Source organism: Gastrolobium bilobum, unplaced genomic scaffold, assembly GCF_033153095.1.
Source record: "Gastrolobium bilobum isolate Gb01-03AN ecotype WA unplaced genomic scaffold, APGP_CSIRO_Gbil_v1 utg7663, whole genome shotgun sequence".
Classification (NCBI taxonomy): Eukaryota; Viridiplantae; Streptophyta; class Magnoliopsida; order Fabales; family Fabaceae; genus Gastrolobium; species Gastrolobium bilobum.
Genome location: NW_026897517.1, coordinates 277,639 through 345,526, shown reverse-complemented (window position 1 = coordinate 345,526; position 67,888 = coordinate 277,639). Strand labels below are relative to the sequence as shown.

The following is a 67,888-nucleotide window of genomic DNA, read 5'->3' as shown; positions in this document are numbered from 1 at the left end:
GAGACACATACCTTTCACATGACCCAAGGTGAGATGACGATCACCTTACAAGATGTGGCAGGCATCTTGGGCTTGCCGACCGACGGTACTGTCGTCATCGGATCGACCTCTGAGGATTGGCACGCTGCTTGTGCTGCTGTTTTTGGACATGTTCCTATGGTTTATAATGTTTCTGATTGACAGGTTTAATGCTGTACAAAAGTTTAAACCTCATGAGGTCACCCATTATCGGGCAACATGGGACACACTCTATAGAGATGAGGTTGGTGTTGGATACTTACGATGTTGTTATTTGTCTATGGGTTTATTTTTTTTTTTGTAACTCTATATATTGTTTCACATTTTGTTTGTAGGTGGTGTGGCAGCCATATATAGAATATGAGTGGCTTGACGTGACTCCACAGCAGCAGTATCTGTGGCTTGCTGCCCCACCTATTATCTACTTCCACACAGTAGAGGCATGTCAACCGGATAGGTGCATGCGACAGTTCGGTCTTGATCAACCCATCCCAGAAAAATCTAGAAAATTGAGAGGAATACATGATCATACTCTACGGGGGAAGATTGAAGAGAACTGGAGACGTAAGCTGAGGGCTCACATTGATAGATGGAATACCAGGATTCAGCATATTGTACTGCCACCTCTATTATATGGTTTGATGTCACCTAATCATGCGTACATGGAGTGGTACAGAGAGGGGGGAAAGCGCTACATATCTCGGAGGGCAGCAAAGATAGGGCGCATGGTGAGTTTTGTACTTATTTTACATTTGTTTCACGTTTCTAACATTTTTTCGTAATATGCAGATTGACGGTCTTGAAATGCTTTATCATGCAACCGCGACGGAGGAGTTTCCTCGATTTGGACTACAGTATATCCACGAGGAGATAGGCCGGATTATTGGGATATTTCGTGAGAGTTCACGAGTTGATGAGCCTGGACCTAAGGCACCCCCCGTGCAGACACAGCATGATCCTCAGTTGATCGTGGATGTTCCTCGTAATAGACGGGAGGGACGCGGATTAGGACGTAGACGTGAGAGAGTTGCTGCTGAGCCTGTCCCGATTATGGCACCTAGACCAGTGGTCGAGACTCAGGGATGGTTCAGACCTCCAGTCATTGGTCCTACTTACGTGTCACAGTCGATTTATCATCACGGATCGCAGTATGCGGCAGGTCCTAGTCAGGCGGCGTCTGAGCACCCTTACATGAGCGGGCAGGAGCCAGTTTTCCAGGCTAGTCCGATGGCTATGGCAGGAGCGGATCCGGCATCCTCACAGCCTGATTTCCAGCCCTATTCACAGGGACTTGATGGCGATTACCCCTTTTGGTCTGCAGAGGACACGATTGAGTTGTATCGCTCTGTAGGACTTGTTACAGAGAGCCATGACAGTAGGGAGACTCTAGCCACAGATTCTCACAGTCAGAGACACACCCCTTTTGATGTGCCAGGCAGCAGTGCAAGACCATCAGATGATTTCATCCGTGCGGCGATGGTTGACTTCCACACTCCACCTCTAGGGGTGCATCAGGGTGACCCAGTCTGGGACAGACGTATACTGCCAGATAGGGATGCACGACATAGGCCATGGCCACCATGGTCGTAGTTTCATTGCCATTTTGAGTATTCACTATGTTGTGGGTTGTTTCATATTGTTATTATTTTGTTATTTTGTATTAGTTATGAGTGTAGCATGTTGTTATTTTGTGGACGCTACATTATTATATTATTTGGACTATTCACTATGCGTTATTATTTATGTTTTGGTTGTCGTCCTTTGCGCATTTATATTACGGTAACTAACAGCATCAGTTAATTAATAATACAAGATTAAAAACATACATAAACGGAAAGTAAAAAGTCCAACATAACAGACATTACAATTCATGCAATAACATAACCAACAGCAAAATAATGACATAATATGCAAATCAGTCGTTTCTCCCACGACTTGGACATCGCCGACGATTATGGTCGCGTTCCTTGCAAAGTCCACACCTGATACGGCTCTGGCTTGTCTCAACTTCATCCATCTCGTTGCGGATGCGAGTTGACTTTGGACGACCTTTTGCACGCAACATAGTAGAATCAGGAATAATCTTTGCACCACTAATTTTAGGTATTGCTTCCTCGTTTCCGATTGGCTCCCACGGAAAAGAATAAGCCTCGACCAAGTTAGTTATCAAGAAGACGTCGTCAACGTAAGTGAACGCACTCTGCCTAACACTTAACGCAGCAGCAACGACATGACTACACGGATACTTAAAGGCCTTAAACTTTCCACACTGACAGTATCGCAAAGATAGGTTGACAGAATATGAACGCTCCCAACCTGCGTCAACCTCGAATATAGTATGTTCAACATTGTATGCACGAACGTGGTGGCCTGTTGCATCTACCTGGTTCTTCTTGACCAATTCAACAACATGTTTGGAGTGACGATGAGCTGATTGAAGTTGTGCAAGAGCATTTGTTCCTCTCTCAACAAAATATGCAACCAATATGCTATATGTATGCTTAACCAATGCTGTTATAGACATATTTCTGGCCCCCTTCAAAACCCTATTGACAGATTCAGCCAAATTTGTTGTCATATGACCGTACCTCTGTCCTTCAATATCGTAGGCACGCGACCACTTTTCCTTAGGAATCGCATCAATCTACTCAGTAATTTGAGGACTACTTTCACGGAAACTCGCAAGATTCCTTTCAAAATCAACCATTGCTGGAGTATAACCTGCACAAATTGGAGATGAACGAATTAAACATAAATTGACAGTCATAATGGAAAGAAATAATTACGCATTCAGTCAATGAGTATACCTAAATTCTTTAACATCCGTTTCAAATCTTCATTTCAAAACTTTTGATTGAAGTTGCTTGCAATATGACGAATACAGAATACGTGATACGCATTTGGCGGCTGCCAAGTAGGGTTATTTTCCACAGCAGATATTATGCTTCGATGCCGATCGGATATCAAACATATGTTTGACATCGTAGTGACATGAGCACGAATATTAACGAGAAAATAATCCCATGCTTCCAAAGTTTCGCCTTCTACGATGACAAATGCGATCGGTAAACATTCATTATTACCATCTTGGGCTGTGGCCACCAACAATTTCCCTTTGTACTTTCCATATAAATGTGTTCCATCAATTTGTATGACGGGTTTGGCAAATTTGAACGCCTCACAACACTGTCTAAACGTCCAAAAAATGCGATGAAAAACCTTTTTTCCAGAAACTAAGCTCTGCTCGGCATAAAGATCATTAGTTTGTATATGATAAAATGAACCTGGAGAAAAGCAAAGCATGTATTCGCACCACCTTGGTAAAAAAGCATACGATTCCTCCCAATCACCGTACAGAATTGCCATCGCTTTCTGCTTCGCATACCACGCCTTTCTGTAGGAAACTTGAAAGCCATATTTAGCAGTTATCCTTTCTTGCACCAAAGAGATTGACACAGATGGTTCAGACTTTATCATCCCTGCATTGAAGAGGATATCAGTGCCTCGATAACATCGAACGAATTTAATTACACATTCGTGTTCATTGACACATCTAAAATACAAAAAGGTACCTATCACGAGATCTGCAATAACGTTCGCATCGAGCTGTCTATGACCCTGGGAAATGTGCTCATTCACACATTCGTGTTTTCCACCCCATCTCGTTATTTTCCAATTTTCATGAAACACCGGTTTGATCGCCCTTACGCGCCACGGACAACCTTGATCGTACGCACAACATTTCATGGACAACTTTGCAGACGTGCTCTCAATTACAATGGCTTCTTGATGCTCCCTAATAAGGTTGTGCTTAAGTGCCATTTGGACATCTTTTTTTGTCGCAAATTCTTGATTGACAAATAACATGTCACCCAGTTGCCACGGACCTTGTATTGAAGCCAATCCAGACACTGAACCATCAGTACATGATTCTTGTTTGCTCTGATAACTCCAATCAATGTAAGAATAATGCGGAATTCCTTCCCAAAAAGGAATAACATATGTGTCACCTGCAATTGCGGATTATAATTTTTTAATACGAACTTACTATTTCAGGTATTAAATCAGTTATTTATTCACGCATTATACAAATGGGATCAATTACCTTCTTGTGGAATACCAAACGGAGCAGATGCAACGTCATTCAACTGCGGCATTTGCGCGACGACTGGTTGATGGAATATTGGGATTTCAGACGCACCCATCTCACGAGATTCATCTCCTTCTGAAGCACTAGCATCCTCCGCCAGAAGATGTTCTTCCATTGCCATATTTTCATCGTCATCTTCGTCGTGCATTTCCCAAGTCGGATCATTTTCATCTCCCTCAGAAAAGTTACCAACTCGAGACGCATGAGCGGCAGGAGAAGCTGGAAGACGGGGAGAATTTAAATAAACTGACATCACCGGTATGGGAGCATTCTCGGTTGCGACGATGTCGACATACAACTCTAGAAAATCTGTCCTTGACTGGTTGCAAAATTCTTCCATTGTCATCTCCAAGTCTTCATCGTCAAGCACTTTCAAACTAATGTATTTATCACCTTGCCACACCCTTGTCGTGATCTCAGTGATACAATGGTTGTCTTGAAGACTTAACTTCTGCCGAATTCTCTGATGCAGTTCGCCAATGGTTGTGTTGCGTTGGATACGTGTCGGCCTTTTTTCACCTTCGAATATGACACCTCGTCGACCTTCTACCTTCCTACCATTGTAATATAACACAACACGAACAGAATCAGGATTTGAGCTCATTTTTAAATAGAATTAGAACTAAAATTCAAATACTAAATTAAAGATAAAGGAATGTTGGTGGAGAAGAGAGATATGAAGAGTGAGAGAAAAGGTGTAAATTGAATGGAGGGGGTGGGGAAATATATAGAGCATGACGCCCAAAAGTGGCGTCACATTGTGGAGTAGATGTGTAATTTTTTACAAAACAACATTAAATGCGTAATTATTTAATTTAAATACATTATTTTAATTTTTTTGCCTTATATCTATTCTAAGAATTATTCTATTTTCTCTTAAGTACATTTGTGTGCTACAAGCCTAACACATAACCTGCCAAGTAAACCAAGTGACGAGTAAACCAATTTTTTTTATATTATTTATTTATCTTTCTAGGTCGGCAAAAGTTAGTAGATTGAAACTAATTGTTAAGTTATAAAATTTGAAACGAGTATTACCTTTGGGAGGAATTTAAAGCCTTAATCCTGGACCCCTTCCGAATCGGATTAGTTGCGAAACAATGAACCGATTGGAATATTTAAAAAAAAAATAAAAATTGAAACGACAAAACGACAATGAAAAGATGGCCAGGGGGGGACAAAAAGAGCTAACAGATCAAGACATAGGGGGGAGTTGCTAACTCTGTAGATAAGCGAGGGATAAAGTGCAAAGAATTGAACAATAGGGGGAATACTTTTTATTATTTAACTTCTAGAATAAAATTAATCTGAAAGTTTTATATTTATTTAAGAAATTATTAAAAGTTGAATCAAGTTACTTGTTTATTACTTTTAGAAAAGCAAATAAAATCTAACTTAACTACAATGTCTTGTTAAAACTCTCGCTAATTTATCTCACAAACAAAGAGTAATCCAAATAATACCAACCTCCCTGTAACAAAACGAATTTAAGGACCTGTACATGATTTAATCAAGTCAACGTAAAGTGGTCCTAAACAAGCACAAATGACTCAGCCCAATGTCAATCCATAAAACCTGATAAAGAACCGTAAGCTGTTGAGTCACAGCAAAAAAAAACTACAGGGTATATTTACAAACTTTTTTGTTTACAAATTCTTACAAACTACATTATGTTCTTCCGGGAGAACACTGATCACACTATGTTCTCTCGGGAGAACATAGTGTAATTTGTAAAAAATCTCAAAAAAAGTTTGTAAACGGATCCTTCCCTAAAAAAAACATAAATGAATTGGTGGAATATTTATTAGGAATATATTTTATATTTATATGAGATAATTTTGTCTCATATAAACAAAAAAAAATGGGCAGGTTTACTTTTTTTATTTCTCTCACATTTTTTACCGAGTCTCACTTAATTTTTTTAATGTGCATAATATAATTTTATCTCATATGAAAACAGAGGCGGATTTAGGAGGGGCTAGCGCGGGCCATCGCCCCCTCCCCAATTTAAAGAAACTTTTTTTAAATATATATATAGAATAAAATTTTAGTAATATTATTGAATTATTTGTTTTAAAAATTGTATAATATAAAATTACTCTCCATGACATCATCAGATATCACACTACACTCAATCTTTTTTTATTCCTATTCCTATTCCACTATGGAAACATGTGGAAAAACCCATCTTTCTCTCAATTTTAACAAACCCTCACGGCCCATCTGCATCCTCATGGAAAAAACCCCTCTCTCTCTCAATTTTAACAAATCTTCTTAGCTCACGTCTCTCTCTATCTCTTTTTTTTATGAAATTAACAACACTGCTATTATTCGATTGTTTTGTTTCAAAATTCGTTCATATCATCCCTATGTTTTGTTTCGACTCGTTATCTTCCATTGATTAACATTTTTTTATACCGACATTATGTGCCTTAATGTTTTTTAATGCTTTAATGTTTCATTGAAGATTACTTTTCAAACTGAAATAATAAATTGTATTGAACAAATAAATTAAAAACAAAATCAAAACACGTATGAACCAATAAATTAAAATAAAATCAAAACTCAAGGTGAAATACAATAGAGCATAACAACATATTATTGGGGACTTGTAATATTTCAAATTTTCAAATGCTTTATTTACTGATCTGTTAGTGTATTTTTTGGTCTGTATTTTCTTATTTTTTGAACTCTGAGATCTGGAAGTATTTACTTTTCAATGTTGGTTAGCTTGCTGGAGTGTTGTTCTACAATCTATCTATCTATCTATATATATATATATATATATATATATATATATATATATATATATATATAAAGGAGAGTTCACTGCTGGAAAGTTTTGCCAAGTGTCACTCCCTGGTTAATTCTACAATTTGGTTATATACAAACTTTCTTTATTGGGTAAATTGGAAAAAAAAAACTCTTTTAAAAATTGAATTTTAATTTTTAAATCGAATAATAGTTACATACAAGGCATTGAATGTCCCACTGCCCATCACATTGGTATCCAAAAAAAAAATCAGCTATTTTAATTGCTTTTTATGTTAGAATTGGTCATCTCATCTGAAATTCGAAATTTTAAATGGTTTATCAATTAAATTTTGAAATTATGAATTTATTTTGCACAATCTGAAATTCGAAATTTTAAATTCAATAAAAAGAAAACTCTTTTCACGGACATGCATTCACGATCTCTATTCATGGAGATCAATATAAACAAAAACAAATTTCACAATTGTTGAAGACCTAATCGTCATTCAATTCACAATTTCGTTATGGTTATTTTTAAAAAAAAATATATACAATAATGATATAACAAAGACATTATCTTTGTTATATTGACATTATCTTTGTTATATATTTGATTCAAATATCATAACAATCAAGAATCAAGAGAGCTAACAAACAAAATAAATTAAATCCCAAAACCAAAACTATCATATCAGATAAACTATCATACCAATATTCTTTTAAAAATTGAATTTTCGAAATTTTAAATGGTTTATCAATTAAATTTCGAAATTATGTATTTATTTTGCACAATCTGAAATTCGAAATTTTAAATTCAATAAAAAGAAAACTCTATCAGATAAACTATCATACCAATATTCTTTTAAAAATTGAATTTTCGAAATTTTTAAATGGTTTATCAATGAAATTTCGAAATTATGTATTTATTTTGCACAATCTGAAATTCGAAATTTTAAATTCAATAAAAAGAAAAATCTTTTCACGGACATGCATTCATGATCTCTATTCTTTGAGATCAATAGAAACAAAAACAAATTTCACAATTGTTGAAGACCTGATCGTCATTCAATTCACAATTTCGTTATAGTTATTTTTAAAAAAATATATACACAATAATGATATAACAAAGACATTATCTTTATTATATAATGATTCAAATATCATAACAATCAAGAATCAAGAGAGCTGACAGACAAAATAAATTAGATAATCAGGTGTTTTAATTGCTTTTTATGTTGGAATTGGTCGTCTGATCTGAAATTCGAAATTTGAAATGGTTTAAAATTTTGAATTTAAATATGGATGGTGGGAAAAGAAATTCTTTTAAAAATTGAATTTTAATCTTTAAATCGAATAATTAAATGACCATTTGTGGTGGCAGACAAGACATTGAATGTCCCACTGCCCATCACATTGGTATCCAAAAAGAAATCAGCTGATTTAATTGTTTTTTATGTTGGAATGCGTCATCTGATCTAAAATTCGAAATTTGAAATAGTTAAAAATTTTGAATTTAAATATGGATGGTGGGAAAAAAATTTCTTTTAAAAATCGAATTTTAATTTTTTAAATCGAATAATTTAATGACCATTTGTGGTGGCAGACAAGGCATTGAATGTCCCACTACCCATCACATCGGTATTCAAAAAGAAATCAGCTGTTTTAATTGCTTTTTATGTTTGAATTGGTCATCTGATCTAAAATTCAAAATTTGAAATGGTTAAAAATTTTGAATTTAAATATGGATGGTGGGAAAATAATTTCTTTTAAAAATCCAATTTTAATTTGTAAATCGAATAATTAAATAACCATTTGTGGTGGCAGACATAAAACAATAATTAATTAATAAATATGGTTTTGAAATTCGAAATTTTGATTGGATAATCAGGTGTTTTAATTGCTTTTTATGTTGGAATTGGTCGTCTGATCTGAAATTCAAAACTTGAAATGGTTTGAAATTTTGAATTTAAATATGGATGGTGGGAAAAGAATTTCTTTTGAAAATTGAATTTTAAAATTTAAATCGAATAATTAAATGACCATTTGTGGTGGCAGACATAAAAAAATAATTAATAAATAAATATGGTTTTGAAATTCAAAATTTTAATTGGATAATCAGGTGTTTTAATTGCTTTTTATGTTGGAATTGGTCGTCTGATTTGAAATTTGAAATTTGAAATGGTTTAAAATTTTAAATTTAAATATGGATGGTGGGAAAAAAATTTCTTTAAAAAATCGAATTTTAATCTTTACGCGCAAGAACCAGGAAGCATCTGAAGCTCGAAACGCCTACATTTTTTTATTATATAGTTATTTTGTTTTTAAACGTTGAAACAAATAATGACATTTGTCTTTCATGACCAGAAATTGCTGACGCATTGATGAAATGACTTCTACTCCCTCAAAAAGCAAAACATATATTTAATTAAATTACCGAATAAGTAATTAAAATTTATAATTTTACGAATAAGTAATTTTGTAAATTTTAAATTTTTATTACCCAAAATTATAAAGTGAAAGCGCACATGTTCTGACCATCAATTTTAAATTTTAAATGACTTCTATCTTAATGACGTTTGTCCTATGTATCTTAATTTCACCCTGCAATTCGAATACGACACTGTCATTTCCGCACACTGAGTTTTTTTGATCTCACGGACTTTTCTTTTCTATTTTTTTGGTATTTTTGGGAGTATCTCTATTTTCTCTTCGCTTTTCCGTTGAAGCACATCTATATACATATAAAGGAGAGTTTAAAAAGTTCTTAATTTATCTTCTCTTTTCTCTTAATCAAAAGTTCTTCCAAGCAAGTTGGGCGCTGTCATGAATAAACATCAAGCAGATTTCCAAACTCCCCAAAATAAGAGAAGAAGGACGGACCGTTTAAAAAATATTCTGAGTGATTCTTTGACCTCAGGCTGTCGTGTGTTGTCTCCCTTTACTGGTAAGTGCGAAACGCTATCCTTCGACCTGTTCATGGTTCGTATGTTTATTTTATGTTACAGAAGTTTCTTTGTTGTTCATTTCTTTTTACAATGCTTACTATGAACATAAGTTGCGCTTCTTTTTTACTCCTTTCACTATGAACATAAGCTGCTTTTTTTTTTTTTTCAGTCATAACATATCCCTATTACATGTAGCTGTAGTTTACTTTCACCTTTGTATGTATATGATTTTTCATATTTAATGCTTTCACATTAAATACGGAGAATCATAACCATTCAAAGATGGAAATATATATAACCGTTGGATCAACATAATCGAACTAACGGTGAAATTGATTGGTAGTAACATTAATTGGTTGTTACAATATCCTACCCCAATAAACATTATACCCATTTGAAAAAGAGAAAAGTATTTGTCATTTTAAATGAAATAAAGTTATGTCATTTTAAGAGAGAGATCGATACAAAATATTATTATTTTATTTAAAATTTAAATTAAAAAACCACCTACTTTCTCCCCCATAATTTCTATTCCTTGTGTGTATCTCTCTCCTAAAATGACATAACTTATGTCATTTAAAAGGACAAACACCAATCTCATTGAAAAAACAATTTATTTATGGGTTTGGTGTTTGTCATTTTAAATGACATAAGTTATGTCATTTTAAGAGAGAAATAGACAGAAGAAATGAAAATTATGAGAGAGAGTGAGTGATTTTTTTAATTTAAATTTTAAATAAAAAAATATTTTCTCGTGTCTATCTCTCTTAAAATGACATAACTTTATGAGTTCGCTTTTTTACAGTCAATGTAGATAACTTATCTACCCGCAAAACGACGTCATTTTGAGACATAAATTTAGGTATTTTTGTAATTATAATTTATTTCAGGGTTATAATAGTCTTTTTCATTGTAATTTTTTAATTTTTCAACTCAAAATAATATTATTTTTTATTTGCATTCACTTTAGAAACAGGCTAACTTTATATGATTTAAAATAAAAAACATTTTTCCTTTATTTATTGGTTTTAAAAGAACACAATCGTTTTTTTTCCAAAAAGAGAGAAGAGACAAGAAACAAGAAACGTCGGGAATCATAGTCAGTAAAGCAGCGGCTTCACAGCCTTCACCAGCGAAGGCTATTGTGCCCTAAACCCTCAAACTCAATACTTTCAACAGTTTCGGTGGCGTCTCTCACCACTCAGCAGGTATCCTCTCCTTCTCTACCCATCTAATTCAGTTGCCTTCACGGGTGCGAGAAAATCATTGCTACGCCACGTGAATGTTGTCTTATTAGGGAAATTTTGGATTTAGTAGTAGTTCTAGTTCTCATTGCTTTCTGATTTCTAACAATTTTCTTCTTCATGTGAATTAATGGAGTTGCTTAGAAGATTTTTATAGTTATTCTTTTTTATTTACTAAGTGACACTACCAAATGGAGGATTGGGGTAATGATTCTGCCTCATCCTTTTGTTTCTACTTGCACTTCAGTTCCTCGAATCTTTTTTTTGCCTATTTGATTGGGATATCTCCAATCTTTTCTCATCTCTCTACTTTCTTGTTTGTTGGTTGAAGATGGTTATTTGCCCATGATTCTCTGATACTATGGAATCAAAACTTTGATGGCGTGAGATTAATGAATTATAGTCAAACCTTCTTTACATGTTAATTTCAAATCATGGTCTGACGATTGAATGTTACTATCTAGATTTGTTAAAATTACTATTCAATTTGCATATTTTGGAGGAGTGTCATCAGTCATCTAGAAACTTACGTGTGGACAAAGAGTAAAGGTAGTCGTATTTGGCTGTAATATAATAATGGGTAAAGTAAGCTGCAGAAAATATTGGACTGTGAGGGCATGCGCGCAGTTTTTCAGTTTAAGATGTGGTTAAGATGTTATTATGTCACTTTGTGGTTAACAGCTTAAAATATTCTAAAAATATGGTCAACCAGATTGATAGGTGGTTAATATGTGCTATCGACTTATCCTGTGAAAATGGTTAATTCCTTCAGAGTACAATTTTTCCCATGGTTTTCTAGTACGATAATTTAATTGAAGTATATTCTGTTTCTTCTTTTGCATCTCATATTATTATAGTTTGATCAATGCTTGTGTATTTATCATAGAAGACGATCAAATTCCACCTCTTCTTTCAAAAGAACAACCTAAAAGTAAACGGGATGATGAAGATGTGGATGAAAATGATGTGAAGGAATCATGGGAGGATGAAGATGAACCTGCTCCGGTATTAACAATTTAAAGTAATGATGTGATGAGAGTAGTATAGCTTGTAAAGAACCAATTTAACCCAAAAGCTTAAGCTATTGGGTGAGGTTACATTAATGGTTTTATATATCTCTAACACACCCCCTCACAAGAAAGCCCATTGGGCTTGAAAAGTGGATGATGCATCAGGCCCAACATACCTGTGCTAAGAAATTTCACAAAGAAAATAGGGGGCAGCGAGGATCGAACCCGGGACATCGAGGTTTTGATACCATGTAAAGAACCAATTCAATCCAAAAGCTTAAACTATTGGGTGAGGCTACATTAATGGTTTATATTATTCTCTAACATAGCTCATTTATATTTTTCAAAAATTAGAGTAGGCTCATGGCTCAGTCATAGTTGGCCAATTACCTGCTTATTGGATGATTAGGATTCAGGACGCTTCTATACTATTCCCATGCCATTTCTGCTATTTATGTATGAAATTACATTTTTGTCCATCCCCCCCCCCCCCCCCCCCCCCCCCCCAAAAAAAAAGAAAAAGAAAAACAGTCTCTGTGTGTACGTTTTTTTCTTTTTGAGCGGAAAAGAAGTGGCAGAACTCTTGTATAGACTGTGTAAACTGGTAACTTGGGTAAATTATACTTCAAACAATTATTGGCATCAGAAAATTTGAGTATCATGATTGCCATTACTAAAATGATCCCGTGTCCCTTATAATCTTTTACCTTCATTATAACTAATTGCCAGCTTTTGTTTCTTTGCATAATTGTGTCAGGCACCTGCTGTAAAACCTACTGAGAAGGCTCCTAAAAAATATTCTGAAAGAGCTACTGAAAAGAGGGGAAAAACAATAGAACCAGCAAAGGAAGAACCACTGGATCCTGTGGCTGAAAAACTTCGCCAACAAAGGTATGTTGTCTTCTATCATTTTTGTTTAGTTGTTCATTTTAGAGATGTCTTGTTTTGCGAACAGATAATGTGTCGGTGATTATATATATTGATACACCACATCAATGGTAGGATTGACATCTGTACTGGTTAGGAAAATATAACTTAGTGTGGGTGTAGGCTACAACAACTTGGTACTGGATTCATCCTCCTTCTTGTTAAGTCGTTTAAAGATGAAATATTATTGAAACTTGGTTTGGATTCCTTAACAAAGTAGTCTCTCTATACTTCATGTGTTGTTTCAGTACAATTTCTTCTTCACTAGAGCTATGTATTATTTTACTTGCACTTGAACATGTACAGTGATTTGTGAGGTTGTTTAGACTAGCTAAGGTTCTTATATGACAAGGAACTGATTTTTTTTAATTTAAAAGAACTATTATTAGTAGAAAAGAAGTGTTGAGATTATAGAGATTTAGGTAAAGAGGGAGAAAAGGGAATAAAGACTGAATAATATTCTATAATGAAGTGATACAAAAGACAGAGTACTAATCCGTATCATGAAATATAAAGAAATATGGAAATCAATCCTAAGACATCCTCTAGGATACTCTAAACTATTTCAATACATAATCTTAATTTGAATATTTTATACGATATTTTCTAGATATTATAACGGCTCAAGCTATAGCTTACTAACCTTTAAGCTTGTTACAATTAAACCTTTTAACAAGGAATAATAACCAAATAATACATTTGAGCTCCACAAAACATGGCTGGAAAAGAAGAGCTGCTCCAGATGCGGAGGTCACTGGCCAAAACAGTTGCTGGAAAATTTTCTGGCGGCCGGAAAAGTTGCAGGAGAAGCTGCGGACAGTGGCAGCAAGATGTGAAACTGCTGCCAGAATGATGATACGGCAGTTGGAAATAGCAGATGATTAAAGGAGGTTGCCAGAAAGATGAAGTATCAAAGAGATAACAGCACACGGTGGTTAGAAAATCGCAACGCTGGCCAGAAGACGCACGACTGGCTGCCAGAATGCGACATGGTAGTTGAGATTGGAAACCGGAGTAGGATCATGGTCGTGAAAATAAAGTAGAGCTCCAAATTTATGAGAACTTGGCAGCAGAATGGTGAGAATGGTGATGGTAACATGCCACGGAAGATGGTAGTACTTAGATGCCATGTTGAAATTATAGGGATTTAAGTATGAAGGAGGATAAAGGAATAAAGACTGAATAAGATTCTATAATAATGTGATACGAAGGGATACAAAAGACAAAGAACTAATCCCTATCATGAAATATAAAGAAATTGGGAAATAAATCTTACGGATCTTCTAAACTTTTTTAGGGTATAATCTTAATATTATATGATATTTTCTAGATATTCTAACAAGAAGGATTGCAAAAGGAGGAAGGATAACGAGTCCTTCTTGTAGCTTTCTGCATTACTTTATTTTTAGATGGGTCTGCAATCTTAGCATGAGCTCGCCCTTTTAATTCATAGGCTTCCAAGTCTGACTTGAATACTTGATTACCAATTTCCATGTTGAAGCTTGAAAGTCCTTCTCCTTTCCGTTTATGACTTAAATTACAAGCTAGATTGAATATCTATGGTACTTTTAAGCTATTAATTATGTTGGATAATGAAATATAAGAAAATCAAAATTTTAACATATTTGTCTGGTAGATGACCAACGATAATTTCTAGTTTTAGTGTACATTTTCCATTATGAGTGTTATCAACAGATACGAATGAAGTCTTGATCAGATTTATCATTTGCTGAGTGTCTGAGTTATGGGAGATATGTGCTCTCTATTTTCGTTCCCATTAAATTTGACGCTAGGTTGTGTTTGGTATCCCCTTAAATTTTAGGGGGAAAAGTTTACTCCTTAATTTATTTTATTGTATTTTCTTTTTATGGAGTAAACATTAACCCCTTAAAAGCTCGTTTCTTCCTTCAATTAAATGTATTAGATATCTACTATATTTTATTTAAAATATAGGATCAAAATGACAGTTATACGGTATAACTTATACCCCAAGCTCATCAGATTTTCAAATGGTAGTGAACACAACTCATTTAATAAATAAATATCCAACCCATCCATTAATCATTTATTGTAGATGGATATTCGACCCATCCATTTAAAATTATATATATTCATTTTTTTATATCTAAGGTTTACTCTTTTCTGGAAAACAGCCTCTTTGCAAATATGTAAGGGTAAAATTGCGTACAAGGATTGCCCTCACCCCTATCCGAGCTAGTCGGGGTTTAATGGGGAGTGGTTTTAAGGTTTAGTCTTTCTTTTTCTTATTATCTCTCTCTCTCTTTGTGTGTGTGTGTGTGTTAGTAGCAGGCCCCCGATTAGGAAGGTGAATGTGAGAAGAAATAAGGAGCCTAATGATCTAGGGGTCAGGCCTATTAGTAATAGAGTTTATTCACATTGGTAGATATATTACAAAGAGTTTCTTGATATTAATTGATATCGTTAGATATAGTAGATAGAATTACTTGATATTGTTAGATATATTAGATAGAGTTATTTGAGATTAAGAGATATTGTTAGATACAGCAGTTAGGATTTTCTAACCTTGGAGGATATTTCTCTAAATGGTCAGTAGTTAGGATATAAGTAAAAATAGGGCAGGGAAGAGAGACTACTGAGTGGTAACAATTGAGTGCATGGAAGAGACCAGGCTCCCGAATTCCTAGGGGACAGCTGCTTATAATCATTCTTTCTCTTCTTAAACTTAGTTTCTCCGTTAATCCAGGGATAAGGGCGTTCATATCAAAAGAAATCTCATCTGTTTTCCCTGGTTATTCCCTAAATTCTAGTCCAGTTCTATCATTCTCATTCTTTGGAATTTCTTACTCTGAAAATATATTTTTCCACTTCATGAGGCCACCGCAGCAATTGGGGCAGAAGTGATCAGAGGAGGAAGGGGGCACTGGAGACAGTGCGGTTGCACTGTTAGCAGAAGTATTGCTGAGGCTTGCTGGAGGAAACACCACTGCCGCCTCTACAGCAGAGAGAAGATAGTAAATATTGTAGAAGTTAAAAACCATCGGTGGCCCACAGGCTGAACTTTTTATTAGACCTGGATTCCAATTTACTTTTAGTCCAATAATTTAAAAGATTTGTTGGATCATCCATTAACCATGTATTAATGAAAATTGACCCAATCCATTGAAACTTTTCTCTACAATTGGATGGATTTGGTTGAATATATTCATGGATGAAGTGGATGGTTGGTGGATTAATGGATCCAATTGCCACCTATATGGCAGTAACTGCAACGGCAACCAAAACTAATGTGCTTCTCCAGAGCCCGATGGACACATTGCTCCATAGAGATTGAACCCACAAGTGAATGTTGCGGAAGCTGAAGGTGAACCTTGCAACAGTTTACGATGAATGTTGCAATAGCTGCAAATGTTGAATGATGCTTGCAGTGAAAGTCGGTGGTAAATTGCAGATGCTGTTGGTGAACAATGCAAAGCTAAAGGTCAATGGTATAGATGACAATGATGAATGTTTGATCAGTCAACAATGATAAGTGCAGAGACCAACATTCAAGGAAATTTCCAAACACACTTCACTTCATGCAATTTTACTTAAAAATTCACTCCCTATTATCTCCAAACGAAACGTACCCTAAGTAACTTCAATAAAATTCTCTCTACTATGTTATCAAAAAAAAAAAATTCTCTCTACTAAATCATTAGTGCTATTTGTTATATAGGCTCTGCATGAGGATAGCATTTAAAAGGAAGAAATTGTTAATTTAGTTAAAGCAACCTTTGGTGGTTTAAATTTGTTTCTTATTTTATTATGAACTGAATTGCAGGCTGGTTGAAGAAGCAGATTACAAGTCAACCAAGGAATTGTTTGGTGGACGAGGTGTTGAAAAGAATCTTGATACTTTTATTCCCAAATCTGAGAGTGATTTCTTGGAGTGTGCAGAGCTCATTTCACACAAGCTTAGTCCTTTTGAGGTGAGTTACATATCTCTGCTAACTTACTTCCCTCCTTCCCTAAACATTTGTCGAAAGGGCATCTTAATCACCTTATTGATGAAATGCAGAAAAGTTTTCATTATGTTGGTTTACTTAAGGAAGTAAAGAGACTGTCAATGACTTCTCTGAAAGGAACAGATGCCAAAGATATTGCATCTTCCATAACTGGTATTGCAAATGAAAAGTTAAAAGCTGAGAAAGAAGCCAACGCTGGCAAAAAGAAGACGGGCAAGTCTCTTGGCTTAAAATCCTCCTACATTGCCGTTATATTTATGTTGATCTTTCATTTTCTTTTATTGGGTGTCTTCAAGGTGGGTTGTGTCTGTGTTTGTGTAATTGTGTTTGTGTAATTGTGTGTATGTAGGTGGCAAGAAGAAGCAGCTTCATGTTGACAAAGTCGAGGATTTGGTTGCTGAACCATATGATGCTCTGGACGATTATGATTTCATGTGAAAAGTTAGGTTCAGTTCCATTCAACATTCTTCGGCATACCCTCTGTGAAGAATCAGTCAATTTTGTCACCTTGATTAAATTCTCATCCGTTTGCATATACTTGTACGCTAGTTTTTCCCTAGATGATTGATATAAGTTGAAAGCTTCAAGATTTACATAGTAACATTCAACATATATTTCCCCCCAAGGTACATTGGATTTGTAAGAATGTAGAACTAAAATTTTCTTTTAAAAGGAACTTGGGCATGCGTGGTCCATTATGTGGAACAACATGAGTACTGAATTTTTTTTCTGTTAGCTGGGAGAATCTGACAGTATCAAGCTGTTAGGAGACACATGGTTGCGAAATGGATTGAGTGGCCTTCGGTGTTTACTACTATGTGAAATCAGGTTGTTACAGAAGATAAAATTATCTTATTTCCGAAACACATACAAATATATAGGTTTATGTTTATTTTTATTTTATTTTTTCATATAGCTTCACCAATTTTTATGTATAGGAAATAATTTTATTTTTAAAAACTAAGAAAGATTAAACCCATGCGAAATTTGTACTCATGACAAAAATACTCTAATCGAGAAAGGTAGCTCACAAGTGATTTTTTTCTTCATAATCTTAAGGTTATATGGCTAATAAGCTCGTGCTGTAGCTTGTTTGGAATGTGTAGTTTGTTTACATCAATTCAGAGAGAGTGAATGGACTTTAATTTCTTTCAAAAATTGGGTTTAACATTTTTTTTTTGGTAGTTGATGCCCAACCAACAAAATACATAATATTTTTAATTTTATTGCAGAATTTTTTTTTGGTCGTGCACTTATTATTTTCTTTTTATAATAGATTCATTCATTTTTATATAAATATGATAGAAAATAAAAAAATTTATTTAGTAAAAACAAAAATATTTTTCCCTTTAAAATTTCAGTTGGGGTATGCCTAACCGCTGAAAATAGTTGCTTTTGTACTGCGGTGGGAGACATTTATGCCTTCTAGATATACAAATATACGTTTTTTTGATCGGATGTCCCCGAAGGGACTCCATATATATGATTTTACTTCATAATAAACTTACTTCTCATGCAAAATTAAGTTTATTCAAAATTAATTGCATACGCTATACGCATTAATGCACAAGCATAAGATACAACCGAGCAACGTTGGATGTAACTCCCCCAACCAAAATGTTAGAAAGAAGCAAAAAAAGCATATAATTATTAGTGATAAATGAACTATTGATAAGAAAATTAAACAAAAAAAAGGTAATTCTCCAATGAAGATTGAAATTTTAAGCAAAATACGCATCATGATAATTGCTTTCACTTGGACACGGAATCTGGTTTTAGATTTTTGATCGTGTACTTTATAGAAATGACAATTGTTGATAAAAATTAATAATTTAATTTTATAATTATTTGGACAAAAAAAAAGTATTGATTTTGCTTTATTTTTGAAATATACATTTACTTTTATAATAATAATATTTTTTAAAAATCCACACCAAAAATAAATAAATAAATAAATTTTTAAGAATTAAATTTGATTTTTTTTATTTTACCAAAAAAAAAAATTGAATTTTTTTTTTTTTTTTTTTTTTGATAACATGAATTTTGGCAATCTCCTACATCAGATATTTAAGTGCACTGAGAAAAATTGTGGCCTATAGAGAATTTACACTATAATGATTCCACATTCATAAATAAAATATCTAGAAATATGTGGAATTTTTGTGGTTTTACAAAAATGAAATCTAGTGAAACGAAAAAGAAAAAAAAAAACTCTCTTCGTTAAAATTTTCCTTTTTTTTTTTAAAATTATCCCTTTCTTATTTCTCTATCGCTTGCGGAGTATATTATGCTAATAATATTTATCTGAAATCTTATATTTTCAACACTGTTTGTCTTACAATAATGAATTTTATTTTTATGAACTGCAAGCATAAAAAGTTTTATAATATCATTGATGAAAATTAGATGATCTTTCTCTACAAGTGATTTGATGTAACTTTTTTTTTTTTCTGTAAAGATTTGATATAACTTTAACTCATAAGCTTTCACTGGAATAAGTGAGATGTGCACTTGCAAAATATACTGACACTCAAGTCAAATTTTGTATAAATAATTTTATTTATATAAAAGAATATATGTAGCTTTGATTAACACTAGTGGTGTGATGACAAATTTTGTGTAAATTGATTTATTTATGTAAAAGAATATGTGTAGCTTTGTTTAATACACTTGTATTTATAGTGTTGTGATAACCAATTTGGGGGATGCCCCAGCAAATTGCTGGCAAATGGTGAGGCAATAAAGTCCTCCAATTGGTTCTTAGGTAGTTTGAAATAAGTTTAGTTTTGCAGAGATTGCAGAAGTAGTTGGGCAGCTTTTGTTTCCTAAGATATTATTTTTGAGACATTTTTCATTATGACGAAGGTGTGGGCCTTTTAATGTGTTATTCCATATCAAGGGAAAAATATGTTTTTTTAAAGAAAGTTATTTTAATTAAAATTAGTGTTTTTATTTAATATTTAAATTAAAAAACCTTTCATTTTTTTACACTATAATTTTTGTTTCTTTAATCACAAAATATAATAATTTTGACTAAAATGACATAATTTTATATAATTTTCTTTTTTTTGGTAAACAATTTTATATAATTTAAAAGAACAAACACTAAACCTCTTATCAATCATTAAAATTTTAAATAAAATAATAAGAATATATGATAGCTTTTGAAAAAAGCAAAAGTTAAACAGTTAATTTTTTTTTAAGCCAAGATTTTATGCTTTTAACATAAAAGGAAATTTATACTTACAACCTATTTTTGTTTATAATATTTTACAACCATATTTTAACTGTTGATTTTCGTCAATCAACGGTTATTATTTTCACAAATTAAACTCATTAATTAATTATTAATTCATAATAAATTATAACCTTTGATTGACGAAAATTAACGGTTAAAATATGATTATAAAAGATTGTAAACATTAATAAGTTGTAAGTATAACTTTTCTCAATTTACAAAAAAAAAAAAAAGTATAACTTTTCTCTTAACAGAAACGAGTAAAAATATGTTTTTTTACATAAAAAGGCTTTTTAGATATTAATATGAACACAAAATAATTTTAATTTAAAGAAATTAGAAAACAAATATATAAAAAATTATTTTCGTTATAGCTCGTCAAACGGCCCATTAAATACAAAAATATATCGTTATAGTTAATGGCGGGACTAAAAATTCATGTGGAAGGAAACGAAATTGTGATATATATTCTTCTTTAAAATTATAATTATTTATATGAAAAAAATAAAAAATGTATTCAATATTATAACTAAAAAAATTAAAAATTATACTCAAATTTAAAGGCCCGTGACCGTGACGGTCTCTCCCTCCCTCCACCATATACTAAATTTATTAGAAATATACATTCATCTTTTCATGAGCATAAATTCATTTGCATTTGGTTTTCTCAATTATAACAAAATATAATAGAAGGACAAATTAGTCAAAAGTTATAGTTATTAAAATCAATATAAATTTAATTTTATTATTATTGTTAAAAATTGTTAATCATTTATCTACTTAACTCTTTTCAAACTAAAATATTTTGTCAGTTTTTTTTTTTTTTTTTTTTTTAATTATAATGTTCCGCATCAATCCAAAGTAGTATGGTCCACGGATTGCCGGATTGTGCCTGCAATGATATATGTATCTAGGAGTTATGTTTTAAAACGATGAGAAGAACAAAAGAAAAAGGAGAAGCGTTGGAATTTGTAATTGTCGGGTATGAAAGATCTGATTTGTGTTGGTTTTGCCAACCAAGTTGATGTGTAAAAGTGAAAAAAGAAAGAGGGAGTGATGATGTTGGCATAGTTGGAGGTCCCGCCAAAGGAAAGGCAGAGACTTTTTGGATTCCGTGTTTTGGAAATAAAATCATTTTTCCTGCTTCTCCAACTATTCCTTTCTTATCGATTGTTGAATCCCACACTCCTCAACATTTTCATTTCTTATCAACGAGTGAGACTCTCTGCACCGTCACAGAAGCACCCAAGGTTTCGCAAACATGAACGGGAAAGCATCCGTCTCTAAGGAACTCATTGCCAAGCACAACAAGGTTCCATTTTTCCTTCACACCTTTTGCCCTGCCGCTTTTATTTTGTCTTGTTTTGTTAATCCTTATGCGGGCTTTGATTTTAAGAGCACTAGTTGAATTTGTGTAATGTTTTGACAGCATGTTCTGTTAAGTGGATTATATGAAAGTTATGCTTTGATAAATATTGGAAATGTTTTTATGTTAATTATTGCTTGGTGGCTTTATTTTACTGTGTGTTTTGTGTTTGAGCAATGAGATGGCACATGGGAGTGACACCCATGGTCCACTTGGCTGAGTGGTGATAATTTGGGAGCTATCCCTGAGTGGTCCACTTTGTATACACAGGAATTTAAATTGTACTAATGCCCAGTGCTAACAATCACTATACTAATATAGGAATCTAAAAGATTGAGATCGTTCCTCAAAGAACGGTGGTATTAGTTTCTTTTATATATTCTATCCTAATTTCTTGAATTGCAAGGTATTTAGTTTTTCTATTAAAAATTCAATTGCTGAAATTATAAACTCATTTTCAAGAGCTTAAGAATATTCAAATCTCGTACAAACAATTAAAATGAGACACAAGACATTGGAACCTCAAATTTCATGACTTTCCCATGTATTTTTGCATCCCTGCTTTTAACTGCTATAGCACCTAACTTGATGAAAATTGAGTGTTGTAGCATTTACTGAATTTTCTCAAATCCAACATTGAATTGACTCAAACTAGTCCCCTAAGCTTAAATCTAATCCAATTATGACGAACCCTTAATTTTCCACTCCAGATTATCCCTAATCTTGGAGGTTTCAATTAACAAAATATCACAAAACCAGATTTCCCAATCAAAATTCATGTAAAAGAAGGCTCAAGATCCATTCCCATGGCTTCTTGAACTAGAAGATTTGCTAATCGAAATTTAAGAAACATGCTCAGCAGGTAATATTGATTAAAAGGTACTCATTACTTCATTCAAGATTCCAGAAAAAGATTTAGCTATTGATATTAACGAAAATTGCAGCAAAGAAAATCATCAAGAAGAAGAAGATGTTCATTACTCTCCAACGTCTAAATGCAGAAAACAGTATTAAAGTCAAGAGTACAGACCATCAACTCAAGCCACAAATTCAGAAATTGAAAATGCTACAGAGAGGCAAAATGAAATCAGCTAATCTTGGTTTTCTCCAAGAGAAGAAACTTGCACGTTCTTACAAAAGTCAAAAAACTTGAAAACTAAAACTCAAGAACTGAAAACGAACTTGCGATTGAAAACTAAAAATCTATATGAAGTGTCTCTGTAAGTGAAATCTGAAAATCCTAATTAAAGCTAACAAAAACTCCCAAAAGCTTCAAGCATTGCTGTCCATCAGATCTTCCACTTCATCCACGGTCCAGATCTTTCTCACTTCAGCATATGTCCATGTGGTTTTTTTTTTTCTTCTTTTCTATAATATAGAGTAAAGTTTGTTAGCAAAACCACAAAAATGCCCTACAATTTTTTTTTATATACATAAATGCCCTACAATTAATTAAACACCATTATGGGCCTATTCTTTACAATTTGACCCACTTTTCACCTGCATTTGAAACTATACACAGCCCAATAGCATAGGAAATGTATTGCTAAATCAGGCAAAATTCAGAGCTAACACATAGTATTTGAAGATTTTTGTCTTGTAGTATACTTAACCACTAACCATAGTTTTATCCCCCACAATACATAGATTCCTATAGGAGTTTTTAAGTTTGGTTTATGTATTATTTTCTTTATGTTTTAGTCTGGTGATTAAGTAGTCCCTTTATTTAATTTTTTTCAATTAACGTCAACAACACCTTTATCTTAAATTAGTTGGGGTCGGTGGCAGATGAAATAAAATGAAAAGTATAAAAAGATTAAGAAAAAAAGATAAAAATATTTAAAATATATATATAAAACATTATCCATTAAAAAACAACAACAAACAATTAAAAGGAAAAATAAATTAAAATAAAGTGAAAATAAAGATACATAAGAGAACTAAAAGAATAAGAAGGTAAAAATAAAAAAATAAGAAAGGAAAAACAAAATGCATAAATAAATAAATAAGAGGAGAAAGATTGAGAGGAAGAAAAGAAATAAAAGAAAAGAAGGAAACAAATTAAAAATAAAAATTAAAAAATAAATAAAATGGGATATAAAGAGAGAAAGGAAGGGAGATAAAGGGGGAAAAGACTAAAGATGGACCATCTGGAACATAGGAAGAGAAACAGGTCTAACCCTCCACAATGCTAATAGCTTTCCTCCAATCCGTCGTAAGGCACACTGTCCGCCAGTCAATATCCACTCCATTAAGTCTTGTTTTACTACCTTCCTCCAAGTAAGTTTCAGTCTACCTCTTCCTCTCTTTGTGTCAAGCTCTTGGTAATAAATTTTTGTTCTTACGAGAGCATCTAGGTGTCTTCTCATTACGTTCCTAAACCATCACAATCTATGTTCTTTCATCTTTTCAACAACCACAGGTACTACTCCTACCTTTCGTCGAATATCTTCATTTCTTATTTTATCCATCCTCGCACGACCATACATCAATCTTAATATCCTTATTTCCGCTACTCCAATTTTATGCTCATGTTGCCTATGTATTGGCCAACATTCAGCTCCATATAACATTGTTTTTTTCTATGTCCAGTGTAATTCTTTTTTTGTTATTTTCTTGCCTGCTAGAAATCGGTTGATGTGGCATTTTGCCTCTTGGATTCTCAAATCATCTTGATTCAGGTACCTAGAGTTTATAAAACAAAGAATTGAGACTATGTGCAAATCTGCACTGTCACTACTGTGAAATAATGTAGCTCCTATACATAGTTGTGAAATGTGCAATGACTCATGTTTTAAAGGGGGGAATAAAAAAAATGACTTATAGACATCCTTACCAAGTTTTTTTTTTTTTCTAGGGGAGGGAAGGGGGTGGTGGAGTGGCAGAGAGGATTATATTGTATCTTGAGAGAAAATATAGGAACTAAATTGGCTCAATTGTAAATCCAACGACCAACTCAAAACTTAAAATAAATCGTAGGGACAAAAGTAGTAGTTTAACCTCTATAAATACCATTCTTTTAAGGCTTGTGGCATGCCTGGCTTTGGATAGGACAACTTCCCCTCCTTTAAACTTTTTATTACAAAAAAAAAACTCAAAGTTTTTCCTACCAAATATTAGGCCAATCACCAATGAGAGATTAGTTAATATTTTTACTCGGATATGTGGGGCTTTTCCTTCTTAAATGCACAAGGCTTAATGTTGGTGAGCGAGGCTCAAGAAACCCTAAACCCCACTTTTGATATTCTAGAACTTTCTCTCCTCCCCTATATAAGCATTAGTTGGGGGTTGGACGAGAGGTTAGCTTGAGAGACATTTTTGTGAGATAATTTTGAGAGCACCTCTATAGAGAAGCTTGAGTATAAGACCTCCTTGGGGAAGTTTGAGTGAATACCACCATTGTAGGTAAGGTTTGAGTGTACCACCATTATTGATAAAGTTTGATCTTTTGTAACCCATTATTTTCATAAAGGAAGTTTGATTATGGACTAATGTCCAGTGATTTTTACTTCTTCGCATTAGAGAAGGTTTTCCCACGTTAAAAGCTGTTTGTGCTCATTTTCTCTCTCTTTCCTTCGCAATTTTCTGTTTCTGCTGCGTATAGACTGACCTCTGATTGTGCCGATCTCCGAGCTCGACGTTTGACTTCTGCAAAGGCTTCTTAGCTGAGATTGAGGAACCGAGTTCGTCCCAACAGTGGTATTAGAGCCCGGGTTCGAAGGGTTCTAAAGAAGATGAGATGGAGACAAGTGGAATTTCACATGATGGAGATATGTTCAAGCTAACTGCGGACAACTTCACATGCTGGAGACCTATGATTGGAGACCATCTGTATTGTAAGGACATGTATGAACCCATCGTCCATGAAGAGAGGGTTGAAGGAAAAACCGAGAAGGAATGGGAAATCATGAATAGGAAAACAATGGCAATGATCAGAAAATATATTGATAAAAGTCTCTTTTAGCACGTGTCCGAGTTCACGAACACGTACGAGTTATGGACGAAACTGGAGTCCATGATTCACAAGAAGATTCTGAAGTGGTTGTCAGATTATGAATTATTTGAATCATTTTATATATATATATATATATATATGGGTCAGGATCATTTTACACCAGTGTAAGTTACACTCTTAATCTTGTCCGTTAATCTCACTTATATCTAAGTGCTCAAATTTTTTAGTAATGTGAGTCATTAGATACAAGTGGATCAATGGTCAAGATTGAGTGTAAGACTTCTAACTCTTACACCGGTGTAAGAATATCTTGCCCCTATATATTTATATAGGATTAACTTTTCGTTTTTAACATACTGTCTCATTTGTACATATATTCTTTGGAGAATTTGTTTCTTTCATAGTTCAGCTGACCTTTGAGTTAGGAAGTAAAAGGTCTTTCATATTAAAATTGCAGGTGCATATAAGACATATAGTTGTAGCATTTCTTAGTTTGTTATTTCGTAGTTTACGGGTACCAGCATGGTCATATTTTCAATGTAGTTTTGTTTAAATTGCATTTGTTTTATTTTATTAACTTACGCTTCTTATGTTGTGCCTATATGCAGATCTTAGAGGGGCTTCTTAAGCTTCCTGTAAACAGGGAATGTGCAGACTGCCGGAACAAGTATATGCATTTCAGAACCCATTATTTTATTTTACGAAGAAACAACAATGCTTTTGTTCATTAAGAACTCCCCCTATGTTTATATAACCTGTCTGAGTCAGGATAAAGGAGGAGGGTTAGTATCAGGCATAGTTAGCCACCTATAAAATAAAATAGCTATCCTTATGAAATGAACCATTATAATTTTTTAATGAAAATGATCCGTCTTAGCGGCCTGTTGCGTCACACCCTAGGATTAGCGAAAAATGGGCTAGGGTCCTTTCCCCAAGGTAAGGTCACACATCTTCCTCTTGATTTGGTGAAAAGTATATGATAAGAACCAAACTACGGAATCAGTAGAAGATAAATAGAACATAAGTCTTTTGGCCTGGAAAACCCAAATTTTTTATATATGTATTGAAGAAACATAAGTTACAACTGACTGAGAATTGAAATACTGAAAAGAAGAAAGTTACAGAACCACAATGACATGAAAAGAAGAATGATAATGGCAGAAAAGAAAGATCGAACAATGAAGCAATTGGAGAGGCTTCACACTCTCCCAAGATCCCAATAACAAATATCCAATTCCCTACATCCCTTCAGCACCCATCCTCCCTTTTAACTAACTCTTGCCAGCACCTCATTCTGTTGAGGGTCAATTTAGGAAATTTATGCTGACTCGGCAATGGCCCAAACCTCCTAAATTTATTCTTTTTATAAGATGGTCTCTATCAGTATATTAGGGTCCTCATATGTTAATGGGCGAGCGTGGTGGGCAAGATATACCCAAGGGGTTAGGATGCAATTAGAAAATTGGAACTTATCGCAATAGCCAAAATTATAGCAAAATTGATTTCTTTCTTACTAGAAGAGAGGATAGAACCTCATGTGTAGATTGTAAAGCCTACCCTTAAGAATTTGTAGCTACGCAACATAAGTTGGTGATTTTAAAGGTTCAGTTAAACAAAGTACAAAAAATGCTAAAAAGTGCCTAGAACCCAATAATAAGATGATGGAAGTTAAAGGAGGAAAAACAAATAGAATTCAAGGAAGGATTACTTAAAGAATGACCATGACAATTAGATGGACTACCTCGCCGTGAAAAGCCCATCTCCGACGGACCTCACACGTGCTTTCACTCGCCACCAGTCCTTCTGCGCGTGACTCCCACGTGCCGACAGCTTTACCGGTGCGTGACGGTGACTTTCCGCCATGGACCACTTAGGTTCTGATTGCCTCTTCTTGCTTTTTTTGGATCTGTGCTCGTTTGTTTGATCTGACATCATTTAATCGTCTTCTTTTTCAAAAGGGCTTGTTTGGATATATCAAAAAGCTTTCTGATTTGTTTGTTCGAACCAGATTCAAAAGATTGCTCTGACAGTTCTGATCTTTTTGTGTTTTAGCAAGCTTTATGTCAAGCATTGAAGACACTCCATCCATTCAATCATCTGTTATATGCTCTATGGCTTCTCTGAGTCCAAATGATTTGCCTGCTCTCCATCAGAATTATCGTCTTAATGGAAAAAATTATTTGCAATGGTTTCAGCTTGTTCGTACGATTCTCAAAGGGCGTCGTAAGATTGCTCATCTTGAAGGACCTGTTCATGCTAAAATAGATCCAAAATTTGCTGATTGGGATGATGAGGACTCTCTTATTATGACGTGGCTATGGAACTCTATGACTCCTGAGGTTAGTCAACATTGCATGTTCTTACCTACCGCTCTTCCCTACTCATTGTGTTTTTCAAGATCTCACCACAGGGAAGACGATTGGAGTTGCTAAGAAGCAGGGTCGGTTGTATTATCTAGTTCTAGACTTTTCTGCAGAAGGTACCAGGGATCAGACTTTGATGACTCGTCAGTCTACTTCAGATTCTCTTATTAGGCTTCATCACAAGCGCGTCGGTCATCCTCCTTTTAGTTTACTTAAGTCTATATTTCCGCCTTTGTTTGTGTCACAATTTGTTGAGTCTTTTAATTGTGATGTCTGTCAGTTTGCAAAACATTATCATGTATCCTTTCTTTTAGTGAAATAAAAAGTGTTGAACCTTTTACCATTATACATTCTGATGTATAGGGGCCTTCCAAGGTCCCTAATGTTTCTGATGCTAAGTGGTTTGTCTTTTTTATTGATGATTATACTCGGATAAAATGGATATTCTTGATGAAAGATAAGGCAGAAGTAACACAGTTGTTTATCCAGTTTTATTATATGATTGAAACCCAGTTTGGTAAAAGTATCAAACGCTTGAGATCAGATAATGGTACAGAATATGTTAATTAGCGTCTTTCCCATTTTATTAAGTGTGTCTTCCTTGGTTATGCTTCCAACAAGAAAGGATACAAATGTTACCACCCTTAAAGTCGTAAATTCTTTGTCTCTATGGATGTTAGCTTCCATGAATTTGAGTCCTACTTTCTACACCCTCAGCTTCAGGTGGAGAACAGTATAGAAGCTTCATCCATTTTCTTCGAGTCTAAGTGCCTGTTTGGATCCTCTATTTTTTAAGCTAGAAGCTACTTATAAGCATAAGCTAGGCCAAACAGGTTTTGAGAAAAACTCTTATAATGAAAAGCTCTTCTTTTTATATTCAAGAAAAAAGCTGAAAACTAAAAGCTTCTAGGAGGAGCTTTTTTTTTAAGCTCTTATATGTTTTTCTTGAATTGTGTGCTTTTTTTAAAATGAAGAGTGATAAAGATGGAGAGAGAGATAATTTTCTTGAAATATGTGCTTTTAAGTAACTTTTAAGCTAAGTTTTTTATGTAATTTCCAAACAGCTTTTAGCTTCTTTTTGTAAGCTCTTTTTTTAGCTTTAACTTATAAGTAGCTTCTAGCTTAAAAATAAGAGGATCCAAACAGGTTGTAAGTCTCTCTTTCTTTTACCTATACATGACAATGAGAAGGAAGACTTAGTTGCTGAGACTGAAAATTTATCTGATTCTTCATGTGACATGCCTCCTATTGATAGATAGAAAATACACAAAGTTAGGACACTCGAACTATTGTACCAAGGGAAGAAACAACTCACACTGCCCCACCAACAATTGCAATCGCCTGAACCGCTGGTAAGTAATGAATACGCAATTTCTTTTATTCCTGAGCCTAATATTAATTCTGATAACTTACCCATTGTTATAAGGAAAGGGAAAAGGTCTTGTGCCTAACACCCTATTTCTCTTTTTGTCTCCTCTAAGAATCTCTCTATGCAGCATAGAAGTTTTATTATAGCACTTGACTCCGTTTTAATCCCGAAATCAGTACATGAAGCATTAAAGGATGATAATGGGGTTCAAGCCATGCATGACGAGATGAATGCTTTGGAGAAGAATAATACATGGGAAGTTGTTGACATGCCAAATGGAAAAAGGACAGTAGGGTGCAAATGGGTGTATACTCCAAAGTATAATTCTGATGGGACTCTTGAGAGGTATAAAGCTCGACTAGTAGCCAAGGGGTACACACAGACCTATGACATTGATTACGAAGAAACATTTGCTCCAGTGGCCAAAATGAACACTGTAAGAGTTCTATTGTCCCTCGCTGCTCATTAATTTGGATTTGAAACAATTTGATGTGAAAAATGCCTTCCTAAATGGCGAATTAGAAGAGGAGGTTTACATGGAAATCACACCAGGATTTAACTCTACGAATTGAGATAATAAAGTTTGCAGGTTAAAGAAGGCGTTGTATGGTTTGAAGCAATCCTCGTGTGCTTGTTTGGAAGATTTACCAAAGTTATGCTTTCATTAGGATACAAGCAAAATCAAGGGGATCATACACTTTTCTTTAAACATTCTCAGGAAGGTAAGACCATTATCCTTCTAGTTTATGTTGATGACATTATTATAACTGGGGATGATATAGGTGAGAAATGTGCTTTGCCAAAAAAACTGACTGCTGAATTTGAAGTTAAAGATTTTAGAAAACTGAGATATTTTTCTTGGGATAGAAGTTGCTCATTCAAAGCAAGGGATGTTTTTTTTTCAACAGAAGTATGTTCTTGACCTTGTTAAAAAAAAGGAAAACTTGGGTGTAAACCTTCTAGTAATCCGATTAGGCAGAATCACAGACTAGGAAGTTGAAATGAGAACCCTCCAGTGGACAAAGGGCAATATCAACGAAGAGTGGGAAGATTGATATATCTAGCTCATACTAGACCCGATCTAGCTTATGCAGTTAGTGTTGTTAGTCAATTCTTGCATGATCCGAGGGAGAAACACTTGAGAACTATGTACACGATTCTCCAATATCTGAAAGGCACACCAGGCAAAGTACTATTCTTCTAGAGAAGAGGAAACCTATCCATAGAAGTTTATACATACACCGATTATGTTGGATCCGTGACTGATCGACGGTCTACTTCGGACTATTGTATGTTTCTCTATGAAAATCTAATAACATGGAGAAGTAAAAAGCAAAATGTGGTTTCTAGATCAAGTGTAGAAGTAGATTCTTGATGATCTCAAGGTGAAATATGAAGGATCTATGAAGTTACTGTGATAACAAGTAAGCTATCTGTATAGCCCACAATCCAGTTCAACACGATCTAACCAAACATATTGAGATTGATCCCACTTCATTAAAAAGGAACTAGACAGTGAACTGATCACTACTCCATATATTCCTTCTGGTCGTCAATTGACTGATGTCTTAACTAAGGGTCTTCATAATGATAGATTTCAAGAACTTACTAACAAGCTGAGAGTGATAAATATCTATTCCTCAGCTTGAGAAGTATTATAAATATTAGAATTATTTGATTATTAGTTTGTATCACTATTTTGTAATAGTTAGAATACTCTAGAAGCTTATTTGGGCTTAGCCCATTAGGTGTTTTTAGTCTCTTTAAATAGAGAATTCTTGTATAGTTATTTATACAATTCAAAAATATACAAATCCTTCTTTTTAATTATTTTGAAAAAGCATATGATAGGGTTCCAAGAAAAATTCTATGGTGGGTTTTTAAGAAGAAAAAAGTACCGTAAAAGTATGTAGAGGCAATCAAGGATATTATGGTGTTACTGCATGTGTGAAAGCGTAGAATGGAGCTTCAAGTTATTTACGTATCACAGTCGGTTTACACCAAGGTTCTGCATTGAGTCCTTATCTTTTTGCCCTAGTTATGTATGAATTAACAAAAGATGTCTAAGATGATGTGCTGTAAATAACCATTTAACCCAAAAACTTAAATTGTTAGGTGAAGGCCTCTTTCATGATTTATACTATTCTCTAACACGCCCCCTCTTACGAAAGCCCATTGGGCTTGAAGGATGCGTAATACACAGGACCTACCTACCTCTGCTAACAAACTCCACAATATTATTTATTAATTAAATGATGGGCGGTGAGGATCAAATCCGTGACATCGAGGCTCTGATACTATGTAAAGAATCATTTAACCCAAAAACTTTATTTGTTAGGTGAAGGCCTCTTTAATGATTTATACTATTCTTTAACACGTGCCATGGTGTATGCTATTTGCAGATGATATTATGCGTATTCGTGAGATCAAGGTCGGTGTTAACAATAAATTAAAATTGTGTAGAAGCATTTTTTTGGGGCGGGGGAAGGGGGGATTGATGAAGATGTGAACCACAAAAATCAAAGTAGATTGGTTGAAATGACATAGTGAATCAAAATTGTGAGATCGCAAAATCTCGAAGAGTCTAAAAGGTAAATTTTATAGAATAACAGTAAGGCTTGAAATATTATACGGAGCTGAGTGTTGGCCAACACTAAGCAACATGAGCATAAAAAGGAATAACGAAAATGAGGATGTTAAGGTGGATCTAAGGTGATACGATGATGGATAAGATAATAAATAAAAATATTCGATGAAAGATAAGTGTTGTATCGATGCTTGAAAACATAAGAGAACATAGATTGAGATAATTTGATCATATTGATCGAAGACCCTTATATGCTCCCGTAATAACAAAAATTTGCTACTAAGAGCATGTCACAAAGAAAGGAATAGGTCTGCCAAAACTTACTTGGTAGAATGTAGTAAAACAAAACTTAATGGAGTGAGAAATAGATTAACAGATAATGTGTCTTAGGACGGAGTGAAGGAAAATTATTAGGCGCTTGGGGGGGGGGGGGGGTAAACATTTTTTTCTATGTTCCAGATGATCCATTTTAGTCCTTGTTCCATATATATATATATATATATACACACCTTTCTCTCATATTTACTTTTTTCCTCTTATTTAGTTTTTTTTTTATTTGTAAAGAGTCATTTTATCCCAAAAAGCACTTGCATGAATGCACATTAATGTTTTTATATTTATATCATATTTCTCTAACACGCCTCTTTATGCTAGAGTCCATTAAGCTTGAAGGGTGGTCTGTGGACAATGCACAGCTCACCTACTTGTGTTAAGAAATTTTACAGTATTTAATTATTTATTAATAAAATGTCAGGTGGTGAGAATCGAACTCTCGATCGCTTAATTATAAAGGCTTTGATACTATGTAAAGAACAATTTCAACTTAAAAACTAAAGCTGATAGGTAAAGGCACATTAATGATTTTATATTTTATATCATATTTCTCCAACATTATTTTTTCTCTTATTTTTCATTTCATTTTATTGTTTTATTTTCTGTTTTTTTTTTAAAAAAAATTTCTTGCTTTTTATTTGGATTCATCAACCGCCACCGACCCCTGCTAATTTTCGACAAAAGTATTGTTGATGTTGGTATTAGTGTTTTTGTTTAGTTACTAAATCAAAATAGAGCATTAAGTAGGGTTTTCAATTTATCATGCCACCAACGTTTCTTAATATTTCTGTTTTATCCATATTAAAGAGAAATTTTTTTTTTCCATTTTTTTACCTTTTCTGTTACTGTTTGTTACTGGTTTTCTGTTTAGTCATTTATGTTTTTCCCTGTTACCATGTTAAACATGGCCATCAGTTGTGCGTCAGATATTAAATACGGATATTAATGATTCATATGATTCTGGGATCATAAATATCACAAAAAAAAAAAAAAATTACCTGATAGCTCATGTTTCAACATTGATGATTCATTTAGTAATAGGAAATATCGTACAATTTGAGGGTGTTTGTCTCGTGAAGTAAATGAGGGGAAAGAGAAAGTCATTTCTGTTGGAACAACATGCAATACAAATTTTTAAGTCGAAATGATATATAAAGAGTTTAAATTTTCCTATCAGTTTTTTTCATACGTTAGTCATGAAATTTATCGGGTAGAAACAGGAAGAGATGTTCAATTTATATTGCATCATTAATGTGATTTTTTTCTTCCAACCATACTAAGTGTTTCTTTGCAATCGTGTAAGATTGAACTTTTGATTTTGCAAATATTCTGCATAGAAATTAATGAGGTTTTATCACTCTTTTTGTAACATATAATTTGAATTTATGGTTTAACATATAATTGTTTATTATTATTTTGTTCTAATTTTTATTTTATTTTTCTCTTATTTATTTATTTTTCCCTCAATCTTACCATACTCGTTATTTGGTTCATCTGGGATAGAGGTGATGTTGATATTTAACATTTAATTTCAAAATTCCAGGGCACCACGATGGGCAAGTGTGAACCTAGGGATTTTCATTTGCATGCAATGTTCAGGGATTCACCGGAGTCTCGGAGTGCATATATCGAAGGTGTACATTGTTCATTGCTTTCTTTTAGCTTACCATGTTCTCTTCTATGTTGAGTTTTGACAGGAAAATGATAGTAGATGTTTGAGATTTTTGGATCAAAATACTACAGGATGAATTGGTGTATAGAGATAGAATTATGCTCCCTTAATAACTACTTTTTTACCTTCTGCTAAAAGTTGCCGCGTACATTGTTAGAGTTCTAGGGAGAGAAAACAACAAACAGCCAGATAATATAGCTGTAAAACAGATCAAAGAGACAGGAAATTAGAGAATTGTGTATCTGTTATTGAGAAATGGTAGAACAACGAGAATGCTCATTCACAAGGGTTCCTTCACCACAATTGAGTTCCAAGACTGGGATCAACGGATAGAACTCTCCACTCCTTTCTGTAATGTTCAGTATCAGCACCCAAGAGTCATATACTGAAATATGTGTGTTTCAACTAAACAATGGAGGCTCTATTATATAACTAAATGAATAGGAATTACAAAAAGATATATATGATGTGGGATTTCGTCCCTCACACTGAACTATTCTATATTACTATATTTGCAATACTCCCCTTTAAGCTGGAGCATACAGATCATATGCACTAAGCTTGTTAGATATGTAATTTATTCGAGGACTTCTCAAAGAGTTAGTGAATACATTAGCCAATTGATCATTTAAGTTATTAAAATTAGTGATGATATCTCCCGAGAGGATCTTTTCTCTGATGAAATAACAATCTATCTCAATGTGTTTAGTCCTTTCATGAAACACTGAATTGGAAACAATATGCAAAGCAGCTTGGTTATCGCAAATGAGAGTTGTTAGTCAAGTGTCTCCAAACTGGAGCTCCTTAAGTAGTTGTTTTAGCCAGATTTGTTCACAAGTGGTTGTGGCCATGGAATGATACTTTGCTTTAACTCTTGATCTGACAACTACATTTTACTTCTTGCTTTTCCAGTATATTAAATTATCTCTAACAAATACGCAATAACCAAAGGTGGATCTCCTATCAGTGGGGCAATCTGCCCAATTAGCATCTGAGTATCCCATAACCCAGGTATAACGATTGTCTCCATAGAAGAGACTTATTTCTGGAGTTGTCTTGATGTACTTGAAAACACGAATCACTGCATTCCAGTTATCTTGTCAAGGAGAAATCAAGAACCGACTTACCACATTGATAGAAAATGAGATGTCTGGTCGAGTGACTGTGAGATAATTTAGCTTCCCAACTAATCTTCTATACCTTTCTGGATCTAAGAATGACTCCCTTTGATTTGCCACAAGCTTGACATTTGGGTCCATAGGAGTGTTGATTGACTTAGCATTTAACAGAGTTGTCTCCTCAAGAATATTCATAGTATATTCCCTTTGGGATATCACAATACTATATTTGTATTAGACCACCTCTATCCGTAAGAAATACCGGAATCTTCCAAGGTCTTTTGTCTAAAAATGATGACAAAGATGTTGTTTTACCTGAGCAATGTTGTAATCATCATCACCTGTATTGACAATGTCATCAACATATAACACCATATAAACGGATCCTGAAATAGAGTGGTGATAAAATATTGAGTGATCAGTCTCACTCTGATTCATTCCAAACTGTTGTACAACAATGCTAAATCTTTCAAATCGTGGAGATTGCTTAAGAAGGACATGCAGAGATGACAAACTAGGCCTGACTCCCCCCGAGCAACAAACCCAGGAGGTTGCTCCATATAAACTTCTTTCGCAAAATCACCATGGAGGAAATCATTCTTGATATCCAAGTAATAAAGAGACCAGTGACGGATAACAACCATAGTAAGAAAGAAAGGCGAACATAGGCCATTTTCACTTTTGGGGAGAGTGTGTCTTCATATGTAGGCAAAACACCTAAGTGTATCCCCTAGCCACCAATTGAGCTTGAGACGATCCAGCTGATTATCAGGACCAACTTTGATAGTGTTTATCCATCTGCAACCAACAACAGACTTCTCAGAAGGAAGGGGAACCAGATCCCAAATACCACTGCTTTGAAGGGCACACATTTTGTCAATTATAGCCTGTCTCCATCCTGAATGAGATAAATTTTACCTACAATCTTGAGAATAATCACAGAAGACAAGGAAACGAAGAAAGACAAGTAAAATGGAAGGTGAAAGCCAATAATAACTCAAAGTAACATAATGGGGTGAGGGATTACGAGTAGTATGAATACCTTTGCTGAGGGCAATGGGTAGGGCACGACCGGATTTGGAGGCGGAGATGGTGCCAAAGCAGAGTTTGCAGAAACCTCAGCAACAACAGGAGCAGGTGCAATCTCAGGTGGAGGTGGCTGACGGGGATATACCTATAGGGGGCGGATAGAAATTGGATCATCCTGGGCAAGAGGAAAATGTGGTGGTGGTGATGTGAACTCAACTGAGATTGGAGGAAGCGGTAAGACAGTAAATATTGACTCAGGGGTGAATGAAAAAACCCAAAGTAGAGATCTGACTCAAAGAAGATAACATCAGCCAAGATTAGATAATGAAGAAGAGTGGGAAAGTAACATCTGTAACCTTTATGGGACCTAGTGTAATCAAGAAAAACACACTTATAGGACTAAGCAGCCAATTTATCAAGGCTAGGATTAAGGTTATGAACAAAACAAGTAGAACCAAACACATGGGGTTCAAGGAATGCAAAGGTTGATGTGGAAACAACACAGAATGAGGCACCTGGTTATCAAGGACAAAGGAAGGCATCCGATTCATGAGATAACATGCAATGAGTACAGCATCACCCCAAAATCGATAAGGGACATGCTCATGGAGTAACAATGTCCGAGTTGTTTCAATGAGATGTCGGTTCTTTTGTTTAACGACCCCATTTTGTTGGGGGGTATGAACACAAGACATTTGGTGAAGAATGTCGTGAGAGACCTTAAAATTTTGAAATTGGTGAGACAAATATTCACATGCATTATCATTGCGAAGAGTGCGGATAAGAACACCGAATTGAATATGAATTTCATGATAAAACTGTTGAAATATGGAAAACAATGCATATCGATTTTTCAATAAAAATAACCAAGTGCACTAAAAATAATCATTAATAAATGGGACAAATTATCTAGAACCTATGGTAGACTCATTATGACTTAGGCCCCAAACATTAGAATGAACAAACCAAAAGAAGATAAAGCACAACGATTGACTTTTTCGAGAAAGGAACAACTGATATGTTTCCCGAATTACATGATTCACAATACAAAGTAGACAAATTTGATAGACGAGGCACTATCTTTTGGAGCTTACTTAGATTGGGATGACCAAGTTGAACATAGATAATGAGCAAAGAATCCTGGACAAAACAAGTGCGAGAAGAGTCGGAAAGCTGATAAAGCCCATTACACTTATAACTGACACCAATTCTTCTCCCCAAACCCTAGTCCCATAAAACAATAGTCTTTGGTAAAAGAGATAAGACAATCAAGGGAACGAGTTAATCGACTAATGGTATATGATTAAAGGGGGAACCAGGGAGATAAAACACATTATCAATAAAATGTGACGGAAAGAGATGGACTATTCCAACCCCACGAGACTGCACTTGGGAACCATTAGCCATAATGATCGTAGGCAAGTAACCAGAGGTAGCAAGAGAAGAGAATAAAGACTTATTACCAGAGATGTGATCATAAGCACCGGAATCAAGAACCTAATGACCACAGGTTGAGTTTGAATCAAACTAGTAAAATTATGACCCGTGTGCACAATAGAAGTAGTGGTGCTGGAAACCACAGGTGTCAAAACAATCCCAGGAGGGGAAAAAGGACCAAATCTAGTCATTGGGTGTGCTGGAGAGACAGACCTGCGTCAAAAAAGTCAACGGCCAATGCTGGAAAGTCATCGGTGGATGTTGGAAAAGTCGTTAGTCGATGCAAAAAAGGTCGTCAGTATACATTAGAAAGGTCACCGGTCAACAGTGGTCAATGCTGGTCAAACGCTCTTGGATGGCTGCTAGAAACTAACGAACATCACAGTTTCCGGGAAAAAGTTTACTTAGTGGACAATGGGCCCACCAAAAAGGCACGGATTAGGGTTTCTCTTGTTAGCCTCTGGTACCATGTTTAATATTAGGACCTGAGAAGCATATACTGAAATCCGTGGGTTTCAACTACACAGTTGAGGCTCTATTATATAACTAAATGAAAAGGAATTACAAAGAGATATAGATGATGTGGGACTTCAAGCCTCACACTAAACTACTATATTTACAACATATCTCGTATTTAAGTACCACCCTAACTATCTAACCGCTTGCCAGCTTATACAACCTTTCCAATTACTCTAACTGTTTTCTCCCTTTGTTCCTTCCCACATATTCCTTCCAGACCCTTTCTTCATCAAGCTGAGGTCTAACATACATTCAGTGGGTCAATCTGGTGAAACCACTTGGTACAATTAGCAGAAGTCATTTTATTATTGCTAATAATTTTCTTCAATGGTTTTCTAATTATATGTTTTTTGTAATCTTCTTAATAAAATGTTATGTCTATATGACTGTACAAATAGTTGCAAATCAGTATTATAAGAGAACTTTCTGTAAGCTATAGCTGGGATTCCTTTTCTGTAGAGGGGTATAATAAAGCAGAATATGCTAGCTCTGTACATACATTTTTCCTTCTATCTGTAAATTGATAATGGCTGAGCCTTATGATTTTGTTACTAGGTGCGATCAACAACTTTGGATACATGGTTGCCAGATCAAGTTTCTTTTATGCAATGTAAGAAACTATACAATCTCTATCTTGTTTTCTTAGTGAAAATTATAATTAAGCAAATTATGAGAAGATGTGTGTCACACTTTTTTAAATGGAAGATAATTTGTGAACTCCTCCTCGTTATTATACTAGCAGTAGGACTGAACAAGATTATATTAGTAAATAGCACAAGTGATCTGCGCCACTCCATATGCATGTACATAGAGATAGCATTTCCGGGAGATCATGTCATATATCTGTTAATTGATTAGATAAACTTCTCAGCACACACACATACAAGAAAAGGACAAAAGAAATTATTTTTTCGTAGAAGATAGGTATTATAGTTAGTTAACTTGGTTAGTTAGTTAACTTGGTTAGTTTTAGTTTAGTTAGATTGTAACTAAAATGTAATTTTATTTCTCCTCTGACGTCAGCTGATGTTGTACATATATATACCTTTCACTGTTTCAGTTAATGGATGATTTTACATTTTTCCAGATTTCCCTTTCTCTCTCATGAGCACTTTCCCTTTTCTTCTCTGGTTCATATGTGTAATATGGTATCAGTTGATAGATTTTTTGTCTTTTCGCTTCTGATTTCTCTGTTTTCTTCATCAATTTGCTTTCCTCTACATAGATCCGTGATTCTTTTGTTGCATGTTACTTTTTCCTTGTGACATATTGCTTTCTATCTGTTCGACTGGAATCATACGACATCTAATCGATGACTTCCTTCGAATCTGAATCAGTCAACCCTAACACAAACGCTGTTCCAGCGTTTAGATCGGAAGCAGATGATCCACATAGTCCGTATTTTCTGCATCACTCCGATAGTCCAGGTTTGGTTCTGGTATCACAAGCGCTCACCGGAGATAACTATGCCTCTTGGAGTCGCGCCATGCTAATCGCTCTATCCGTCAAGAACAAGGTTGGTTTTATAGATGGTTCAATTTCTAAACCGAACCCTAATCATTCTCAACTTCTTCGTTCTTGGATGCGAAACAACAATATTGTCATTTCTTGGATTTTAAATTCTGTGTCCAAAGAAATTTCTGCTAGTATCATATATTCAGACTCTGCTTCAGATATATGGACTGATCTCAAAGATAGGTTTCAACAAAGCAATGGTCCTAGGATTTTTCAGTTGAGAAGAGATCTGACTACTCTTCATCAGGATAATAATTCTGTGAGCGTCTACTTTACTAAACTCAAATCCTTATGGGAAGAATTGAGCAATTTTCGCCCAAGTTGTTCCTGTAATTCCTGTACTTGTGGTGGTGTCCGCAAATTGGGGTCCTATTTTCAAATGGAGTATACTATGGCATTCCTTATGGGTTTAAATGATTCGTTTGCTCAAATCAGAACTCAAATCCTGCTCAATGACCCTCTTCCTCCCATTAACAAAGTGTTTTCTCTGGTAGTTCAAGAGGAACGACAGCGCCAGATTACTCCTCACTCCATGTCCACTGATGTTCCTTCCAACACACTGGCTTTTGTGGCCAAAACAGATTCTAATTTCAAAGGACCTCGCAGAGATCGTCCCTTTTGCACTCATTGCCAATATCATGGTCATACAATTGAGAAGTGTTACAAGTTACATGGATTTCCTCCAGGATTCAAGCCAAGATTGAAAAATCCATCATACACATCTAAAGCAGCTGTGGCTAATCAGACTTCCTCTCAGATTTCATCTAGTCAACATTCATCCAGTGCTCCTGTTGATAATATTCTTCAGAATCTGGATCACGCAAGCTGCAATCAACTTCTGACATTACTGTGCAATAGAATGGCATCTACTCAACAACTTTCAGACTCTTCTGATAAATCTGTTCATCAAGTTTCTTCAACTGTTCTCAACACAGGTACTTGTCTTTCAGTATCAAGTAATCCTGTTTTATCTTCACCCAATGTTTGGGTCGTTGACTCAGGTGCTTCAAGGCACATTTGTGCACATGCTGAAGTTTTCATTTCTCTAAGAACATTACATGGAAACACTGTTACTTTACCTAATCACAATTCAATTCCGGTTTTTCTCATTGGGGATGTTCAACTCACACCTCAATTGATTCTGAAGGATGTCTTATTTGTGCCTCAATTCAGATTTAATTTACTGTCTGTGAGTGCACTATCTACTGATTCACAACTCATGGTTACATTTCTGCATGACTCCTTTGTGATTCAGGAGTTGATTACCAAGAAGATGATTGGCAAGGGTAACAAGCTTGAGGGACTCTATGTCCTTGATCTCCATGGACATCATTCCAATTCTTTGAATTCTGTTTTTCTTAGCAATGTATCTGCCCAGATTTGGCATCATAGGCTAGGACATTTGTCTAATAAATGTCTTTTACATATGCAAGATAAACTTCACTGTTATGGTTTACATATGAATAATAAAGATCCATGTTACATATGTCCCCTTGCTAAACAACACAAACTTCCATTTGTTTCCAATTATAATTTCTCAAAATCTCCTTTTGATCTTATACATTGTGATACATGGGGACCTTTTCACACTACTTCATATTCAGGCTATCGATATTTCTTAACCTTAGTGGATGATTGCACTAGGTTTACATGGGTTTTCTTGTTGAAAAATAAGTCTGATGTGATTTCTGTTTTGCCAAAAAATTTCAACATGGTACTCACACAATTTGGCAAGAAAATAAAAGTGGTCAGATCTGATAATGCTCCTGAGTTAGCATTTATTGATTTTTTTAATGCTCAAGGTGTCTTACATCAGCTTGCTTGTGTTGAAAGGCCGCAACAGAATTCCGTGGTGGAAAGAAAACATCAACATATTCTTAATGTTGCTCGAGCTCTTTATTTTCAGTCCAAAGTCCCTCTAGTTTTCTGGTCAGACTGCATATTGACAGCTGTTTTTACAATAAATCGCACTGCATCCTCTTTACTTGGTTACAAATCTCCTTATGAGCTTCTATATGACACAGTGGTGGACTATTCCTTGTTGAGGGTATTTGGTTGCTTAGCCTTTGCATCTACACTTGCAGCACATAGACACAAGTTTCAAGCTAGAGCCCGCAGGTGTGTTTTCTTGGGTTATCCTCCAGGCATGAAAGCATACAAGCTATATGACTTAGATAATCAACAAGTATTTTTCTCTCGTGATGTGATATTTCATGAAGACATATTTCCCTTCCATACAATCAGCAGGTCTGATGTTCAAGTGGACATATTTCCAGATTTAGTCTTACCTTCAAGAGATCTTAGTTTCTCTGTTCCAGCAACTAATTCTGTTCCTCATGAAAGTGCACTGGATTCTGATGCAAGGGGTACTACATCAACTTCTTCTCCAATTAATGAATATGATCCAAATTTACACATTACTTCTTCATCAACAGAGGCTGATCTGGCAGCAAATCCACCCCCACGCAGGTCCAATAGGTTATCAAAACCACCTACTTATCTTCAGGAATATCACTGCAACCTTTTGAGTCATACAGAGGTTCCTGCTTCAAGAGCTAAGCATCCTATTTCTTCTGTACTTTCTTATGCAGCATTGTCTCCCACTCATAGAAATTTTTCTCTTAATGTTTCTTCACATTTTGAACCTCAGTTCTATCATCAAGCAGTTAGCTCTCCACAATGGCGTGATGCCATGGCAGCTGAGTTACAGGCCATGGAAGCTAATCACACATGGACTATAGTTCCTTTGCCTCCAGGAAAACATTCTATTGGTTGTCGCTGGATTTATAAGATTAAATTCAACTCTGATGGTTCCATTGAAAGATACAAAGCTCGTCTTGTAGCAAAGGGCTACACTCAACAAGAGGGAGTGGACTTTATTGAAACATTTTCTCCTGTAGCTAAATTTGTTACTGTTAAAACTCTTTTAGCAATTGCTTCTATTCAGCATTGGACGATTCATCAATTAGATGTCAATAATGCATTTTTGAATGGTGACCTTTTTGAAGAAGTCTATATGGATGTACCTCTTGGGTACAACCTTCAGGGGGAGCATTATCCAAAGGGGACTAAGTCTGTTTGTCGATTGCATAAGGCTATCTATGGATTAAAACAAGCCTCAAGACAGTGGAATTCTAAGTTCACAAGTGTTCTTTTGCAACATGGTTTTGCTCAGTCCAAATCTGACTATTCCTTATTCACTAAAGGTGCTGGTTCTTCCTTTGTGGCATTGTTGGTCTATGTAGATGATATCATAATTACAGGACCTGATCCTGCAGTGGTTACTTCCTTGAAATCATTTCTGCATACCCATTTCAAACTCAAAGATTTGGGAAACTTGAAATATTTTTTAGGACTTGAAATTGCTCGTGCACAGAAAGGTATCTTTCTTTCTCAAAGGCATTATACATTGCAGCTTCTTGAAGATACTGGTTTTCTGGCTTGTAAACCAGCATTTGTCCCTATGGATCCTCGTCTTCAATTAAATGCAAAGGATGGAGAACTACTCACAGATCCATCTCAATTTCGCAGACTTATAGGTAGGCTTCTCTACCTCACTCTTTCTAGGCCTGATATCACTTTTGCTGTACACAAGTTGAGTCAATTTATGTCTCAACCTCGCACCACTCATCTGCAAGCTGCTCATCATTTATTGAGGTACCTCAAAGGCAGACCTGGGCAAGGGGTCTTATTTTCTTCTTCATCTTCTATGCAACTTAAGGCTTTTAGTGATGCTGATTGGGGTGGATGCCCAGATTCCAGGAAGTCTGTGACAGGCTTCTGCATCTTTCTTGGAGATTCTATGATTTCTTGGAAAGCTAAAAAGCAAACCACTGTTTCAAGGTCATCAGCAGAGGCTGAATATAGAGCCTTGGCTGCTACTGCTGCAAAATTGTGTTGGCTAGCTCAACTGTTACAAGAAATAGGATTCAAACTGAATTCTCCAGCTGCACTCTTTTGTGATAATCAAGCAGCTGTCCATATTGCTTCCAATCCCACTTTTCATGAGCGCACCAAACACATTGAAATAGATTGTCATTTTGTACGTGACCAAGTTGCTTCTGGTATTATCAAGCTGCTGCCCATTAGATCTCATCTTCAACTTGCTGACATTTTTACTAAATCTCTGCCTTCCTCTTCTTTGTTTCCTTTGTTATCCAAGATGGGAGTGTTAGATATCTACTCTCCATCTTGAGGGGGAGTATTATAGTTAGTTAACTTGGTTAGTTAGTTAACTTGGTTAGTTTTAGTTTAGTTAGATTGTAACTAAAATGTAATTTTATTTCTCCTCTGACGTCAGCTGATGTTGTACATATATATACCTTTCACTGTTTCAGTTAATGGATGATTTTACATTTTTCCAGATTTCCCTTTCTCTCTCATGAGCACTTTCCCTTTTCTTCTCTGGTTCATATGTGTAATAATAGGCCTTTTCTTTTTTCGCTTTTGATTCTCTTGCCTTGGTTGCACATAGTGGCTGCTGGACTAGTCTCTTGATTTGCACGTTCTATGCAGTCACAGGTAATGAGAAGTCAAATAAGCACTGGGAGGCAGAACTGCCGCCAAATTTTGACAGAAGTAGATTGGGAATTGAGAAGTTTATTCGTGCCAAGTAAACTTCTGATGGATTGACATTACTTGAAACTGGAAGATTTAATTTTCATCTACTTTTCCATTCCCCACTGTACTCAACTTGCTAAGGATCTTTCAGGTATGTGGAGAAAAGATGGGCTTCCAAAGTTGGAGTACAATCAACTTCAAAGTCGGCTGAAATGATCTGCAACTTTAATGAGTCACCAGATGGTGGGGTTAGGAGTGATATTCCAAAGAACAGTAGGAGACTTTCTCTTGAAGAAAGCATTCTTGCGAACCACATGGCACAAATTCTGCCCCCAGTAACAAGATCTCCTGTGGTAACCATGTTTTTCATGAAGTTCTCTGATTCCTTTATAGATAATGTCCTTTTGGATTTTAATTGCACAATGGATCAATTAATGAACCTGTTACATACACAATTGTTGAGCAGGTAACTTATTTTGGTTTGTGTGCACTGAGAAGCTTGTATACTATTTTTCCCTGTTTCTTGTTGCTTGACTTTGTTTACTGTTAAGATTCCATGATCTATTGTTGTAAGCTTGTATACTATTTTTGCTTCCATGGTCAACGTTAAGATTCCATTTTCTAAGATTCCGTGATCAATGGTCTTTACTTCACTTTGTTTACTCTGAATTTTTGCTTGCCTTCCAATATCTACTATGTTTTTTTTTTTTTGGGGGGGGGGGGGGGGGGGGGGAATTGTTTTTAAAAGTTTATCTTTGCAATTCAGGGTTCTATGGACATGCAAAAGAAGTGTTCACCTCCATTAAAGAGGCCATCCTCATCAGTTGATTTTGACAAGTCCACAGGAAAGAGTCATGGTACTTCTGACTTTTTCAGCCTACTTTGCATCCATGACGATAAACAGAACTTCTCAACTGTACCTCCTTCAAGCTGGGCAACATTTGATTGTATGACAATACCTTCCTTTGTAATCTTTCTCATTTTTTCTTTAATTCACTGGATAAAAAGAGTCCTAGGAGAATCATGGAATCGAAAGCCAGTAAAGATGTTTGACTTTTAATATAGAATTATTTTGGTGAGAATAATTTGAAGATAGTGGAGCTTTTCTTCTCTTAAGCAAGTTCTTTCTTCTTCTATCCCTTACCATAGTTGCATTTTAAAATAAAAGAAGATGGGGCAGTTCTCATGTTGTGCACATCTAAATTATTATAAATCATTAAAGCAGTATGTATACGTTTGCAGGAGGTGTGTCAGTGGGGAGTAAGTTTATAGATTGATCAGCTAGTCCTTGGTGTGGATGTCACAAGATTATAGTTGTGGATGACGTTGCAGTGACATGACATTGAGCTGTATAAGTTTGGTGTGTGCTTCTCTTCTCATTTCAATTTTTGTACTTTAATATTTTCACGAACCTCAAGATTTCTGTACGTTCCCCTAAATCCAGAGACTCACCGTGGTCTGTGATCTTTTGTTGTAAAATTACCTGAGTCAAGTCAAGTCAGTTCAAATTTGCTTGCTTATATAATTAGAGTAATTACGTGTTACAGGGTAGGTTTTAGCTGTTGAGTTATGTTACGGCCCAGCTGGATATAAGGCCCAGAAGGACTATTAAGCGGCCCACTTATTTGGAGGAATACTCTTGTTGATGATAGGAGCAGATTCCATGTTTTGTTTGTATAGGGGGGAGGTGCGAGTCTAGAGTCTGTAAGGGTGGGTATACTTCAGTGTATTAATTCATGAAACGGTTAAGAGGATGTAGAATGTATTAAAGTCACCGCTAGTAATGAAAGAGGAATGGAATGGTTATTCAATCTTCTCTCTCTGCTTCTTTCTATCTCTTCTCTAACTTCTTCTGAGTCCTCTTCCTTCCCTCACTAAAATTCTTCTAACAATCTGGTGCTTTCATCGAGCTTCTTCCTCCCACACCATGGCCGAAAACACGCGCCTGAGAGACGTCTTAAACAGAGTCGATCTCTTACAACAGGAGCTCGCTCAGTAGTGTTAAATACTTTTCCACACGAGTTAAATTTTATATGATCAACTAAATGGATGGATTTCATCTCTATAGATTCTCTCACTTAAATTAGAAACAAATCACTCAGTAGTCACAATATTCCATCTATTTTTTTTTCTTTTTTCTTTTTGGTACAAGATCTATTTTTTTATTTTTAATATCATGGGAATGTATATATTTTTAATTCAAGTGGGAGAGTACCTTATTAAAAAAAATACTCCAACTCAAGGTTTTCCTTTTTAATATGATTTTTTTAATTTAAATTTTAAATAAAAAATATTAGTTTGTGTTTTTCTCTCACTTAAAATAACATAATTCTATGTTCTTTAAAAGGACAAATATTTTTTCGTATTTTATTCTTTTAAATATTTGAAAATCGCGATGAATCGGTTGAAAAAAATGATTATAAATTTGATCACTAAACTTCCGAGTGAAACATGTAATAAGGATGCATAGATTTAAACTGTGTAATACACACTATTTTTCCCCCTTTCAATGAGGTTTCTTATGAGCTTTTCTTAGGACCCATATAAATTAGAAAAATAACCCTTTCTTATACTTTAACTTATCACTGGCATTATCAGTTAACATTTCGTATCTAATCTTGTGTTGAAACTTTATTTAATGGTTTTAAAAGTTTGATTATGAAATGTCAAATTTATTGAATAATATGATAAAAATTATTTATTTTTAACATAAATAATCACAGCTAGATTTGGTTATTCGAATATGGGGATAATTTATTTAATTAAATGCAAGTGTAAAGTCATTAGGAATGATAGGGCTTGAGAGGTTACAAATGTGCGTATAAAAAAATTAAATACAAATGTAAAATCTATACTATATTATAATTTAGAGTCATTTTGTGAAAAATTTTGTCACGTGTAATTCATACAATGATTTGGATTCTTTGAAAAGTGTAAAAAATAATTTTGGTAATCTAAAGTGTAAACTTTTAATCTTAAACAAGTTTTAAAAAAAAATTAAATTCAATGGGTCACATACAAATTAATAAAATTAATTCGAATTCTAATTTTGAATTTAAATATAATCATAAAATTAGAATTGATAAAAATGGAGGAAATTAAGGAAATCAATTAATTAGATTGATTGGCTCAAATTAAGGAAACCAATTATTTATGTGACGGCCTATCTTTCTTGAACAACCCTTAGCCGCCACTTTCTCTTGGCCTTTCTCTTGAGTTTTAACAATCTCTCTTGAAGGATTTTGGATGTTGAAGAATCGTTCTTCTCCTACAAGACAACAAGGTGGTGTGGACTTATTGGAGGACTTATGGTTTCAAGTATTGCGTGGTGATCAAGAACGCTTTTGATCAAAGCATTTTTCTAGTAATAATTACCTTGAGGCAGAAAGAACGTCTCTACCATCATTCTGTGTCCCATCCGCTTATTCTCATTCTTCAATATATCTCCCACAGAATATCTCTTCTATCTTCTTTTCTATCATCTAAATTAAATTGGCATCTTCAACTTTTGGCTCAAAACAAGCAAGATTTGAAAAAAGCTCCGGCTGTGTAGGAAACGACAATTGAGCAACCCACACAATTCAGAAAATTTTGGTCTTTTGCAAACAACATTTCACTCAACAATTTTGCATCATTTGTTCTTTCCTTTAACGAAATTGTTTAATTTAAATTTTATACTCTACAATGAAAAATTTGCATCCCTTTGTACTCATAAAACACTATTTTTATTTAAACAATTGTTTCACATACGTCTAATGCCCAATATCAATTTCAACCATAATAATACATTTTAAAGGTTTACTATTTTTATGGTTTTTTCTATCAAGTAAATCTTTGAAAGAATTATATAGTTAAAGTATAAATTTTGTTTCCAAATTTTATAATTTGTAACCAATTTTTAGTAACACATAATGTTTTTAAACATATCATATCTGTTATAAAGTAATTTAGTTTCAAATATAATTTGATTTCATATACAAAAGTTTAAAAAAAAGTATTCTCTTTGAATTTAGTTTTTTAATTCTTCTTATTATTTACTATTCCATTATAATTTAAAAATTTAAAATGACAATATCTTACACTTGTTAACTCATCAAAAGATTCTTGCAGTATAAATTTATAACGTACAATACATGTTTAAATGTCTTTCATATGCATTAATATATAATTGCTCATATTTGTTGGATATCATTGGCAGTATTAAAAGAAAATAAAAATTCAACTCTATGCAATGATTGTACTACTCGATCCTTTGACGAAAAGAGCAAGATCATACACGTCATCTATTCCGGTAGCTAATTTACAAGTCTAAGATTATTAATTTTAACTTCTTCAATTTAAATATTATTTTATCTATCAAATTTATTAGCAATTAAAAATAAATATATCCTATTTTATTTTAAATTTGTAACAATATTTGTAGGGTTACAGGAAAATCAACTTTAAAGTCAATGTGAGGGTGCTTCAACTCAACAGAGAAAACGAGGAAGACCGTTACAAACATTCAATCTTACAACTGCTATATAAGGTCCATTTGTAGTACAAATTTATTCCTATTATTAAATTTGTAAACTTTTATGTTCAATTGAACTTTCAAATTCTCATTTGTGTAGAAACAACACATGTGCCGACACCATTGACTAATTCAACAATAACATTTAACCCGAACAAAAGAGTTGCACTGTTGGAAATCTCAAATGGTAGGTGACTTTATAATTTTATTTTCAAATCTTTGACTGAAATTATATGCCTTCATTTCATTAGGATGTAACCTCATAATACTTTATAATTCTCATACAATATTTCATCTCTTTCGGTCATACAATACAATTTTAAATAACTTCTTCAAATAGTTTTTTTTTTCAATAAACAACGGTCTCATCAAACAGATAATGATATTGCTTCCTTTTTCACTGTAGATCTTTCAATTGCTACTTAAGACTTAAAAAATCTATGTTTGTTTGAAATAGAGAGATTGCTCAATTCAAATGGAAGATCTTTGAAAGAATTTCATTCCATGTGATTCCCACATCATTGTTCGCTTAATGAATTCGAGAATCACTTCTTATTCGACAAATTGAGCTACGATCGCAAACAAATGACATTAGGTCTGAAGACATTCTTATCTACAATGAAAGAAGACTAAAGAAAATTTTTTAATCAAATAATCCATGTTGTACAACATAACACATGTGAGTTCTTTTTTGTATATGGCTACGATAGGACTGGGAAAACTTTTATTTGAAAAACTTTGTCAGCAGTTGTTCGGTGTCATAGTAAAATAGTCCTCAATAATGCTTCAAGTGGGATTGTTGTCTTGCTTTTGCCAGGGGGTAGGACAACACATTATAGATTCTCAATTCCATTAAAAAATTGATGAATTCTCGAAATGCAATACAACAATATTAAACAAGGGAGTTTAAAGGTAGAGCTTCTTCAATAAACGATTCTAATTATATAGGATGAATCATGCATGATTAATAAACTGGCTTTTGAGGCTCTTGATCTTTCACGTAAGGACATAATGAGGTTTACTAACTCCAATTCTGAAGAGAGACCATTTGGAGGCAAATGTGATGTTCTTAGAGGAGACTTTTGTCAAATATTACCAGTTATTCCAAAAGCAACTAAGGAGGACATTGTTTCTACAACAATTAATTCATCAAAGTTGTGGTCTCACTGTAAGGTACTTACATTGACCAAAAACATGAGATCGAAGAAAGCAGCGTCAGCAGAACATCAATTAATGAAAGATTTCGCAATTGGATAATCAAAGTCGGTGATGGACAATTTGGCATAAAAACTGATGGTGTTGCTCAAGTAAAAATTCTATAAGATATTTTAATTTTGGATTCAACCAAACCTCTTGTTAGTATTGTTCAGTTCACTTATCCAAATTTGCTACAGAACATGAAAGACTTTAAGTTCTTTGAAGAAAGAGTCATATTGACTCCAACTCTTGAAGCAGTTGAGATGACGAATGAATTTATCCTTTCTCAAGTCTCCGATGAAAAGAAAGAATATGTGGGTTCAGACTCATATTGCATAGCAGATGAAGATGTTGGGATTGAACCTAATTGGTTCACTGTAGAGTTTTTAAATGAAATTAAGTGTTTTGGATTTCCTAATCATAAAATCACTCTGAAAAAAGAGTTCTTATTATGCTTCTAAGGAATATAGACCAATCTTCTGGCTTGTGCAATGGAACGAGACCGATAGTTGAAGACACTGTTGTAAAACCTGGCCCGACTTGGCCGGCTCGACCCCGAACCCGGTGAACCGATCATCAGACCGGTTCGGGATAAGCATTGGACCGGTTATGCATCGACCCGGTCAAACCTGACCAAACCCGGTGATCTGGCGACCCGGTCGAATAATGCATTTAAATTTTTTTTTTGTTTCACCCTATAAAAAAAAATGTAAAACTCATTTTAAAAACTTTTTGTAATAATATTTGTTAGTATACTCTTCTACAATGACCTATTAGTTTCCAATACTGAAGCAATTTGTGGAGTAATAAATTAGAGAATGTGATATATGTCATTTTAATGTAGTTGAATTTGAAAAATATGAGTTCAATGTCATTTAGAGGTATGTTTATAGGGATTCTAAGTTGCAATTTAAATTGACATAATAGTAGCGTGCATTTTTATTTATTTATGCTTAATGTTTTTTAGCTTATTTAGTGAACCTTGTTTAATTCAATTTAGATATGGAGAATATAATTGAATTTATATGTTCATATTTATATATATTTTTATATATCTATATATATCCGGGTCAACTGGTCCGACCAGTAACCCAGTACCCCGACCGGGTCGGGTTTAACAACACTGGTTGAAGAATTAACAAATAACATAATTGGTGCAACTGTCGGTACATGAAACTATATTGGTCATAAAGTTTACATTCCATTAATGAATATGATTCCATCAGATCCTGACATTCCTTTGAGATTCGAAAGAAGGCAATTTTCAACTAGTCTATGTTTTATCATGACCATTAATAAGAGTCAGGACCAATCTCTTTCTTATGTTGGACTATTCTTACTGAAATCTATTTTTACTCTTGGATAGTTATATGTTACTATTTCTAAAGTAAAATTTAGGAATGGTTTGAACATTTTAATATTAGATGAAAATGGAAATTCATGGAAAAAACTAACAGTGTTGTTTAATAAGAAGTGTATAAAAAGATTTAAACTTTAATACATGAGTCTTTTTAGTCTTCTATTTAAATTTAATAATATTTATTACTTTTATATTTCCTTCAAAATTTATTTTTATGTATTTTACAATCTTTAGCGTATAATTTTCATATCAACATATAATAAAAATCATTCCATCATAATCTCTGTGTATCATACGAGTTAAAATACTAATATATTTATAAACTAAATCCAAAAATATAATTTGAACATTTCCAAGTATTCAAGATAATATCATTATTGTGCAAGAACTGGTTCATTCTATGAGAAGAATGCGGGATAAGAAGTGTTTTATGGTGATTAAGGTGGATCTTGAGAAGGCTTATGATCGTTTAAATTGGAAGTTCATTCATAGAGTGCTTGATGAAATTCAGATCCTTGATAGACTTTCAAAACTGATCATGGCAGCTGTCACATCTCTAAAAACCAACATTATTTGGAATGGAAAGTTAACAGAGAAATTCCAACCAAGCAGAGGTGTCAGACAAGGAGACCCGGTCTCTCCTTACTTGTTTGTCTTGGCAATGGAGAAGCTTTCTCATATCATTGATACAGCAGTGAATGAGAATCTTTGGAAGCCAATAAGAGCTGGTAAGGGTGGACCCAAAATATCTCATCTCCTATTTGCGGATGATTTGATGTTTTTTCTAGAAGCCAGTGAGGATCAGCTTAATATCCTTTTCAGATGTTTGAATTTGTTTGGAGACATTTCTAGGCAAAAGGTGAATATTCAAAAAGCTTCTATTTATTTCTCAAAGAATACTCCAGATGAGTTAGCTACTAAATCACAGGACAAAGTGGATTCAAAAGAGTAACAAATATAGGAAGATATCTTGGAGCAATGATACATCATGGTAGAGTTATTAAAAATTTATTTTCTGGTATAGTTGAGAGAGTTAAAGAAAGATTATCTAGCTGGCAATCCGAGTCTCTCTCTCAGGCGAGCAGAGTGATTCTTTCTTAATCTGTGTTGTCTACTATGCCGTATTACTTCATGCAAAGCAATATGATTCCTAAAGCTGTCTGTAATGAATTAGAACAACTTCAATAATCAAGACCAAAAGCAGATGGAGGGCTGGGGTTGAGAAAATTACAAGTAATGAATGAAGCTTTCTTAGGAAAACTAGTTTGGAATTTTGTTAATGATCCTGATCAGCTTTGGGTGAAGGTACTAAAAGCTAAGTGCACAAATTCATCCAATAATCAAACTGATTTAACTTGGAAGAATGGTAATTCTCGTCTTTGGAAACTTATGTGTGATGTTTGGAATAAGCTTAAACCTAAGCTGGTTTAGGATGTGGGTGATGGATCTTCTGTTCTGTTTTGGGAGGATCATTGGGTGAACATTGGGGAAAAACTTGCAAACAGAACTATTACTCAAATTTCCCTAACAGAGGCTGGTAAGAGAGTAATTGATTATGTTACTCATGATGGAACTTGGGATTGTGAGAATATTTCTAATTTTCTTCCTGATGATTGTGTTCAAATTATTAGAAGTATACTGCCTCCTCATGAATCTAATAGTATGGATAGAAAATGGTGGAATTTAATTGGATCTGATGAAGTTTATGTGAAAAATATTTATTTTACATTGCTAAATCAGAATAATTCTAATGGTATTGATAGAAAATTGTGGTCAGCCATTTGGAATTTAAATGGGCCCAATCGGATAATTTTGTTCCTTTGGAAGACTGCTCATCATCGTTTATCAACTAGAAGCTTCCTGGCTAACTTTAGATTGTGTCCTCCTAGCTGTCCTATTTGTAATTTTCATGAAGAATCCATTATTCATATGGCACGTGACTGTCCTAAGATTAAAAAAGTTTGATCTGATCTTTTGAGGCCAAATTTGATAAATAATATTTGATACTGATTTAGATTCTTGGCTTTCCTTAAATATTCAAAATGTATCTATTTTGTGCTTTGATGCCCCCTGGTCGTTTGTTTTTGCTGTTACTGTTTGGTTAGCTTGGCAGTGGAGAAACAATCAGGTGCATGGTGTGGAAAATAACGGGAAAGCATACAAGGTGCAGTTCGTTGAGAGTCTGGTCCGTGAGTATACTCAAGCCTGGATAACTTCTAAGGGGACAAAGCTGACCAAGAATTACATTTCTGTTCCTATTAGAGGGTTACCTCCGGACATAGGTTGGGTGAAATTAAACACGGATGGTGCAGCCATGAGTGATGGCAGGGGTGCTTGTGGAGGAATTATAAGAGATAAAAATGGTTATTGGAAATAAGGGTTTGCTTACTATATTGGCCACTGTTCAGCTTTTGTTGCAGAATTATGGGGCGTCCTCAAGGGTCTCGAATTTGCTTGGAATAGAGGTTGGAGACGCTGCAACCTAGAAAGTGATTCAAGCTCAGTTATCACTTTGCTCTTCAGCAGTGGAAGAGCAACTCGAGAGTCTCGCTTAGTGACTCAGATTCGAGCATGGTTACAAGAGAATTGGGAAGTTCACCTGGTTCATGTTTTTAGAGAAGGAAATAGTTGTGCAGATTGGCTTTCTAAATATCCTTTAGACTATACTGTTGAAAATAATTTTTGTGTTTTTTCAAACCCTACCCCTAGTATTTGGCCTTTGTATTGGGCTGATTTATCTTTTTCTTGTAATTTCAGAACGATTTTATTGAATTGATCTCTTTGAGGTGTTGTTGTTTACCCCTTAGATTACCAAAAAATAAAATAAAATAATATTTTCCATGAAAATCCAAAAACTTGCATAGATAATTTTGTATGTAGGTAGTAGTACAAAGCACTGTTGTAAAACACGACCCGACCCGGTCAGGTCAACCCGAAACCCGGTGAACCAGTCATCAGACCGGTTCGGGTCAAGCATTGAACCAGTCATGCATCGACCCTGTCAAACCCGGACAAAATCGGTCAAAATCGGTGACCCGGTGTGACCCAGTGACCTGATCGGGTCATGCATTTAAAAATAAATCAAAAATCAAAATTGTTTCATCTTGTGAGAAAAAAATGTAGAACTCATTTTAAAAACTTTTTGTAATTTTATTTGTTAGTATACTCTTCTACAATGACCTCAAATTTCAGCTTTCAATACTGAAGCAATTTGCTGAATAATAAATTAAGAGAATATGACATATGTCATTTTATTGTAGTTGAATTTGAAAAATATGAGTTAAATGTTTATTGAGAATATGTTTATGGGGATTCTGAGTTGTAATTTAAATTGACATAGTAATAGCGTGCATTTTTATTTATTTATGTTTCATGTTTTTGAGCTTATTTAGTGAACCTTGTTTAATTCATTTTAGATATGGAGAATATAATTGAATTTATATGTTCATATTTATATATATTTATATATACCTGGGTCAACCGGTCCGACCCGTGACCCACTGATCCGACCAGTGACCCAATACTCTGATCGGGTCGTTGCCCGGGTCAGGTTTAATAACACTGGTACAAAGCTTTGCCGGATATTTATTTAATTTAATTTAATTTAATGTTTAAATATGATGATGCGGTTCCAATCCACGTGTTTTATATTTACTAAGTGAGGAAGTGAGGAGAAGAAGTGTTAGGCGATTATGGGATTTTTTTAATGTGCTCGAGGAGCACATTGCATTTGACGGTCCTTTGCCAAAAAAGGAAATTTTTTCTTCCATTTATACCATTTTCTTCCTTCTAAATCCCCTTTCAATCCTTTTTTCTTTCTACTTTTGAAAAAATGAGCACAAACTCCACGACCATAATAAATGAGCTCGGCGATTATGATGCAAACACTTCAAAAAACTTAGTGTTTGATTCCCGATATTTCAACATGTAGAGACTCAAAAAAGATTTGAAAGTTGTGTTACGTTGTGTATTTAATTTCAACTATTAGATTCGTTATATTACAATTATCATTTTATTGAGTTTAATTTAAAGAGAAAGATCATACTTACAACCTTTTTTTTTACAACCTCTTACGACCATATCTTAATACCGTTGATTTCCGCCAATCAACGGTTATGATTTTTGCAAATTAAACTCATTAATTAATTATTAATTCGTAATAAATTATAACCGTTAATTGGCGGAAATCAACGGTGTTAAGATATGGTTGTAAAAAAAAAGTTGTAAGTATAACCTTCCTCTAATTTAAATATTTGGGATATTTTATGTCTCTTTGTAAAATTAATGAATGTTATAAAAAAAAATTTTGTTAAATTATCAAATATTAAATATAATATAAATTAAAAGTGTTATTTTATAGGGATAGGATCCGTTTACAAATTTTTTTTGCAAATTACACCGATCATACACTATATAATTAAAGTATGACCGGTAGTACTTAGTGTAGTTTGTAAGAAAAAAAATTTATAAATATAACCGGTGACCCTGTTTTATATCAAAACTTATTTTAATGTATCAAAATTTATTATTTTTTAAAATGAACGTGTGTATGTACTTTGTCTATATTCGATATCGGTGCAACGTACCAAAGGGATAGGAGGACCGGAGGAGGAGGAGGAGCGTTAGCGTTGTTTTAAATTGAATCAATCTATGAAGAGTCACACTCTGACTCTGTTACTGATTTCTCCTCCCCCCAAACGATGTCGTCCCAAAGCACAGCAGCTCCAAGAAATTCGGGTGTGCACCAATCGCACCTGCCGCAGACAGGGCTCCTTTCAAACCCTGGAGACCCTATCTGGCCTAGCTCCTCCAAACGTCGCCATTAAGTCCTGCGGCTGCTTGGGCCGGTGCGGCGGCGGCCCCAACCTGGTGGTCCTGCCAGATGGTCTCATCGTCAGCCATTGCGGGACGGCTGCTCGGGCGGCGGAGGTCATGGTGAGTCTGTTTGCCGATGGCGACTCCAAGACTAGTTTGGATGCGCTCGCTTTGAGGAAGAGAGCCGATATTGAGTTTGAGAAGCGAAATTTCACTGATGCTGAGCTTCTGCTCTCACAGGTGCGCGCCTTTCTATTTTTCTTTTTAAAGGAAATCAATCTTGAGTTGAGACTTGAGAGAGACTGATTCATTGTGCCATGCTGATGCAGGCTATAGATTTAAAACCATTTGGTGGCATACATGTCACATTTAAATGCAGGTTTGTTAAACTTAGGTGATTTTCTATGTCTCCAGTTGAAATAACTTGCAAAATGGTATGTGATCGTGTATATTTATTTTTTGTACATTATGTATTTTTACATTCAGGTCATTTGTAAGGTTGGAATTGGGCAATTACTATGGTGCCCTCGAAGATGCTAGGGAGGCTTTGACATTAGCTCCCGGGTATTCTGAGGTGACTCAAATTCATACGCTTTTTCCTAGTTGCACTGACATGTCAAATCGTCACTTGTTTCTGATCCTCACTGGTATGGAAGAGTATGCTTTGTAATAATGGATTACATCGTGAGCCTCAACTGTTAATGACGCCCCTGCTAAATAAAAACTATTTTTTATTTTTATTTTTATATTTTTGTGAAAATTTGCTACTTTATCAATTAAAGATGCTACAAACACAATAAATGAAAAATAAACAGTTAAATTTGCTGCTGTTTTAATTTATAAGAAGTCCACTGGATTGGGTGGTTAATGATGCGCTACCATTGCTAATCACACAGTACAATCATCAACTATGCAAATGCATATTGGGAAAGAACCAATGCCTCCCTGCCCACCCGAAATAAATATGCTGTGAAGTTTTGAGTAATGAAGACTTGAAGAGCAGTCTATACTGTTAATGAAAATTTCTGTGGAAAGGTGCAACTTTCGAGTCTCGAGAGGTTGAGCTTTCTCACCGTAAGAAGCTTTTGAAAATCTCATCTTGATTTTAAACCAGGATACAAGTTTTTTTTTTTTACTCTTTAGACGTCCACCTTTCCATCTAAGTCCCAAAATGTTTACTCAATCTATCATGCTCAGTTCCCCAGTTTTTTAGGCAGTTATGAAAGATATTCACCTTCTGATTGTTACCAAAATCTCATTATAAAATGTCAATAGCAAGAGATTTTGGTCCTGATATCCTTACCTCAATTTTATTTGCCTATCACCTGTGTGAGTATGTTAATTTTTCATTTGTATTTGTTGTGCCTATGTTTTAAACAAACTGTTATTGTCCTAAAAATTATGATTTAAGGGTTCTTGTTAAATTTAAATGTTCTCTATTGTTTATTTTTTAATTCACTTTGCAGGCTTATATCTGCCAAGGCGATGCCTTTTTGGCACTGCAGCAACTTGATTCAGCAGAACAGTCATATTTAGCATCTTTAGATATAGATCCTTCTATCCGTCATTCTAAATCATTCAAGGTAGCATTGAATCTTTGTCTTCAGCTATTCTGATCCTATGTATTTCTTTTAGCATAAACTTAGACATCTGTGGCTTTTGGGAAGGAAGATGTAGCAAAACTGATAAGAAAGAACATTGATTGTATTTTCCATGGATTTAGGGAGCTATGCCAAAGATTAATCTCAACAATATAAGCAATCCTAGTAAGAAATCAAAGATTATTGACTTCCATATTTCTATTTAGAATAATCTCATTCACATGGAAAAGCTCCTATTTTTTGATGGATTAATAATAATAAAGTTGTCATATCTTGTACTGCTTTAGAGAACAATTTTGAAAGTTCTTTTTTGCATGGCCTCTTCTTTCTTCTGTTCTTTCTCGTTTCTTTGGATCTAGTTTGGGTTTGCCTGTTTACAAATTTGAAGGGGCTAATTCTACCGGAATAATCATTGTTCTTTACATTTATGTTATAACAGGCTCGAATAACGAAGCTTCAGGAAAAACTTGCTGCTGCTAATACGTCAAGTTAATGCAATAACAGTGATGTCAGGAGTAATAATAATTTAATCTACTGTTTCCAGGTATGAAAATGCCTTTTGCATTTTATTTTAGAATATCTCAAGAGTAATTTAGAATATCCTAGAAAATCTCCATTATATCTCAAAACTATTAAAAAAAAAAATCTTTAGAATATGTTGTGGAATTAATTAGTTATCTAATTGAGGAAGCAATATTATGCGTTCCTAGTTGATTTGTTTCCTTGTTTACTTAAGTTTAGTAGTCTTATTATATTAGTGGGTTTGGTGTTTACTTAAGGTTAGTAGTCTTATTATATTAGTGGGTTTGGACTTATACTTGTAATATTAGGCTTGTACTTAACCTAATTATTACTATAAATAAAATGATTTGATTAGTGTCTTGTATCACATATCACACCATATCAGTCTAATGTCATATTATTATTCAGAGTCAATATTTTTCCATTTTCTTTTTCCATACCTTTACCTATAATTTCAACAATTCTATTTGTCAACCTTTTTTTTGATAAGATATAATCATAAATGCTTTTTTATCTGGATGCATGCCCGTAGCGTTTTGTCCACGGATGCATATGCCTAGCAAAATGCCCCCGCTGATGTCTTCCATGTAACATCCCAAATTTCTATTTAATATTTTGAAATGGGGAAGAGCATCTTCAGATGAAGGAAGTGATTGGGAAATTATATAATGTTTTATTTTATGATTTTGGGCTCTAGAATAAAATTATCTGGAGTAGTTTCAAAATTTACCCTCAAGAAAATTCGGGAATTATGCTGATAGAACCCAAGTTCTATCAGGGAGCAGAATGAAGGAGATGAGAGAACACTGAGAGACGAGAAGATGAGGAAATCGAGAATTTATTCAATCTTCAACAACCCATACAATTGGTTGCTTTCCCTATTTAACATTACTCAATACAACAAAAGGACCCAACTATCCTCTTCTGTAAGATGCTACTAACAAACAGACAATTATAGTAATATTCTAGTATTATTACACAATGAATCACAACATGTTTGTATTTTACAAAATTCATCTACTACTTGCAACACAAACTCGTTGTCATTCAAGCGATTGGGCCTTCTTGTCCTTCTCTTGTTTCTTCCTTCTGCAATGGACCTTTCTTATCCTTGATGAACAGAATGTGCTTCTAGATCCTTCGCTGCATGCGTCATGTATCTTCCCTGCTCCTACTTCATCAGCCAGTCCTTGTGAAACTCTAGGGCTTGCTTCAATTGGTTGAAGTGATGATTTTGGGTCTTCCACTGCTAGGTCGTGGTTATGGGTTTCCTTAATTGGGCCTGATTTAGCTGGACCCATATCAATACCTCCTCCATTAAAATCAACGTTGTCCTCAACACCAACACTTGTGGCATATCAATCCCAGGACTCCCATGTGATACATTCTTGTGGCATTCTAGCCCACAACACCAGCACTTGTCTGTTTTGAGAATCACCTTTCTCAGTCATGCGAGTAGACAATGTTTGTTGGGGCTCAAGGACAGGTAGCCCTACTTGGAAAATTTCTGTTAAAGGAAGGTATGGGTTGATCACCTTGGAATGGTTTTAACAAAGACACATGAAAAGTATGGTGGATTTTAGCATTGGCTGGTAACTCCTGTTTGTAGGCAACACTGCCTACGCGCTTTAGGATGTAAAATGGACCAAAGTATCGTTTGGATAACTTGTGAGTAATTCTGTTAGCCACTGAAGACTGTCTATATGGCTGTAATAGTACCCACACCTTGTCTCCCACTTGTATTTAACATCTCTTCTGCGCTTATTTGCTTGCCTCTGCATAATCATATGAGAGTGGAGTAAATTGCCTTTAAACTGCTGTAAAATACTTTGTCTACCCTCCAATAATCTGTCCACCTCCTCTAGAGAAGCTGTAGATGGTAGATAATTTAGCACTGATGGTGGTTCATGCCCATAGACAGCTTTAAAGGGTGACATTCCCACTGTGGTAAATATTGTTATAATAATATGCTGCCCAATGTAGGATTTTAAACCACTTTTTTGAAAATCAGCCATAAAGCATCTAAGATATTGCTCTAATACTCTATTAACTACTTTGGACTGACCATCCGATTGTGGGTGATAAGCTGTTGTTCTCCTCAAACTTGTTCCACTAAGTTCAAACAACTCAGTCCAAAATTTACTAAGAAAAAATAAGGTCCCTTTACAGACCATTTGGGCGAAGAGATTAGCCACTTTAGCAGCCGAGTATTTCCTCAGCAAATAGCCAAAATGAGCTTGTTTTGAGAGCCTATCTACAACTAAAAAAATAGTAGTGTAGCTGTGGGAGGCAAGTAAACCAATCACAAAATCTAAGGACAAATCCTCCCAAATTCTTTCAGGTATTGGAATTGGTTGCAGAAGGCCAACAGGGAGTTTAGTCTGATATATGACCTGTTGACATATCACTCAAGAATTAACATACTTTTTAACATCTTTCTTAAGCCCAGGCCATGTGAAGCTAGCTGTAGTTCTTGTCAATGTCTTCTGGATTCCAGTATGGCCACTAGTCAAAGTAACATGATTTTCTCTAAGAACTTGCTGGACTAGAGGTGAAGTAGAATCTAATAGTAATTTGTCTTTTTTTAATAATAACCCATCTCGGACCTCATATTCTGAATGGAGTTCTGGATCTTCATTTAATTGCTAATGTATTTGTTGGAAGAAAAACTTTTGCTGATTTTCCTTCTTCAATTCTTCTAAAGTATCAGTGTACCATGGCAAGTGTCATGAGCGACATGGTAGTAGGGTACCTTGAAAATGCATCTACCACCCAATTATCTTTTCCAGGCGTATATATTATGGAATAGTGAAATCCCAAAAGTTTGGCTAGATAGTACTGTTGTTCCGTGTTTGAACAACCTGATCAAGTAGGCCTCGTAAACTCTTTTTGATCTGTCCTAAATTTCTTGCCCAATAGATATTGCCACCATTTCTTAACAGATTCCATGATTGCATACAGTTCCCTCACACAAGCATAAGCCTTTTGCATTCAGAGGGACAATTTTTTACTGAAATATGAGATGGGATGTTCTATCTGAACGAGTATAGCACCAATACCTAAGTCTGAAGCGTAAGTTTCAACCACAAATTCTTGAGAAAAATATGGTAGGGGAAGAACAGGTGCTAAAGTCATGGCTGTTTTGAGATTATCAAATGTTGTTTGCGCTGCTGTGGACCACATAAATGAATCTCTCTTCAGCAAGTCAGTTAGTGGTGCAACTATTAAAGCATATCCACACACAAACCTTCTATAATACCCAGTGAGGCCAAAAATCCCCTCTACTGCATAATATTTTTTGGAATTGGCCAATCTACCATAGCTTTGACTTTATTATTATCCAGAGTAACTCCTTTTGTCGATACTACATGGCCCAAGTACTCCACCTCTAGTTGAGCAAGGAGCATCCGCTCGTTTATTAACTCGACTGGCAAAGGAGGAGCATGTGTGCTTCCCTTGCTGACACGACAGACAATCTAAAAACTGAAGATCTGATAAAAGAGGAACCGTCTTTTGCAATTTTGAAAGACTTGGATAACCGAGGCGACTGTGGATAAGTTGTGGAAATTCTGTGAGAGAGCATGCCACTGAAGGACGAGGCACAACAAGATAATAAAGACCCTGCTGCTCACGACCCACTCCAATCGTTGTCCCCCTACTCGGATGTTGCACAAAAACATAATGGTTAGAGAAAGTAATGATACAAGTGAGGGAGTGGACCAATATACTAACAGAAATTAAGTTATAAGGGATGCCAAGAATGTTATAGACAGATGTCAAGGTCAAAGAAGAGGTCGGACAGGCTTGTCCAATCCCATGAACAGGGGCTTTAGTGCCATTAGCAAGGGTAAAGGAAGGTAAATGAACAGAATAAGTAAGAGATGTAAATAGTTCCTTACTACCACAGACGTGATCGGTAGCACTTGAGTCAAATATCCAAGGTTCAAGTAATGTAGAATGAGAAACACAAGCAACAGTATTACCAGTATCTGTCCTAATTTTTTAGGACCATACTAAGTATTTGGAAGGTGTAAAACTCTTACTTTGACCTTGTAATCATGGTAGAATGTGTATGTGAACATTCTTGGATCAACATCAACAACACCTTTATCCCAAACTATTTGGAGTCGGTGGTAGATGAACCCAAATGAAAGATACAAAGGGATTGTAAAAAGATAAAAAATGAAATAAATAATATATATATATATATATATATATATATATATATATATATATATATATAAAAGTAAAATAAAAGTGGTGTAAGGAAAAAAAATAGGGAAGGGGAAAAGAGATAAGGGGGCGTTTGGTAGAGGAGAATTTTTTTTTATAAGGGAAATATAATTACTAAGAATATGGTGGGAAAGTGAGTTTGATAGGAAAGTTTAAAAAAAGTTGTGTGGTAGGCCGAAATATTATCGGGAAAATTGGTTTTAGTTTGCTAAGTTTATGTTTGGTTGAAGGTAAAATATAAGTAGGAAAATATGGTTAAATTACCACAATCACCCTTGAGTAAAATAAAATGGAAAAATATGGTTTTAGTTTACTGAATAGTTTTCCCCAACATCAGGGTCATTTTGGTCTTCTTGCTTGGATTTTCACAATTGCCCTTTTTGGATTTCCACAGCTATTAGCAAATATCACCTTGTAGGTGGTTTTATTTTACAGTGTTTTTTACACACAAAAAGCAAATACTTGGCAAATAATTTTCCTAGCAAAATCTTTTAAAACCTGATACCAAACATGGACATATTAAAATACCACTTCCATTTACCTAGGTATCTTCAACAAAAACTTGTACCAAACACACCCTAAAGGAAAAGAAGGAAAAAAGACTAAGAGGGGGGAGATAAAGAGGAAAAGGACTAAAAATGGACCATCTGGAACATAGGAATAATATCGGGTCTAACCCTCTGCCATATTTATAGTTTTTCTCAATTCCGTCCTAAGGCACACCATTTGCCAATTTATATCTCATTCCATTAAGTCTTGTTTTTCTACTTTTTCCCAAGTAGGTTTCGGTCTACCTCTATCTTTCTTTTTGTTGAGCTCTTGGTAACAAAATTTTATTCTTACGGGAGCATCCAGAGGCCTACTCATTATGTGCCCAAATCACCTCAATCTATGTTCTCTAATCTTTTTAGCCACCAGTGCTACTCTTACCTTTCTTCGAATATCTTTATTTCTTATCTTATCCATCTTCATATAGCCACACATCCACCTTAACAGCCTGATTTTTGCTACTGCTACTTTATGCTCATGTTGCTTATGTGTTGGCCAACATTTTTCTCCATATAACTTTGCAGGCCTTACTATTGTTCTATAGAATTTTCCTTTTAGCTTAAGGGAAATTTTGCGGTCACACAAAAACCTAGATACACTACGTCATTTCATCCACCCTGCTCTGATTCTATGATTTACATCCTCATCAATTTCTCCACCTTTTTGCAAAATTGATCTCAGGTATCTAAAAACATCTTTCTTGGGTACCTCTTGACCAAGTAGATGCACGAGATCTTGGTCTACATCTCTTACTAGAGAAAACTCACACTTCATATACTCAGTCTTGCTCCAGCTTAACGTAAATCTTTTAGACTCCAACATGCTTCTCCACAATTCAAGTTTTCTATTATCACTGTCTTTGGTCTCATCAATAAGCACAATATCATTTGCAAAAAACATACACCATGACACTTCCTCTTGAATATCTTTTGTTAGTTCATTTATAACTAAGGCAAAGAGATAAGGACTTAGAGCCTAACACTCTTGGATATTAGAGTTAAATGGTTATGACTTGAATTTGGCATAAATGGCAATGTGAATGTGATGAGAAATGATATGAAATGGTGGAAAAATAATTAGACTAACTGTATGGCCAATTTGAAATTAAAATGGTGGGTTAAATTGTTTAGTTTTGGAACTTTGACACTTGAAATTTAACCTATATGATATTGGTTGTTGTTGGTTAATATTATAGGGTTGGAACAAGTACTATAGCCTTAGAGGAGCAAGCTTGAAATTAATCTAGTATTGGAAGCCCTAGTTCTTGATCAATCAAGAATAGGGTATGTATGTTTAATTATGCTTTTGTTGGTATATTGACTACTAGGTCAATATTTGATGCTTTATATGAGTTATTGATACCAATTTCATACTTGAAATAGGTGATCTTGGTGTAGAATTATATTTGGAGTAGCTTTCTTGGACTTTAAGTAACATTGGAGGGAAACCTTAAACAGGTAAATTCATGGTTTAGGTGTTTTACTCCCTATGTGTGTTCCACCAGGCTCCTATGGGAGTTATGTTTTTATAATTGGATGATTGAATGGTGTGTTAGTAATATGGTATGACTGCATTTATATAGATATGTTGTATCATTGGTGAAATAACCAATGGGCAAGCACTAGGGGCTATACTGTATATCAGTGGAATGATTGATATACACTTGAAGCTTATGTGATGATTGACTATTGTATGTTCTATGGCCATTAGAATTAGGATTATGAATTCTTGGAGTGTACTGGGTGCACAATTGAGACAGCCACTGAGTGTACTGGGTGCACATCATGTCTTGTGGGAATTCCAAGAGGACATTGGGTGTACTGGGTACATAGGTGCACTGGGTCCTATGGATATATATTGTGTTCAACTGCTCATACCATGTGGATACTAACTTTTCATTCAGGAAGTGAACTTATGGATAGAGAACTACTCTATAAATCCTGAGTTTGCTGAGATATTATTATCTCATCTCGTTTGGTGACATGTTTCAGGTACTCCAGCAGTAGGAGAGAGTAACTTACAGCACACGAGGCCCATACATGGTTAGAGGACCCAACTATATTGGACGTGTTATTTTGAGGATGATTGTATCTATTCTTTTGGAGCATGATGTATGATCATGCATAGAGATAGTCTGTTATTTATTTTGAGAGACATGTATGTTTATGATGTATATATTCTACAATTAAGGCATGTGTGGCCTTTATACATTTATATGCTTCTGATATTGGCATGCATATGAATATATGTATGATATGTTAGATTATATAAAGGTTGGCACGAAACCATTATTTGTATGAATCCATGGATGGATTCTAGGTTCATTGGCGTGGACTGTTTGTTATATGTTTGGATTGTGTCTTCTGATTTTCAGGTGCCATGAATGATTGTGGGATCGTATCCTGGATTGTCTAGTTTACAATAGAAATGTTGTCCGTGAGATTCTATCTGGGGTGATATATGTTATCATACTCGGATAGTTAGTGACCGTTAATTATGATTACATGATTATTAAGTTGGAATTCTGTGCAGGTATGAGACTGTACAATTATAAGTTAATACTAAAAATATAATATGCATGACAATATATAAGGAAAAAGCAAAAAAAAAAAGATAAGTCACATAGTTACATAGGATAACAGTGATATTTTAACAAAAGTCTTCTGCTTAATTGTATAAGTATGTTGCGCTTTAAATACCATTTTGCATGTTAACTAACCAACTACCATTCTGCTTAATTGTATAAGTATGTTGCGCTTTATAAGTATGGTGGTGTAATTAGAAATTTGAATGCAGACAAAGTGTCTCATTTAAATAAGGCTCATTAATCAAGACCTAAAATTTTTGGTCCAATGAGAAATTCACTTTTACAATTCTTTGAGAAGAGGAAAGAAAAAGTTGTGGCTAGAGAGTACTTTTGATCAACAACAATGGAGAGGCGGACATGGATATTAAAGATGATTTAATTACTTGAAGTTGATTTTACTCTTGAGGACAAGAGTAAATTTTTAGAAGGGAATGTTTCGGTTATTTTTTATTATTTTATCATTTTCTGAAGTGTTGTGCTATTTAAATAGTGTGTAGTTATTTTATTTGTTTTGTTATTTGAATTTTAGCTTTGCTAAAGGTAGGTGATGATTATTAGTGGAGCCTATTTAATCTTAGTTGATAGTTGCTTTTATTATTAGCTTGTATTATCTATTTAAACTTTGAAATATTGGAATAAAGATCATCAAATAATAAGAAATATTTTGCAAAGTTTTAAAATTGAGATCGGTCCGGTCGGGTCGACTCGGGTTTCGGTAACCCATGAGGACACCGGTTCGAGCTGGTATTGAATTGGTCATGCAGGATTCCACTTTTGACAATGCCTGGGAATTGAACCCAGGCTATGGGAGTGGCAGTGGCTGAGAATCGAACCCAACCGATGGGAGTGAGTAGTGTTACCACTTATCATTATGCTACCATTAATTGTTGATCAAAATGTATCTTATAATATGTTTATTATATGATTTAATATAAATTTAATTAAACCGGTTGAACCAATGATTCAGTACATCGATCGATTTTAAAACAGTGATATTTTGTGCACTTGTTTGCGTGTTTGAGGCATGACTCCCTCGGTTGAACTTAAATCCCCTATTTTCTTCAATATATATATATATATATATATATATATATATATATATATATATATATATATATAATAGGCGTATGTAACAATATCCCGTTGGGTTATCTTCAACTTGAGTTTGCAATCCACCCAACGCCTACGGAAAACGCATGTTTGAATTGCTTTTGGCAATCGATTCATGATTTATGCTGAGAGGCGCACGAGGCCAGTGATTTAAGCAACCATTCCGATTATATTATGATGTCCACTTTGATTCGCATAATTGGGTGCATGAGCTGAATCGATTTTAATTGTAAACTGAATATTTTTATAGTTACAGCAATTTTAATTTATTTACTTCCCCCGTGATTCACATGGGTTCACATAAAAAATAAAAATAAAATACTATACGCATTATTTGCTATTTACTATTTAGTGAAGAATGAGGGCGATGAGATACAAGCATCGTGCAGACAAGATCATACGCAAATCTTGCTTGACCCATAGATTCTTTCAAGTAATCAACTACGGGGTTGATCCCCTCCTCATTGGTGAAGCATATGATCAAATGGATGCTTTCTTCAGCTCCATCTCAGGGGAAGACTTTGAACAAGTGGAGGGCTTGATGTGTTTGCAGATAAGAAGTCGCAAACAATCCAATGCGATAATATATGAATTGGCTAAGATTAAGGGGTGTATTGTATTAGGATTTTAAAAAAAAAAATTGAGATAAAAAATCTTACAGATTTTAAAAGACTATTCAGAATTGAAGAGACTTTAAAGACTATTTTAACAATCAAGATTTTATAAGATTGAATTTTAAAGGATTTTAATAGAATTTATAAGATTTGAAAAGACAATATGAATTTTTAAGATTTTAAAAAATCATATGAATTTTTAACAAATATTCAAAATTACAAGAGTCAATAAAAAAAGTTAATAAAGAAATACAATGATATTAATACAAAAAAATGTAATATAAATTTCTCAATTAGTATAATTCATGATAAATTTTTGTTTGAAATTTTTTGCTATTGATCTTGTAAACTTTAGGATTTTTGTTCTACTTGATGAGAGTTTTCTAACCATATATCATATGCATGTTTTCATTAAGTATTTCAAGAAAAATTTGAATCTAAATTTCTGGGTTTTATTACATGAAGATTTAGAAAATTTCTGAAATTACTTTCAATCAATACATTGAAATCTTAAATTGCTTTGGGGGTTTTGAAAAACAAATTTTTAGATATCTATTGACACAAAAATTGTTTGAAATCGTTTCCTATATAACGAAGGAATTTCATTCATGAATGTATTATTATGAAACATAGGGTTCATATTATGAAAGTTTCAATTTTTCTTTAAATCGATCTTATTTCATCGATGTAAA

The 67,888-nt window shown here is 34.4% G+C and overlaps 4 protein-coding genes across 8 annotated transcripts; all 4 read left to right on the top strand.

Annotated features, from left to right (window-relative positions):
- The first annotated feature begins 11,302 nt into the window (after positions 1 to 11,302).
- Positions 11,303 to 17,731, top strand: LOC133307601 (uncharacterized). Of its 2 annotated transcripts, none has more exons than XM_061508142.1 (6): positions 11,303 to 11,315; positions 12,001 to 12,116; positions 12,879 to 13,012; positions 16,851 to 16,998; positions 17,088 to 17,247; positions 17,384 to 17,731. In XM_061508142.1, exons 1-6 carry the CDS (start codon positions 11,303 to 11,305, stop codon positions 17,470 to 17,472), a joined length of 660 nt encoding a protein of 219 aa, XP_061364126.1. In that variant the 3' UTR covers positions 17,473 to 17,731. The 2 variants fall into 2 exon arrangements, with proteins under 2 accessions (XP_061364126.1, XP_061364125.1); XM_061508141.1 differs by having other exon boundaries at positions 11,998 to 12,116.
- A 3,508-nt stretch (positions 17,732 to 21,239) lies between these two features.
- Positions 21,240 to 45,865, top strand: LOC133307602 (probable ADP-ribosylation factor GTPase-activating protein AGD15). Its single transcript, XM_061508143.1, has 8 exons — positions 21,240 to 21,584; positions 26,202 to 26,260; positions 33,789 to 33,879; positions 38,576 to 38,630; positions 44,051 to 44,147; positions 44,247 to 44,448; positions 44,862 to 45,042; positions 45,338 to 45,865. Coding segments are annotated over exons 1-8 (738 nt in total). The 5' UTR covers positions 21,240 to 21,533; the 3' UTR covers positions 45,340 to 45,865.
- A 3,703-nt stretch (positions 45,866 to 49,568) lies between these two features.
- LOC133307589 (uncharacterized) lies at positions 49,569 to 50,266 on the top strand. Its single transcript, XM_061508116.1, has 2 exons — positions 49,569 to 49,781; positions 50,003 to 50,266. The coding sequence occupies exons 1-2, from the start codon at positions 49,569 to 49,571 to the stop codon at positions 50,264 to 50,266; spliced, it is 477 nt and encodes a 158-aa protein (XP_061364100.1).
- Positions 50,267 to 55,750: 5,484 nt separating this feature from the next.
- Positions 55,751 to 65,186, top strand: LOC133307597 (uncharacterized). 4 transcript variants are annotated; one of them, XM_061508134.1, is made up of 8 exons: positions 55,751 to 56,220; positions 56,310 to 56,359; positions 56,467 to 56,554; positions 57,447 to 57,563; positions 58,021 to 58,125; positions 64,081 to 64,168; positions 64,268 to 64,342; positions 64,877 to 65,186. In XM_061508134.1, exons 1-5 carry the CDS (start codon positions 55,816 to 55,818, stop codon positions 58,072 to 58,074), a joined length of 714 nt encoding a protein of 237 aa, XP_061364118.1. In that variant the 5' UTR covers positions 55,751 to 55,815; the 3' UTR covers positions 58,075 to 58,125; positions 64,081 to 64,168; positions 64,268 to 64,342; positions 64,877 to 65,186. The 4 variants fall into 4 exon arrangements, with proteins under 4 accessions (XP_061364118.1, XP_061364116.1, XP_061364119.1 ...); XM_061508132.1 differs by lacking the exon at positions 64,081 to 64,168; XM_061508135.1 differs by lacking the exon at positions 64,081 to 64,168 and having other exon boundaries at positions 56,467 to 56,627.
- Positions 65,187 to 67,888: the final 2,702 nt, after the last annotated feature.

Bases quoted from the DNA above. Each gene is read 5' to 3' on its own strand.
- LOC133307601 (XM_061508141.1), top strand. The intron at 12,117-12,878 runs GTATTAACAATT...TAATTGTGTCAG, and splicing joins ATGAAGATGAACCTGCTCCG to GCACCTGCTGTAAAACCTAC. The intron at 16,999-17,087 runs GTGAGTTACATA...GATGAAATGCAG, and splicing joins ACAAGCTTAGTCCTTTTGAG to AAAAGTTTTCATTATGTTGG.
- LOC133307602 (XM_061508143.1), top strand. From the start codon at position 21,534: ATGAACGGGAAAGCATCCGTCTCTAAGGAACTCATTGCCAAGCACAAC. The intron at 33,880-38,575 runs GTGTACATTGTT...TTTTGTTACTAG, and splicing joins TCGGAGTGCATATATCGAAG to GTGCGATCAACAACTTTGGA. The intron at 44,449-44,861 runs GTAACCATGTTT...TTTGCAATTCAG, and splicing joins CAGTAACAAGATCTCCTGTG to GGTTCTATGGACATGCAAAA.
- LOC133307589 (XM_061508116.1), top strand. From the start codon at position 49,569: ATGATTAATAAACTGGCTTTTGAGGCTCTTGATCTTTCACGTAAGGAC. The intron at 49,782-50,002 runs GTACTTACATTG...AATTTGCTACAG, and splicing joins AGTTGTGGTCTCACTGTAAG to AACATGAAAGACTTTAAGTT.
- LOC133307597 (XM_061508133.1), top strand. From the start codon at position 55,816: ATGAAGAGTCACACTCTGACTCTGTTACTGATTTCTCCTCCCCCCAAA. The intron at 56,555-57,446 runs GTGACTCAAATT...TTCACTTTGCAG, and splicing joins TAGCTCCCGGGTATTCTGAG to GCTTATATCTGCCAAGGCGA. The intron at 57,564-58,020 runs GTAGCATTGAAT...ATGTTATAACAG, and splicing joins GTCATTCTAAATCATTCAAG to GCTCGAATAACGAAGCTTCA.